This window comes from Ranitomeya imitator, chromosome 3, assembly GCF_032444005.1.
Source record: "Ranitomeya imitator isolate aRanImi1 chromosome 3, aRanImi1.pri, whole genome shotgun sequence".
Taxonomy (NCBI): domain Eukaryota; kingdom Metazoa; phylum Chordata; class Amphibia; order Anura; family Dendrobatidae; genus Ranitomeya; species Ranitomeya imitator.
The window spans coordinates 566,009,377-566,081,465 of NC_091284.1; positions in this window are offsets into that span (position 1 = coordinate 566,009,377).

Below are 72,089 nucleotides of genomic sequence, written 5' to 3' on the forward strand. Positions count from 1 at the left end.
CTTGGTGAAATGATACTACGTACATATTTAAAAAAAATTTTTAAACAAAAAAAAAGTGGGAGCTACACTGCTCTTTATTTTAAATACAAGTACATTACTTGTAAATTTAAAAAAAGAACACTCTCTGCACACACATGCCACACACACACACATACACACATAAACACGCTGCCATCACACACACACTCACAACACGCCACACAGACACACACCGTAGAACTGTGTTTGAAATACATGTAAAGTAGTAGTAAAAAAAAGCTGGGCACACAGGCACGCAGCACTCACACACATGCCACTATTCACACACACACGCCACACACGCCGCACTCACACATACGCCGCACACACAGACACACGCCACACTACTTTGTTGGAAAAACATTACAGTATTAAAAACACTAAGCAATCATGGCTGGACACTCTCTCACACACACACACACACTTGCCGCACACATGCTGGCAGGGCTCACGCTGGCTGACAGGACTCACGCTGACTGGCAGGACTCACACTGGCTGGCAGACCTGTGGCTAGCTGTTAGTCCTCTGGCTGGCAGGCCTCTAACTGGCTGGCTGACAGGCCTCTTTCTGGCTGGCTGGCAGGACTGTGGCTGGCTGGTAGTCCTCTGGCTAGCAGGCCTCTTGCTGGCTGGCAGGACGCTGGCTGGCAGGATTCTGGCTGGCTGGCAGGCCTCTTTCTGGCTGGCTGGCAGGACTGTGGCTGGCTGGCTGGCAGGACTCGGCTGGCTGGCAGGCCTCTTGCTGGCTGGCTGGCAGGACTCTGGCTGGTTGTCTGGCAGGAGTCTGGATGGCTGGCTGGCAGTCCTCTTGCTGGCATGTATGCTTCTTGCTGGCACATTGTGGAATGAAGCCACATGGCAGATTTATATAGATTTGGAGCTGTCTGGCCAATTGGCTGCTAGATACAGATTTGGAGCACGCTCAGTGTAAAGAAACAGAATCCAGAGCTGGATTCTGTCATTTGACGGGCAGCGATGGATCCTATGTCCATAGGTTTCCATTCTAGCCAACAACGTATGCCGCATGATCCTTCGTTGTACGTTTTTCCAATGCAGACAAAAAACGTGTCTTTGTACATTTTTTTCCAGACGACGATAAACAAATTCTGACGGATCCTACGCATGACAGACAAAATATGTGGCCATGTGTCGTAATCCTTCGCTAATACAAGTCTATGAGAAAAAGACGGATCCAGTGAGCAAATTCGCAGGATCCTTTTTTTTCACAAATCGACGCACTTTGACAGAAACAAAAAGACTGAAGTGTGAAAGAGGCCTAAGACAACTGGACTCTACAAAACCCTGTGCTCTGTATGTAAAATATGTGGCAGATCTGTTAACTCAGTTGCTTAATGAGGTAGTCACAGGAGTGCTTTCCCTATATATTGGAACTGGTTTATTAACCCCTTCCCGACCCATGACGCCACGTAGGCGTCATGAAAGTCGGTGCCAATCCGACCCATGACGCCTATGTGGTGTCATGGAAAGATCGCGTCCCTGCAGATCGGGTGAAAGGGTTAACTCCCATTTCACCCGATCTGCAGGGACAGGGGGAGTGGTAGTTTAGCCCAGGGGGGGTGGCTTCACCCCCTCGTGGCTACGATCGCTCTGATTGGCAGTTTCACTTTCAACAGCCAATCAGAGCGATTTGTAATATTTCACCTATTATAACTGGTGAAATATTACAATCCAGCCATGGCCGATGCTGAAATATCATCGGCCATGGCTGGAAATACTAATGTGCCCCCACCCCACCCCACCGATCGCCCCCCCAGCCCCCCGATCTGGCCGATACACTGCTCCGGCTCCCCTCCATCCAGTGCTCCGCTCCCCCCCGTGCTCTTGTCCGCTCCCCCTGTGCTCCAATCACCCCCCCCCGTGCTCCAATCACCCCCCCTGCACTCCGATCCACCCCCCCGGTGCTCCGTTCCAGCCCCCCGTGCTCTGTTCCACGCCCCCCGTGCTCCGTTCCACCCCTCCCGCGCTCCGATTCCCCCCCGTGCTCCGATCCCCCCCCCGTGGTCCCCCCCCATCCCATCATACTTACCGATCCAGCCGGGGTCCCGTCCGTCTTCTCCCTGGGCGCCGCCATCTTCCAAAATGGCGGGCGCATGCGCAGTGCGCCCGCCGAATCTGCCGGCCGGCAGATTCGTTCCAAAGTGCATTTTGATCACTGAGATAGATTATATCTCAGTGATCAAAATAAAAAAAATAATAAATGACCCCCCCCCTTTGTCACCCCCATAGGTAGGGACAATAAAAAAATAAAGAAATTTTTTTTTCCACTAATGTTAGAATAGGGTTAGGGGTAGGGTTAGGGGTAGGGTTAGGGATAGGGGTAGGGTTAGGGTTAGGGGTAGGGTTAGAGCTAGGGTTAGGGCTAGGGGTATGGTTAGGGTTAGGGCTAGGGTTAGGGTTTCGGTATGTGCACACGTATTCTGGTCCTCTGCGGATTTTTCCTCTGCGGATTTGATAAATCCGCAGTGCTAAACCGCTGCGGATTTATGGCGGATTTACCGCGTTTTTTTCTGCGCATTTCACTGCGGTTTTACAACTGCGATTTTCTATTGGAGCAGTTGTAAAACCGCTGCGGAATCCGCACAAAGAAGTGACATGCTGCGGAATGTAAACCGCTGCGTTTCCGTGCAGTTTTTCCGCAGCATGTGTACAGTGATTTTTGTTTCCCGTAGGTTTACATTGAACTGTAAACTCATGGGAAAATGCTGCGGATCCGCAGCGTTTTCCGCAGCGTGTGCACATACCTTTAGAATTAGGCTATGTGCACACTGTGCGGATTTGGCTGCGGATTGGCCGCTGCGGATTCGCAGCAGTGTTCCATCAGGTTTACAGTACCATGTAAACATATAAAAAACCAAATCCGCTGTGCCCATGGTGCGGAAAATACCGCGCGGAAACGCTGCGTTGTATTTTCCGCAGCATGTCAATTCATTGTGCGGATTCCGCAGCGTTTTACACCTGTTCCTCAATAGGAATCCGCAGGTGAAATCCGCACAAAAAACACTGGAAATCCGCGGAAAATCCGAAGGTAAAACGCAGTGCCTTTTACCCGCGGATTTTTCAAAAATGGTGCGGAAATATCTCACACGAATCCGCAACGTGGGCACATAGCCTTAGGGTTAGGGTTGGAATTGGGGTTGTGGTTAGGGTTGTGATTAGGGTTATGGCTACAGTTGGGATTAGGGTTAAGGGTGTGGGGGGGTTAGTGTTGGAGTTAGAATTGAGGGGTTACCACTGTTTAGGCACATCAGGGGTCTCCAAACGCAACATGGCGCCACCATTGATTCCAGCCAATCTCGTATTCAAAAAGTCAAATGGCGCTCCCTCACTTCCGAGCCCTGACGTGTGCCCAAACAGTGGTTTACCCCCACATATGGGGTACCAGCATACTCAGGACAAACTGTGCAGCAATTACTGGGGTCCAATTTCTCCTGTTACCCTTGTGAATCTAAAAAAATGCTTGCTAAAACATAATTTTTGAGGAAAGAAAAATGATTTTTTATTTTCACGGCTCTGCGTTGTAAACGTCTGTGAAGCACTTGGGGGTTCAAAGTGCTCACCACATATCTAGATAAGTTCCTTGGGGGGTCTAGTTTCTAAAATGGGGTCACTTGTGGGGGTTTCTACTGTTTAGGCACACCAGGGGCTCTGCAAACGCAACGTGACACCCGCAGACCATTCCATCAAAGTCTGCATTTCAAAAGTCACTACTTCCCTTCTGAGCCCCGACGTGTGCCCAAACAGTGGTTTACCCCCACTCATGGGGTATCAGCGTACTCAGGAGAAACTGGACAACAACTTTTGGGGTCCAATTTCTCCTGTAACCCTTGGGAAAATTATAAATTCTGGGCTAAATAATTATTTTTGAGGAAAGAAAACGTATTTATTATTTTCACGGCTCTGCATTATAAACTTCTATGAAGCACTTGGGGGTTCAAAGTGCTCACCACACATCTAGATAAGTTCCTTTCGGGGTCTAGTTTCCAAAATGGGGTCACTTGTGGGGGGTTTCTACTGTTTAGGCACATCAGGGGCTCTGCAAACGCAACGTGACGCCCGCAGAGCATTCCATCAAAGTCTGCATTTCAAAACGTCACTACTCCAATTCCAAGCCCCGGCATGTGCCCAAACAGTAGTGTACCCCCACATATGGGGTATCACCGTACTCAGGAGAAACTGGACAACAAATATTGGGGTCAAATTTCTCCTGTTACCCTTGGGAAAATTAAAAAATTCTGGGCTAAATAATTATTTTTGAGGAAAGAAAACGTATTTATTATTTTCACGGCTCTGCATTATAAACTTCTATGAAGCGCTTGGGGGTTCAAAGTGCTCACCACACATCTAGATAAGTTCCTTTCGGGGTCTAGTTTCCAAAATGGGGTCACTTGTGGGGGGTTTCTACTGTTAAGCCACATCAGGGGCTCTGCAAACGCAACGTGACGCCCACAGAGCATTCCATCAAAGTCTGCATTTCAAAACATCACTACTTCACTTCTGAGCCTCGGCATGTGCCCAAACAGTGGTTTACCCCCACATATGGGGTATCAGCGTACTCAGGAGAAACTGGACAACAACTTTTGCGGTCCAATTTCTTCTGTAACCCTTGGGAAAATAAAAAATTGCAGGCTAAAAGATCATTTTTGAGAAAATAATTTTTTATTTTTATTTTCATGGCTCTGCGTTATAAACTTCTGTGAAGCACTTGGGGGTTCAAAGTCCTCACCACACATCTAGATTAGTTCCTTTGGGGGTCTAGTTTCCAAAATGGTGTCATTTCTGGGGGATCTCCAATGTTTAGGCACACAGGGGCTCTCCAAACGTGACATGGTGTCCGCTAATGATTGGAGCTAATTTTCCATTTAAAAAGCCAAATGGCATGCCATCCCTTCCGAGCCCTGCCGTGCGCCCAAACAGTGGTTTACCCCCACATATGGGGTATCAGCGTACTCAGGACAAACTGGATAACAATATTTGGGGTCCAATTTCTCCTATTATCCTTGGCAAAATAGGAAATTCCAGGCTAAAATATCATTTTTGAGGAAAGAAAAATTATTTTTTATTTTCATGGCTCTGCGTTATAAACTTCTGTGAAGCACCTGGGGGTTTAAAGTGCTCAATATGCATCTAGATAAGTTCCTTGGGGGGTCTAGTTTCCAAAATGGGGTCACTTGTGGGGGAGCTCCAATGTTTAGGCACACAGGGGCTCTCCAAACGCGACATGGTGTCCGCTAACAATTGGAGCTAATTTTCCATTCAAAAAGTCAAATGGCGCGCCTTTCCTTCCGAGCCCTGCCGAGTGCCAAAACAGTGGTTTACCCCCACATATGAGGTATCGACGTACTCGGGAGAAATTGCCCAACAAAATTTATGATCCATTTTATCCTACTGCCCATGTGAAAATGAAAAAATTGAGGCGAAAAGAATTTTTTTGTGAAAAAAAATTACTTTTTCATTTTTACAGATCAATTTGTGAAGCACCTGAGGGTTTAAAGTGCTCACTAGGCATCTAAATAAGTTCCTTGGGGGGTCTAGTTTCCAAAACGGGGTCACTTGTGGGGGAGCGCCAATGTTTAGGCACACAGGAGCTATCCAAACGCGACATGGTGTCCGCTAACGATGGAAATAATTTTTCATTCAAAAAGTCAAATGGCGCTCCTTCCCTTCCTAGCCTTACTATGTGCCCAAACAGTGGTTTACCCCCACATGTGAGGTATTGGTGTACTCAGGAGAAATTGCCCAACACATTTTAGGATCCATTTTATCCTGTTGCCCATGTGAAAATGAAAAAATTGAGGCTAAAAGAATTTTTTTGTGAAAAAAAAGTACATTTTCATTTTTACGGATCAATTTGTGAAGCACCTGGGGGTTCAAAGTGCTCACTATGCATCTAGATAAGTTCCTTGGGGCATCTAGTTTCCAAAATGGGGTCACTTGTGGGGGAGCTCCAATTTTTAGGCACACGGGGGCTCTCCAAACGTGACATGGTGTCCGCTAAAGAGTGGAGCCAATTTTTGATTCAAAAAGTCAAATGGCGCTCCTTCCCTTCCAAGCCCTACCGTGCGTCCAAACAGTGGTTTACCCCCACATATGAGGTATCAGCGTACTCAGGACAAATTGGACAACAACTTTCGTGGTTCAGTTTCTCCTTTTACCATTGGGAAAATAAAAAAATTGTTGCTAAAAGATAATTTTTGTGACTAAAAAGTTAAATATTCAGTTTTTCCTTCCATGTTGCTTCTGCTGCTTTGAAGCACCTGAAGGGTTAATAAACTTCTTGAATGTGGTTTTGAGTACCTTGAGGGGTGCAGTTTTTAGAATGGTGTCACTTTTGGGTATTTTCAGCCATATAGACCCCTCAAACTGACTTCAAATGTGAGGTGGTCCCTAAAAAAAATGGTTTTGTAAATTTCGTTGTAAAAATGACAAATCGCTGGTCAAATTTTAACCCTTATAACTTCCTAGCAAAAAAAAATTTTGTTTCCAAAATTGTGCTGATGTAAAGTAAACATGTGGGAAATGTTATTTATTAACTATTTTGTGTCACATATCTCTCTGGTTTAACAGAATAAAAATTCAAAATGTGAAAATTGCGAAATTTTCAAAATTTTCGCCAAATTTCCGTTTTTATCACAAATAAACGCAGAATTTATTGACCTAAATTTACCACTAACATGAAGCCCAATATGTCACGAAAAAACAATCTCAGAACCGCTAGGATCCGTTGAAGCGTTCCTGAGTTATTACCTCATAAAGGGACACTGGTCAGAATTGCAAAAAACGGCAAGGTCTTTAAGGTCAAAATAGGCTGGGTCACGAAGGGGTTAAAACAGGCTTCAAAACAAAATAGACATATTCCAAATTATTGACCTAAACAAAATAGTATGCACTATAGTCCTGGGGATCTGCCAGCACAGGTACCAGGTTTCCGCACTGTTTACTAAAAGCCCAGCTCTTGGCACAAAGAACACTGAATGAACCCAAAGGCTCAACATTAGCTTCTGGATGACACCATGGGGAAGAGATAAGGTGAACAGCCTCCCATCCACTCTTCAACTGTTCACTAAAAAAACTCAGCCCTTTACATAACCGGTTAACCCCACTCAGCACTTAGTGTGCTGGAGAATTTTTCCAGGTTCATATCACTGAAGTTAACATCATCAGTGATACATATCTCCCCCCCCCAAATATTTTCCTAGTGACCTTGTTTCAAAGAATAAACACTTTCAACTATTATCAGGTGGAAAATGAAGTGAATCAGCACTAGATTAACTCTTGTGTCCTCTGCAGAAATTTTACTTCATAAATATACAGAAAATCCTGCAGCCTGACAAACAGTGGAGGCAAGCATATCTCCCAATTATCAGCAGAATTTTCTCAGGGTTTAATTTTCATTTAATGCTAAAGTAAAATAGAACCAAAAATACATGTGTCTTCCAAAAAACAAGATATTTTAAATGGGTTAAGAAAGTATGTCAATGTGATAGATTTCATACAAAGAATAATAACAGATGGGATTGGGTTTTGCAGAAAACCAAGATTTAGTTTATATGCAGGTACAGATTATATAATAATTTTATTTTACCAAAGCATAGGCGGCAACATGTCATTACTTGATTTTTCATAACCCAAAGTCCCATTCTAATCTTCTGCGTCTTTCATTATTCTGTACACAGCGCTATCATACCAAGCTTTATTCTGGAATAATAGATATGTACAAATAATATGACAGAAAGAATGATAGAGCTGCACTCTCAATTCTCTGGAAACCAGAAAAAAGAGTATGTATGAGAAATGTTTCTTTAAAAAGATAGATAAGACCCGACATAGCGTATTTGCACAAGAGAAATCAATCTTCAAGTTGGCTACAGCAGCACAATGCACTCTTCGGATACTAAAACAGGGAATAGTATGGCTTCCATTTACTTTTTGAAACATGTCTAAATATGTCTTGTAAAATGTAAGTGTTGATATTGTGCATAAGATCCAGGCAGTGTAGATGCTAAAACTAACATTGCATATTCATTGTATATTGTGCTTCTGTTCACATCATTTCAATCATGCATTACACTCCAACACAATTGACAAAACAAAGACAATTAATAATGATTTTCAGGAAATGTCACTTTGCTTACTCCCTGATAACAGAAACCTGTTGGCATCGTCATAAGGATTCTAAAATCAAACATCAGGCTGAAATAAATGTCTTCCCTCAGAACTATTAATTAAATATTAGCAATGAAAGAGAATTAAAGTCTATTTTTAAGGGAACCTCTAAAAAACGATAGATTTTCACACTGATATTAAACATCATGGAGATCACATAAAGAATAATTTATCAACTCTGCTGTTTGAAGTGCTAAAATGGATTATTGATAGAGATTAGTGCATCTTTTGAAATTCGAAATTCGCCAGCTTCCCCAAATTTTCCAATAGATTCAATTTGCGGCAAATACATTTGCACAAATCTCAATACTCGAAAGCTTCTAGTTGCTCGGAAGATACATATGAGGAGGAGAATAGAGCGAGAGTAGCTGTTTGACAATAAGATATTTTACCCTTTAGTAGATATCCAAGAAGTATCGTTTCTCCTTGCGGAAATTGACATGCTAAGCATTCTGAGATGAGGAGATTTACAGCAGCAATGCTCCTCAGGGAAATATGCTAATTATGCAAATTATCTCTTCAGAGAGGAAGAAAACTAGAACTCTAGCGCCAACTATTGGAAGTAGCAACTCTACAAGTCAATGTCAACACTTTAATGAGCCTTGTCACATGACTTAGGATAATAGCCAAACCAGAATCTCAATTTGCAGACACTGTGTTTTGAGGTTCTGCCCCTAGTTAGTGCAAAGTGGAGATGTGGTTTGGCTGTGTGCGAGATGTCAGACAGATATCCAAGAAGTCGACAGGGTCGACATTGAATTGTAGGATTGCTACTTACAATAGGTGGCACTAGAGTTCTAGTTTTCTTCCTCTCTGAAGAGACAATTTGCATAATTAGCATATTTCCCTGAGGAGCATTGCAGCTGTAAGTCTCCTCATCTTAGAATGTTTAGCATGTCAATCTCCGCAAGGAGAAACGATACCTCTTGGATATCGGTCTGACTCCTCTCACACAGCCAATCCAGATCTTCCCTGAAACACAGTGTCTGCGAATTGAGATTCTGGTTTGGCTATTATTCTAAGTCATGTGACAAGGCTCGTTAAAGGGTCGACATTGACTTGTAGGATTGCTACTTCCAATAGGTGGCACTAGAGTTCTAGTTCTCTTCCTCTCTGAAGAGACAATTTGCATAATTTCCCTTTAGTAGAGAATGAGGATTCTGCTGACTGCAAGAAGTTACACACTAAAGGTACCGTTACACTAAACGATTTACCAATGATCACGACCAGTGATACGACCTGGCCGTGATCATTGGTAAGTCGTTGTGTGGTCGCTGGGGAGCTGTCACACAGACAGCTCTCTCTTTTTTTGCATAAGGTTGGAGGGGGCTGGGTTTTAATAAAGCTGTGAAATTTCCATCTCATGGCCTTACCTAACGATGTTAGTGAACAAGCTACAACCCTAACAGCCTAGTTAACGGTTAAAACCTTGGTGGTCAAAGTTATCTGAGCACACAAATCTCCAATGGTGCCCAAATTTGTGCATTAATTTGTAAATTGTTGAATGGCAAATAGACCCTAAATAAAGATTCCGAGATTAATAAAATATAAATTTTAATGATTAAATTATAATAGTAATAAGGATGTGCTCATTAAAAATACAGAGTTCACATTAGTTATTGGTGTCCTAACTTGATGTATTGGTTATACAAGATGGATACAGTTCCTCCTCATGCAGTATAATGTTAGCTGCTGAGGGTTATTACTTCAAGGAAAAGTGTTAACCAATTCCTCCCTGTTATTATATAAATCTAATGTTTATAGGCAATCTCACATGGGAGTAGGTATTATTCAATTCCTCCCTTTTATACAAGTTAAAGTGAGTTGTTTCACTGGCTAAATAGCCATTATGGGTAAGTATTGTTCAGCACTTCCCTTTGTGATGCCTATCTACAGCTTTTAGGACATTAACTTTAAATAGGATTATAGCCTTGGTGACCACGGACCACTCTTAAGGTACCGTTACACTAAACGATTTACCAACGATCACGACCAGCGATATGACCTGGCCGTGATCGTTGGTAAGTCCTTGTGTGGTCGCTGGGGAGCTGTCACACAGACAGCTCTCTCCAGCGACCAACGATCAGGGGAAAGACTTCGGCATCGTTGAAACTGTCTTCAACGATGCCGAAGTTCCCGGGTAACCAGGGTAAACATCGGGTTACTAAGTGCAGGGCCACGCTTAGTAACCTTATATTTACCCTGGTTACCATTGTAAAAGTAAAAAAAAAAAACCAGTACATACTCACATTCTGATGTCTGTCACGTCCCCCGGAGTCCACAGGGTTAAAACTGCTTTCGGCAGGAGCGCTGCTAATGCACGCGCTCCGGCCGAGAGCTTCCCTGCACTGACTGTCAGTGCCGGCACTGGCAGTCAGTGCAGGGAAGCTCTCGGCCGGAGTGAGTGCATTAGCAGCGCTCCTGCCGAAAGCACTTTTAACCCTGTGGACGCTGGGGGATGTGACAGACATCAGAATGTGAGTATGTACTGTTTTTTTTTTTTTACTTTTACAATGGTAACCAGCGTAAATATCGGGTTACTAAGCGTGGCCCTGCGTTTAGTAACCCGATATATTTACCCTGGTTACAAGTGAACACATCGCTGGATCGGCATCACACACGCCGATCCAGCGATGACAGCGGGTGATCAGCGACCAAAAAAAGGTCCTGATCATTCCCCAGCGACCAACGATCTCCCAGCAGGGGCCTGATCTTTAGTCGCTGTCACACATAACGAGATCGTTAGCTACGTCACAAAAATCGTGACGTTGCAACGATATCCTTACCGATATCGTTATGTTTGAAGGTACCTTAAGGAAGAAGACCCTACTGAACATAAAGAGTAAACACTTATACTGTAGGAGAAAGAGGATTCTGCTGATTATAAGAGCTTAACTCTACAGAAGAGAGAGACTTAACCAGTGACTCTGGAGATGAAAAACAACATTGCATTACAAGCTATGTTCCACTGGGAACTGCTGATATGTGATGGCACAAGTACTGACCACCGCTCTATAGTACAGGGTTTGATAATCTGCTAGATGTCAGAACTGCAAGTAATTATGGGAAACCTGCACAGCCACAGAAAAATTGATTAGCCTGCTCTCTGATGATTCAGCAGTTTGGGCAATGGTGCTGTGCAGATTTTTTTTTAAATCGAATCTCAAAGTTAAAATTTGCAAGAAACTGCAAACTTCCATGTGCAGGAGATGACTTTCTGATTAGTGATAGTCCAATATATGTTTCCCCCACTAATCCTGAGAATAATCCTGTAATCTCTGAAATAGTACTGCCATAGAAAATCTCTTGCAATAACAGAGGGAGACCAAGATGGAAGTCCGTGTAATTTATTAGTGATATAGTGTATAGACATCTGTTCTACAGCATTTGAGTTACAATTAAACATTTTTTTTGAATTCTTACTGGACTCTTCTAGTATAAAGCATATTGAAGACAGCACAATAGATTTTACAGAAAAAAAATCTGAAATTAGTGACAAATGCTGCACTGTGCTTGCTGATCACAAGCTAATTGTGCATTTTTTGTACAATTGTTTTTGTGGTGATTGGCTAATTACTATGTGAACTCACATGCACAGCAATCCCTAGCAAAAACAACTGTCAAGAACACTGTCAAGAAACTACTTGCCAGAGCTGTAGTTTGTCAAAAAGACTGGAGCAGTGGTGATGAGGCACACCTGGAGCAACAGGAAGCCAAATCCTATTATGTTATTCAAATGACAAGCACAGCTCTGTTTTTCCAAGTGCAATTAGCTCTGCCACAACAAAGCAGTATAAAAGGAGGTTGTGACTGGAGTGATGTCACTCGTACTGTTTGTGGTACCGTGGAAGTGAGAGTAGATGCTACTGGCCTGTGCTCTTCCTCAAATTACCATATATGATAGGAAATGGATCCTGTCTTCTATTGCCATCATCAGAGGATTATTTACTTCATACAGATATCTACTGAGAACTAGTGATGGGCGAGCACTAAAATGCTCAGGTGCTCGGGCCAAGCAAATTGGAATACTAGGGTACTTGACCCGAGCAACAAGCCCAATGTAAGTCTATTCTATGGGAAACAAGCATTTTTGCCGTGATCCACCTGGGGGTCCTTATAGACTCTAAAAACCTCAGAAATTGATGGGAAAAGTGCTCAAATGACATGGGAACATAATGCGGAAGACCCCTGGAACATTTCTGACTCCTAGGTCACAGCTGTGACCAATATGTGTGACGCCACTTTTACAGGCGCACACTAAAACATACTAAAATGGATTTTCCTGGAAAATATGTTAAGGAACACACTTTCCAGTGTAATTTTGTATGTAAGGCAAAATAATGTACCTCCAACACTTTGACTTTGCTCACAGGTAGCGTTTTTTAATCGTTTTTTCAACTTTAACATTGCTTTCAACCAATACAAATGCATTCAATGGGAAATATGATTGTAACATTTAACAATCTTAGCTGGCCATTTGGTGTGTGACACATCGTCAGACACATCTTGTTTAATTTATGAAGGAGGGACTCTTAAAGTTACAAAGCCTATTTTTAGAGGGGCATCAAGTGGCTTTAATATTCTTAAAGGGCCATTGTTGCACAGTGGGTCTCCTATACTGTTATTGCCAATGCAGTGAATGGTTGGGCTGCCAAAAATTAGTACGCACCTCAATACCTCTTTCATGAGACGTACAGGAGGGCCTCCTGAAAAAATGTTCCCATTATAAGAAAGTGGGTCTCCCACAGTGTTTGCCTATGCAATGAATGCAAGGCCTGCCCTTCCCCAAAGGCACCTCAAAAAGCCTTTTAATTCACGTACTGGATGGCCACTGGAAAACCAAGTTCACATTATTTATTTGGTACTGCCATACTGTTTGCTTAGGTATTCAATGCAAGGCCTGCCCTGCCCCAAAGTTACACGCACCCAATAAGCCTTTGAAACCACGTACTGGATGTCCAGAGGAAATCAAAGTTCACATTATTCATTTGGCACAGCCATACTGTTAGCTTATGCATTGAATGCATGGCCTGCCCTGCACCAAAGTTACACACACCCCAATAAGTCTTTGAGCCCATGTATCGGATGGCCACAAGAAAATCAAGTTCACAATATTCATTTGGTGCTGCCATTCTGTTTGCTTAGGCATTCAATGCAAGGCCTGGCCTGCCCCTAAGTTACACACACCCAATAAGCCTTTGAAACCACATACTGAAAGTCCACAGGAAATCAAAGTTCACATTATTCATTTGGCACAGCCATACTGTTAGCTTATGCATTGAATGCATGGCCTGCCCTGCACCAAAGTTACACACACCCCAATAAGTCTTTGAGCCCATGTATCGGATGGCCACAAGAAAATCAAGTTCACAATATTCATTTGGTGCTGCCATTCTGTTTGCTTAGGCATTCAATGCAAGGCCTGGCCTGCCCCAAAGTTACATGCACCCAATAAGCCTTTGAAACCACATACTGAAAGTCCACAGGAAATCAAAGTTCACATTATTCATTTGGTACTGCCAAACTGTTTGCTTATGCATTGAATGCAAGGCCTGCCCTGCCCAAGTTCATACACAACCCAATAAGCCTTTGAACCCACATACTGAATGGCCACAAGAAAACCTAGTTCACATTATTCATTTGGTACTACCATACTGTTAGCCTATGCATTGAATGCAAGGCCTACCATGCACCAAAGTTACATGCACCCCAAGAAGCCTTTGAGCCCACGTACTGGATGGTCACAGGAAAACCTAGATCACATTGCTCATTTGGTACTGCCAAACTGTTTGCTTATGCATTGAATGCAAGGCCTGCTCTGCCCTAGAGTTACATGCACCCCAATAAGCCTTGGGAGAGACGTTCAGGTCGGGCTCCTGAAAACAATATTCCCATTATTAGGAAGTGGTTCTCCCATAGTGTTTGCCTATTGAGTAAATGCAAGGCCTGCAAAAAATTAGGAGGCACTCCAATGCCTCTTGAAGGAAATAAGGAGGAGGGCCTAATAAAAAAATGTTCCTATCATAAAGGAGCCGGTCTTTTATACTTGTAATGCCCACACACTAGGTGTTAGGACTGGCGGAACACACCGAGTAAAAAGTAAGATGTTATTCGGTGCGTTCACAGTCCGGGGTTCACCGTGCAGGTGAGAATTTGCTGCTAGCAAATGGCAGCGCTATATGGCGGTAGAAGCGAACCCTGTTAAGTCACAGGGCCGCGGTACCGCAAAAAAGAGTGCAAGCAAGGAGTCACCGAACTCAGTCCCAAGACTCGGAATTTGAGTCCGTCTAGACTACTTGCGCTCAGCACCGCTACTGGGTGTAAGAGGTAAACTGAAATAATAATTTTGAGCACGATAGTGCAAGCTGTGCCATACTGGCGGACGCCACTAACCACCCAGACTTGGGCTAAAGAAGCACTCTAATGGCGCATGGCGCCGTACTGGTGGTCACAGCAGTAGACGCTGCTTCGTGTGTTAACACTGTGAGTTCAGCCGGGCACTAGATAGCAGCCATACACCTTACGCGAACAGTCATACACAAGGGATGGGTTTTTTAAGGAACGACTTGCACTCATCAACACACACAATTACAAATGTACACTAGCGCATGGCCGTGCGGTCATGCAAACCTTTTATAGCTGCAGCATATACTGGACTTTCCCAGAAGGACCAATGGGAGGCTGCCACAGAAGTTGAGCACCTTCAGGACCTTCCTGGAGGACCAATGGAATCTGCTGCAGTATCTGAGCATGTGACCCTCGATCTCCAATGGGAGATCTTGCCCTGGGCATGCTCAGAAGAGGAAAAGCAGGACATAGTCCCAAAATCATCTGCTTGCCGCTGCCCAGCATTGGCCTCAATGGCAGAAGCTGGAAAAGCAGCAGTAACCCTTTGCACAGAGTGAGACTGAGCAAGAAACTGGGACCGACGTCTCCACTGGGCAGGCTCCACTGCAGCAGAAGATGAATGGAAGACCGCAGCAGAGATGGCCGGAGATTCCCCCTGTGCAGATGAAAATAAACACCGTGTGCACTGCTATTGAGTGGTGCTGAGACTAGGTTCCCAAACCATCAAGTTAATATGAAAAAGTCTAGCACTCAACTTAAGCATAAACTAGTACATTTATTTGTAGCACTTGAAACATTTCAGTCCGTGAGGACTTTCATCAGTCACGTGCTTTGCTAAGCGTATGTGGCACAATTTTTATCACAGGAAAATAGTGCATATATTGTGCAGTAGGGCCGCTGAACTATATGGCAGTGATATAGGAGTTAAATATGGCTTAAAGAGAAATGCTGTCAGGGCGGGGGCCACTCGTTACTATCTAGCATTAGGTGGCTGTAGAAGCCGAAGTAAGGAAAGAGGGACCTTGTCACCAGACGCGGTATCCACCGTATGTCTCAAAATCCCCCTGTGCAGAGGCAGGAACTCGATCCCTAACACTAGGTGTATGGGTTGACAAACATTTCCCCCTGGGGGGTACACATTTTTTTTATTTTAAATTATATACAGGCATCATAAACACCCTTGCCAAAAATAGAGTGACTGTTGCATCATGGAATATGTTCACCCTGGTGTTCTAGTGGTGTTGTCTGAAGTGATGTGGGGAATGTCCTCCTATGTATCTATTCCAAATTTAAAGGAGCGCTTCTCCTATATTTGGAATGCCCATACACTACTATACCCTTTTGATATCTAGATACCCACATACAGTGCCTGCATGCCTTGCACTGATATGCATAGAGCCACATACACAACTCTGCCTACCTAGTACTGCAATATAGATACTCTGTAATTAGTCCTTAGAAGGACTGTTGGTTTAGCTGGATTTGTGGATTCTCTGATGGTAGACCCACACTGACTAACAAATCCCCATATCTGATCCTATCTCAGGAGCAGCTCTCCCTACACTGTCTGAATCCGGAGCTGAATGCGACGAGCAGGGCGGCACTAATACTCTTGATGATGCTGTGTGGCCAGCCAATCACTGTAATACCAGAATAAAGATGGCTACGGCATTACAGTGCGTGGCACACAATCTCTGCATGTTGATTGGCTCTATAAATAGCGCCAAACATGCAGGGAGGGAACTCAAGTTCCCGCTGAGAAATCCCGGAAATGCTCGGTGCTTGCCGAGTACCACGAGTATAGTGATACTCGAGCGAGTAATGAGCATTACCCAGTATGCTAGCTCATCACGACTGAGAACACAATTTGACTGACATGACATATAGGTATTGTGGTCGAGTTCCAATATTATTCCTCAAAGCAGCTAGATTACCTAGATAATTTTTATATACAGTAGCATGTAATAATTTGAGCACCTCTGGTCAAAATTACTGTTATTGTGAACAGTTGAGTAAGATGAAGATGAAATTAAGTCTAATAGTCCTAAAGTTAAAGATTACACATTTCCTTTCTATTTTGGGCAAAAAAAAATACCAAAAAGGAAAATGATCCAATGCAAAAGTTTGGGCACCCTGCATGGTTAGTGTATAGTAGAACCCCCTTTTGAAAGTATCACAGCTTAAAACCAGTTTTTGTAGCCAGCCAAGAGTCTATACATTCTTGTTTGAGGGATTTTCATCCATTCTACCTTGAAAAATTCTTCCAGTTCTGTGAGATTCATGCATGCACTGCTATTTTGAGATCTGGCCTCAAATTTTCAATGATGTTTTGATCAGGGGTATAGCACCGGCGTCTCTGCATGTGGTCCCTCTCCCCCTGCAGAAACACCAGCATACTCACCGCCGCCACCCCCATCCTGCTCTGTCTCCTCCTTCTGGGTCTGCAGCTATCCAGGGGGCATGCACCGCATGCCGTTCTCCAGACACTGTGCTTAGGGCATGTGCACACACTTCCCCTTTCTTAAAGCCCCTTTCTTAAATGGGCTATTTGCACTCCTCTAAAGTGTCCCCAGCCAATTGCTGGAGGACATTTACTATTTAAGACACCTCCTCCAACATGGAGGTACCTGTGCAAAGTTGTGAGTTTGCTTCCTAAAACTCTTATGAGTTCTCAGGTTCCTGTAGGCTGTACCTGCCAGTGCTCATCTCACTATCAGCTGCTCCTGCTTTACCTGCCAGTGCTCATCTCAATGTTAGCTGGCCTCACTGCATATGCCAATGCTTATCTCACTGTCAGCCAGTCCTACTGCATCTGCCAATGCTTTTCTCAACATTAGCCGGTCCTGCTGCACCTGCCAGTGCTCAGATCTAACTCAACTTGACTCATTGCATATGCCAGTGTTCACCTCTATGCCACCTGATCCAGTTGCACTTGACCACACCCATCTCTGAGTCAACATAACATTCTGCATCAATGGTTCCTGCTCTCTTACTACATCTGCCTGCAACTGTTGGACATTCCCTCAGGCCACCTCAGCTAGCCATTCCTAGGTGGTCAGCAGTCACCTACCAAGGTCAGTCCTGGAATAGCACCTGAATCACATCCTTTGTCTCCTCGGATCTCAGTATCGTATGCTGCTGTGTATCCATGGTCAGTTTGGGGTAGGCTCCTAGTCACGCCCTCCAGGTCTTCCTTGGGCTCCGACACATTGGTTCCAACACCCAGCCCTTTACAAGTGAACTCTGAGGGCCATTGTAAAACCTTCAGCTTGCACCTTTAGAGGTAGTCTATTATGAATTTTTAATGTGTGTTTAGGATCATTATTATCCATTTATAGAAGCCATCTTCATTTCGACTTCAGCTATTTTACAGATTGTGTTAAGTTTGCATTAAGAATTTGTTTAGATTTCATTTAATTATTTCTTCCCTCTACCTGTGAAATGTTCCCCGTGGCATTGACTTCAATACTGCCCCAAAGCATGATTGATTCACCCCTCATGCTTAATGATTGGTGAGATGTTCTTTTCATGAAATTCTTTGCCCTTTTTTCTCCACACATATCATTGATTATTGTGGACAAATAATTCTATTTTGAATTCATCGGTCTATAGGTCTTGTTTCCAAAATGCATTAGGCTTGTTTAGATGTTCTTTTGCATACTTCTGGAGCTGAATTTTATTGAGAGGAAACTGGAGAGATTTTCTGATGACCTTTCAATGAAGGTGATATTTGCGCAGGTGTCTGTGAACAGTAGAACAATGTACCACATTGGCAGAGTCAGCTAAATCTTTCTGAAGGCCTTTTGCTGTCTAGCTGGGGTTCTGATTTGCCTCTCTAGAAATCCTACAAGCAGCTCTTATTGAAATATTGCATGGGCTTCCAGACCTTATCTTGACCTCCACTGTTCCTGTTAACTGTCATTTTGTAATTACATTTCAAACTGGCGAAAGTACTACTTGAAAATTGTTTGCTATCTTCTTATAGCCTTCTCCAGCTTTGTGAGCCTCCACCATTTTCAGTTTCAGAGTGCTAGGCAGCTGCTTAAAAACCCATGGCTGCCGTGTTTTGGCACGGATTTAGAGGCGACTGATTTTTATAAAGCTGAGCAATTCGCATCACCTGGCCTTTCCTAAGGATAATAATTAACAAGCCATAACCCTAACAGGCTAATTAAGGGCTGAAACCTCAGTTAAGGTTATCTGAACACATAAATCTCCAAGGGAGCCCAAACTGTTGCAATGGCCTATTTTTCTATTTTGAAATTTTTAAAACGTAAAAGATAAAAAATATATATATTTTTGGCTGAAATACAAATTAAATGTTTCATCTTTAACTTTGAACCTTCTAGAGATCAATTATTCTTCAACATGCTTAACTGTTCACAATAACAGTAATTTTGACCATGGGTGCCCAAACTTTTACATGCCACTGTATGCTGCTACTGGATTAGAGAACACTACGTGTATGGCTTTTTTATGTATAGACATTTATTTATCTTTTGTTATTCATTGTCTCTTTGAAACAAGTCTTTTGAATTGTGCAGAACATAACTCTCCATGTAGAGGAGACAACAGGGGCATTTTATGATTTAGACTGCAAAGTTTGTATCACAGGTGTAAAAACCTACCCATCACATCAGAGACAGAATTGCCAGTCATGAATCGACCATCAGGTGCAATAGGGTTTGGCTACTTCATTCTCATCACTTCACTGCAACTAAATACAGTGTTCCAGCTCAGAGTCCAGGTGGTGGAACATGTCCCCAGACCTAGGCAGGGTGGCAACCATATAAAATTGTTAAGGAAAGAGAATCATACTGGATCCATACCCTACAAACGCTAGCCCCTAAGGACCAGGATAGCCCCTAATTGTCTGAATAGAGAATTTGACATACTTGTTGTTAGGGGTCGAGTTCCTGCCTCTGCACAGGGGGAATCTCGGGCCATCTCCGCTGCGGTCTCCCATTCTTCTCCTGCCGCAGTGGAGCCTGCTCAGCAGAGACATCGATCCCAGCGTCTCGCTCAGTCTGACTCTGTGCTAAGAGTTACTGCTGCGTTTCCTGCTTCTGCCATTGAAGTCAGTGCTGGGCAGCGGTGAGCGGACGCTTCTGGGGCTAAGTCCTGCTTTTCACATTCTGAGCATGCCCAGAGTAAGCTCTCTCAGTGGAGATCGAGGGTCACATGATCAGATACTGCAGCTAAGGTCCTTGTAGGTGCTAGGACTAAATCCTGCTTTGCACTCTGAGCATGCCCAGGGCGAGATCTCTCACTGGAGATCTAGGGTCACATGCTCTGGTGCTGCAGCACTCCATTGGTCCTTCTTTGATAGGTCCTAAACGTGCTGTAATTATTTAAGGCTCGCATGGCCGCACGGCCATGCGCTAGTATCAAGTCATATGTGCTTTGCGCCAGTGTGGTTATGCATAAGTGTGTTCAGGGACCCGGCTGAAATAAGCCCCTAGAATACTGGCACCTCCGGTGAGGAGATTGTATGAGAGTGTTCAGGGACCCGGCTGAAATAAGCCCCTAGAATACCGGCTTCTCCTGTGAGGAGATTGCATGTTGAATAGCCACAGACTGCTATCAGCTAGGCAGTAAGCTTGTGCTCCTGTGAGGCTAACAGGGCACAGTGCTTTCCTCTCGCGGCTGCTCTGTGAGGTAACAGAGCTAGTCTATACCGCCAAACAGTGCCGCCATTCACTAGCAGCAGGTTCTTCCTGCACGGTGGACCCCGGGCTGCGAACGCACCATTTATAATAAATATCTATTTCTACTCGGTGCGTTCCGCTAGCCCTAACATAATACTAGCGCCAGGGTCTGGCTAGTAAATGGCGGACGATCAGCTTCTACAGCGGTACATCCAGCAGCTGGAGGGTAGGTTGGCGGCTCTAGAGCGTGCAACCTCAGCTGTGGACGTTACTGCTGTCGCTGTTCAGGCTGCAGGTGTAGCTGCAGCCAGTTTGTCCGCTGCCACCCCTGCTCCGACTTTATCCCGTCTCCCGCTTCCAGACAAGTTTGCTGGTGACAGTAAGCTATGTCGGGGATTCGTGAGCCAGTGCTCCATACATCTCGAGCTGCTGGCTGCACGTTTTCCTACGGAACGGGCGAAAGTGGGATTCATTTTGTCTCTTTTGTCGGGCAGGGCGTTGGAGTGGGCAACGCCGCTTTGGGAACGTAATGATCGTGTGGTGCAGAGTGCTCCTATCTTCCTGGACGCTCTGAGGCAGGTCTTTTTGGGACCCCGTGTCACCCACGATACCGCGCTCCAATTGTTGGCAATTACTCAGGGTTCGTCCATGGTCAGCCAGTTCGCCATCCAATTCTGGACTCTATCTTCTGAGCTGGAATGGCCGGATAAAGTCCTTATTCCGGTGTTCTGGAAAGGACTGGCAGATCATGTTAAGGACGCCTTGGCCACTAGGGAGATTCCCGCCACACTGGAGGAGCTCATTACTATATCTACCCGCATCGATCTCCGTTTTAACGAGCGGAGGTTGGAGCGGACCCAGTGTAGGCAGAGGTTTCGGCTGGCTCCCACCTTTGCCAAACCTCTAGAATCTCCTGTTATGGCGTCCGACTCCCATGAGGCCATGGAGGTTTCTCGAGCGGGACCTAGGTCTCAGACCGCTCGAGTACCTGTGGTGTGTAAAAATTGCCAGCAACTTGGACATTATGCTAATAAGATGTCCACGGCGGTCGGGAAACGATCGCGTCTAGTGACCATTGGAGGAGGTTCATTGGACACAGCGGCATTTTCCTCCAAATTGTCCTTTAAAGGGACAATCCTGTTAGGCACATCCACTCATACAGTAGAGCTTTGTGTGGATTCAGGAGCAGAGGGAAATTTTATGTCTTCTGCTTTTGCTCTGCGCCACGCAATACCTCTGGTTATGCTTGCCAAACCAGTAACTGTTAGAGTGGTGAATGGGTCGACACTCCCGATACAGATCACACATCAGACTGTCCCTTTCACGTTAGTCATGTCCCCATCCCACCAGGAGATTATTTCCCTTCTTGTCCTTCCCGAGGGAATGGATGAGATTCTGCTGGGAATACCCTGGCTCCGTTTCCACTCCCCACATATTGAGTGGACCTCTGGGAGGATATTGGGTTGGAGTGAATCCTGTAAGGGCAGATGTGTGAAAGAGTGCGTTCAGGTTTCAGGCAGCGGAGACTCTTCCGCCCCATCGCCCCTATGACTGTCCTATAGATCTCTTGCCTGGAGCAGAACCTCCTCGGGGACGTGTCTATCCCCTCTCTCTCCCTGAGACGGAGGCTATGTCCCAATACATCCAGGAGAATTTGGCAAGAGGGTTTATTAGGAAGTCAGTGTCACCAGCAGGGGCAGGGTTCTTCTTCGTACAGAAGAAGAATGGAGAATTACGTCCTTGCATAGATTACAGGGGTCTTAACGCCATCACCGTTAAAAATAAGTACCCGCTGCCCCTGATTTCTGAGCTTTTTGATAGGCTACGGGGAGCTAAGGTATTTACCAAATTAGACCTGCGGGGAGCTTATAACCTGATTCGCATCCGTGAGAGGGACGAATGGAAGACGGCGTTTAACACCAGAGATGGGCACTATGAGTATCTGGTGATGCCCTTCGGGCTCTGTAATGCCCCAGCCATTTTCCAAGACTTTGTCAATGACATCTTCCGGGATATGCTTTCCACCTCGGTCGTAGTCTATCTGGATGATATTCTCATCTTCTCTCCAGATATTGACTCCCACCGGAGAGATGTTGGCAGAGTCTTCGACCTCTTACGGGCAAACTCTCTTTACGCAAAGTTGGAGAAGTGTGTGTTTGAGCAGGAGTCTTTACCTTTCCTGGGCTATATCATCTCCGCCCAGGGATTGGCTATGGATCCTGCCAAACTACAGGCAGTGATGGACTGGCAAGAACCCCATTCACTTAAAGCGGTGCAGCGCTTTATGGGGTTCATTAATTATTACCGCCAGTTCATTCCCCACTTCTCAACTTTGGTAGCTCCCTTGGTAGCCCTCACCAAGAAGGGAGCAAATCCCAAAGTGTGGTCTGAAGAGGTCTCCAGGGCCTTTTCTTCTACTAAGTCTCATTTTGCTAGCGCTCCCATCCTGCATCGTCCCGATGTCGATAAGCCATTTATAATGGAGGTGGATGCCTCTTCCGTTGGTGCTGGAGCAGTCCTTTTCCAAAAGGATGCTCAAGGTCGGAAGCATCCGTGCTTCTTCTTCTCCAAGACCTTCACACCAGCAGAGAGGAATTATTCCATCGGGGACAGGGAGTTGCTAGCGATGAAATTGGCTTTCTCAGAGTGGAGACATCTCTTGGAGGGGGCTCGTTTTCCCTTTCAAGTTTTCACAGACCACAAAAATTTGCTATATTTGCAAACAGCCCAGCGGCTAAATTCTCGCCAGGCCAGATGGTCCTTATTCTTCTCCCGATTCCACTTCACCCTCCATTATCTTGCTGGGGAGAAGAACATTCGAGCTGATGCCCTTTCTCGCTCTGTTGTGTCATCTGAGGAGGAGGAAGGAGAGCCTCGGCTTATTGTTCCTTCTGAGAGCTTGAGAACCGTGGCTCTGGTATCGCTTGAGTCTGTGCCTCCGGGCAAGACTTTTGTGCCCATAAATTTGCGACCGGAGGTTCTCTCTTGGGCTCATTCCTCCAGGGTGGGTGGACAGTTTGGGACAAAAAGGACATCTGAGCTGCTGGCGAGGACGTACTGGTGGCCGCATATGCTCCGAGATGTCAGAGATTACGTTCTGGCGTGTGTCTCATGCGCCAAAAATAAGTCTCCTCGACAACGGCCGTCTGGGTTACTCTATCCCTTGCCGGTGGCAGACAGGCCCTGGGAGATGGTCGGGATGGACTTTGTGGTGGGTTTGCCAAAGCCTCGCGGCTGTACCGTCATTTGGGTAATTACCGATCATTTCTCGAAAGTGGTGCATTTGGTGCCGCTCCCACTGTTACCTTCTGCACGTGCCTTGGCAGCATTGTTCATAAGACACATCTTTCGCCTACACGGCATGCCAGACAAAATTGTCAGTGACCGCGGTCCCCAGTTTGCGTCTCGGTTCTGGAGAGAGCTTTGTCGTCTTCTCAGCATTGAGTTAAATCTCTCTTCCGCATATCATCCCGAGACGAATGGGTTGGTAGAGAGGGCCAATCAGACTCTGGTCACTTATCTACGACATTTTGTTTCTGCCAGGCAGGATGACTGGGCATCTTTATTACCATGGGCAGAGTTTGCCCTTAATAACGCTGTAGCCGACTCCACCGGTCAGACTCCTTTCCTCCTTAATTATGGCCAGCATCCGCGGGTTCCTGTGCCTATGCCCGTGTCCTCTGCTGACTCCAGGTGGCAGACTGGGCAGTGGAGGCACGGGACATTTGGGACCGCACTCAGGATGCCATTCGGGCCTCGAAGGAGAGAATGAGGTCCTCCGCCGATGCACATCGGCGCCCTGCCCCGACCTTTGCTCCTGGCGATTTAGTGTGGCTCTCAGCCCATAACATCAGGCTGCGTGTAGAGTCCACTAAGTTTGCACCTCACTACTTGGGTCCCTTCAAGGTCCTCGAACAGGTTAATCCTGTGGTCTACCGTCTGGCCCTTCCTCCATGCCTTGGTATCACCGACACCTTTCATGTGTCCCTCCTTAAGCCCGTATACATGTCCCGGTTTTCTGAGTCATCTGCCGAGACATCGGGTTCGTCTATGGACGATTTCGAGGTGAACGCTATTTTGGGGTGCAAGGTGGTACGTGGTAAAAAATTTTATTTGGTGGACTGGAAGGGTTACGGCCCTGAGGATAGGTCCTGGGAGCCTGCTGAGCACATTCGGGCTCCGCAGCTTATTGCTGCCTTCGAACGTAGCGAGGCCCAAGGAGGGGGGAGGTCCTAGGAGGGGGGGTAATGTTAGGGGTCGAGTTCCTGCCTCTGCACAGGGGGAATCTCGGGCCATCTCCACTGCGGTCTCCCATTCTTCTCCTGCCGCAGTGGAGCCTGCTCAGCGGAGACGTCGATCCCAGCGTCTCGCTCAGTCTGACTCTGTGCTAAGAGTTACTGCTGCGTTTCCTGCTTCTGCCATTGAAGTCAGTGCTGGGCAGCGGCGAGCGGACGCTTCTGGGGCTAAGTCCTGCTTTTCACATTCTGAGCATGCCCAGAGTAAGATCTCTCAGTGGAGATCGAGGGTCACATGATCAGATACTGCAGCTAAGGTCCTTGTAGGTGCTAGGACTAAATCCTGCTTTGCACTCTGAGCATGCCCAGGGCGACATCTCTCACTGGAGATCTAGGGTCACATGCTCAGGTGCTGCAGCACTCCATTGGTCCTTCTTTGATAGGTCCTAAACGTGCTGTAATTATTTAAGGCTCGCATGGCCGCACGGCCATGCGCTAGTATCAAGTCATATGTGCTTTGCGCCAGTGTGGTTATGCATAAGTGTGTTCAGGGACCCGGCTGAAATAAGCCCCTAGAATACCGACACCTCCGGTGAGGAGATTGTATGAGAGTGTTCAGGGACCCGGCTGAAATAAGCCCCTAGAATACCGGCTTCTCCGGTGAGGAGATTGCATGTTGAATAACCACAGACTGCTATCAGCTAGGCAGTAAGCTTGTGCTCCTGTGAGTGCTTTCCTCTCGCGGCTGCTCTGTGAGGTAACAGAGCTAGTCTATACCGCCAAACAGTGCCGCCATTCACTAGCAGCAGGTTCTTCCTGCACGGTGGACCCCGGGCTGCGAACGCACCATTTATAATAAATATCTATTTCTACTCGGTGCGTTCCGCTAGCCCTAACACTTGTTAATTAACATATCAATATTTTGTTCACCAAATCTTTTATATTCTTCCTTATTATGATTAGTTTTGTTTGGATACATTTGTTCTTGCTAAATTATTATTTATTACTTATTAATTATTTATTATGCATTGAGAATGGATAAATGAGACCAATATGAATTGTAAATTGCTTAATGTTACAGTACACATTATTCTTCTTTCTAATCTGATCATATTTTTATTCATCCAGACACATAGATACATCCATTCTTCCCTGGTAAGTGCAAAAGCCCCACTCCCTCCTCCTTTTTCACCTCCCCCTCCCTATTTCCCCTCTCCCTCCCTTTTCCCCCCCTCCCATTCTTTCTTCCTTCATTGTATACTTCTGATTCTCTTTATTCCCTATGTCTCTACTCCTTAGGATACATTTCCTTCATAACTGACATGACCCTCTATTGATCAATACATCATACAGGACATTACAAACCGCCAACTGCTATTCCATAATACTGCACATGCTCTATTCATCCATGCCTCGGTTTGAGTTTACAATCACATCACACAACCAGTCTGGTGAAGGTGAACTGGTCTTTTTCTCTATTTGTATCCAAGAAGTGTTCGTTCTCCTTGCAGAGAGTGACATGCTAAGCATGTTGAGATGAGGAGACTAAAAGCATTGCGGCTAAGTCTCCTCATCTCAACATGCTTAACATGTCACTTTTCGCAAGGAGAAACGATACTTCTTGGATCCCAATCAGACACCTCTCACTCAGCCAAACCAGATCTCCACTCCACCCCGAAACACAGTGTCTGCACATTGAGATTCTGGTTTGGCTTTTATCCTAAGTCATGTGACAAGGCTCGTTAAAGGGTTGCATTGACTGTTAGGATTGCTACTTCCAAGAGCTGGCACTATAGTTCTAGTCCTCTTCCTCTCTGAAGAGACAATTTGCGCATTTCTCTATTTGTATCAAACTTTTTATTTACATGTGCACTCCTATCAGCCACAGGTGATTTTAAGTAGTTAGCTAGTCCATTCTTTCCCCATACATAGTAGGCTTTTTTTGCCCAGGAGTGGTGCACATCAGGACAGGGACCCAACTTTTGAAGGACGTCTAAACGTGGCAGTTGGGCTCACACATATTGGCCAATCTATGCGCTAAGTACCTTCCTTTTTACTGCATTTTGATAGCAATTTTGCAGATTTATATTTCATATATACATTATGTAGCCCTTTTTTTCTTCTTTTCCAATTTTCTATTGCAGTAATGCAGTTGCAATGTTCTAGAGTGATCACTCTTGGTAAATCATGGTGCAACCTTTTTGTTTTCCACGCATAATACTTACAGTGCACTTGTGGCAACCGTGTGCTGCATGAGTACAACACACTGGCAACTGAGAAGCAGCGGTAGAGTTCACGCTGTTTCCCGGTGCCGGGTGTTGAAGATGGTTCTCATCATTCTTCCCTGCTCTGCCTAGGATCAGCGTAAGCAGGTGACAATGATGATAGTTATATTCACCTGATAACAGTGACATCAGGCAGCGACTTATAGGACTGTTACTCCCATCAGCCTAAAGGCTGCCGCTAATAATAGTGAGTGCAGGAGGCAGTTGATGGGAGTATCAACCGCCAACTGCACTATTAATAAATAAATGACAAATTTAGCATGGGTTCCCCTGTATTTTTGATAGCTGGTGGCTGCAATACTCAGATGTCAACGTTAGCAATGCTGGTTATCAATAATAGAGGGGTCTACGTTCTTTTTAATGATTTAAATAAATAATTTAAAAAAACAGTGTGGTGTCCCCACCATTTTTGACAGCCAGCTAAGCTAAAACAAACAGCTGGTGGCTGGTATTCTCTGGCTGGCAAGGGGCCATTGATATAGCTCCCAGCCAAAAAAAGTAACATAGCAAAGGGGAAAAGGGAAAAGAAAACTTTGCTCACCAAAATATACCTGAGACTGTCCGTGCCTGGAGATCAGTGGCTGACTACCACCTGTGTGCAAATAGAAATATAAGACTTCCGGCACAGAAATCCTTTTTCAGTTAAAAAATATTTCTTTATTTAAACATCTTCAGTGATAAAAACAACAACATCATGGGGACTCCCCCAAAGGCCTGATGCGTTTCAGACCCAGTTAAAACAGTCCTTCCTCAAAGGCATACAAACATAGAGTGAACAGTTCATAGAAACATAGAATGCTAGAGTTGGAAGGCACCTCATGGGTCATCTGGTCCAACCCCCTGCCCAAAGCAGGATTCACTAAATCATCCCAGGCAGATGTCTGTCCAGCCTCTGTTTGAAAACTTCCTTTGAAGGAGAACTCACCACCTCTCGTGGCAGCCTGTTCTACTCATTGATCACCCTAACTGTCAAAAAGTTTTTTCTAATATCTAATCTGTGTCTCCTCCCATTCAGTTTCATCCCATTGATTCTAGTCTTTCCGTGTGCAAATGAGAATAAAGATGATCCCTCTACACTGTGACAGCCCTTGAGATATTTGTAGACAGCTATTAAGTCTCCTCTCAGTCTTCGTTTTCGCAAGCTAAACATTCCCAAATCCTGTAAATGTTCCTCATAGAACATGGTTTGCAGACCACAGTCTTTTTCACATGTGCTGTTGTTTAGCCCTATTCATCCCATTCTGTATATTATTTGTTTATTTTTATTGCCCAGATGTAGTACTTTGCTTTTTCCCTGTTAAAAATGATTCTAATAATTGCTACCCACTGCTACAGTTTATTTATATACCGTATATACTCGAGTATAAGCCGAGATTTTCAGCCCAAATTTTTGGGCTGAAAGTGCCTCTCTCGGCTTATACTCGAGTAAAGGTAGGTGGCAGGGTCGGCGGGTGAGGGGGAGAGGGCGCTGAGGTATACTTACCTAGTACCAGCGATCCTGGCGCTGTCCCTGCCGTCCCACGGTCTTCGGTGCTGCAGTTCTTCCCCTCTTCAGCGGTCACGTGGGACCGATCATTAGAAAAATGAATAGGCGGCTCCACCTCCCATAGGGGTGGAGCCGCGTATTCATTTCTCTATTCAGCGGTGCCGGTGACCGCTGATAGAGAAAGAGGCTGTGGCACCGAAGACCAGCTGTGACAGGCAGAGGGAGCGTCAGGATCGCTGGGACCAGGTAAGTATTTTATATTCACCTGTCCGCGTTCCAGCCGCCAGGCGTCGCTCCATCTTCCCGGCGCCTCCATCTTCCCAGCGTCTGCGCTCTGACTGTGCAGGTCAGAGGGCGCGATGACGCATATAGTGTGCACGGCGCCCTCTGCCTGATCAGTCAGAGCAGAGACGCCGGGAAGATGGAGGCGCCGGGACCGGACGCTGGGAGCTGCAAGCAAGAGAGGTGAGTATGTGTTTTTTTTTTTTTATTGCAGCAGCAGCGGCACAGATTTATGTGGAGCATCTATGGGGAAATATGAACGGTGCAGAGCACTATATGGGGCACAGCTATGGGGCACAATGAACGGTGCAGAGCACTGTATGGGGCAGAGCTATGGGGCACAATGAACGGTGCAGAGCACTATATGGGGCACAGCTATGGGGCACAATGAACGGTGCAGAGCACTGTATGGGGCACAGCTATGGGGCACAATGAACGGTGCAGAGCACTGTATATGGGGCACAGCTATGGGGCACAATGAACGGTGCAGAGCACTGTATATGGGGCACAGCTATGGGGCACAATGAACGGTGCAGAGCACTATATGGGGCACAGCTATGGGGCACAATGAACGGTGCAGAGCACTGCATGGGGCACAGCTATGGGGCACAATGAACGGTGCAGAGCACTGTATATGGGGCACAGCTATGGGACAAAATGAACGGTGCAGAGCATTGTATATGGGGCACAGATATGGGGCAATAATGAATGGTGCTGCAAGCAAGAGAGGTGAGTATGTGTTTTTTTTTTTTTTATTGCAGCAGCAGCGGCACAGATTTATGTGGAGCATCTATGGGGAAATATGAACGGTGCAGAGCACTATATGGGGCACAGCTATGGGGCACAATGAACGGTGCAGAGCACTGTATATGGGGCACAGCTATGGGGCACAATGAACGGTGCAGAGCACTATATGGGGCACAGCTATGGGGCACAATGAACGGTGCAGAGCACTGCATGGGGCACAGCTATGGGGCACAATGAACGGTGCAGAGCACTGTATATGGGGCACAGCTATGGGGCACAATGAACGGTGCAGAGCACTGTATATGGGGCACAGCTATGGGGCACAATGAATGGTGCAGAGCACTGTATGGAGCACAGATATGGGGCACAATGAACGGTGCAGAGCACTGTATGGGGCACAGCTATGGGACAAAATGAACGGTGCAGAGCATTGTATATGGGGCACAGATATGGGGCAATAATGAATGGTGCCGAGCACAGTATGGGGCACAGCTATGGGCACAATGAACGGTGCAGAGCACTGTATATGGGGCACAGCTATGGGGCACAATGAATGGTGCAGAGCACTATATGGGGCACAGATATGGGGCACAATGAACGGTGCAGAGCACTGTATGGGGCACAGCTATGGGGCACAATGAATGGTGCAGAGCATTGTATATGGGGCACAGATATGGGGCAATAATGAACGGTGCCGAGCACAGTATGGGGCACAGCTATGGGACAAAATGAATGGTGCAGAGCATTGTATATGGGGCACAGATATGGGGCAATAATGAACGGTGCCGAGCACAGCATGGGGCACAGCTATGGGACAAAATGAACGGTGCCAAGCACAGTATGGGGCACAGCTATGGGACAATAATGAACGGTGCAGAGCACTATATGGGGCACAGCTATGGGGAAATATGAACAGTGCAGAGCACTATATGGCACAGCTATGGGGAAATAATGATCTATTTTTATTTTTGAAATTCACCGGTAAATGCTGCATTTCCACCCTAGGCTTATACTCGAGTCAATAAGTTTTCCCAGTTTTTTGTGGCAAAATTAGGGGGGTCAGCTTATACTCGGGTCGGCTTATACTCGAGTATATACGGTATTTTTGAATCCCCTCTCTCTCTTCTCTAGTATTAGCTATCCCTCCTAGCTTTGTGTCATCAGCAAATTTAATCAGTTTACCCTCAATTCCTTCATCTAAATCATTGATAAAGATGTTGAACAATACAGGGCCCAGGACAGAGCCCTGTGGTATCCCACTTGAGACATTTTTCCAACTGGATGTGCAGCCATTTTACGGCCACTCTTTGGGTCCGATCACTAAACCAGTTATGAATCCACCTAACAGTTGCCTTGTCCATTCCATACATTTTTTCAATACGGATTGTGTGAGATACTTTGTCAAATGCTTTGCTGAAGTCAAGATATACTATATCTACAGCAATTACCTAATACGCCCAGTCAGTGATTCTGTCATAGAAGGAAATTAAGTTAGTCTGACATGACTCAATAGTTACAAACCAATGCTGACTCTGTTTAATCACTTTATTCTTATCCATGTACTTACATACATGTTGCTTAATAATTTTTTCAAAGCTCTTTCCTGGTATAGATATCAGATTCACCGGCCTATAGTTCCCTGGGTCCACCTTCTTCCACTTTTTGAAGATAGGAACAACATTTGCTCTTCTCCAGTCTTCTGGGACTTTTCCTGTTCTCCAAGAATTTTCAAAGATTATGGAGAGTGGTTCAAAAATTTCTTCTGCTATCTCCTTCAGTACTCTGGGGTGTAATTCATCTGGAACCAGACACTTGAATTCATTTATGTTAGCTAAGTGTTTCCTCACTATCCTTCTATTTATAGATATCCTGGATTCTTCTATTCCCTTAAAAGGACAGTGAAAATCAGCTGGTGTTAGATTTTCTTTCTGAGAGAAAACAGATGCAAAATAGGAATTTAAATGTTTTGTCTTCTCAACATCCTTTCTTATCATTTCATCATTTTCATCCTGTAAAAATCCTATAGCATCTTTGACTTTTCTTTTACTTTTGACATATCCCCCTAATCCTTTTTTATTGCTTTTGACGTCTCTTGCAAGCCTTAATTCATTGTCAGTTTTAGATAATCTGATTTGTGCCCTGCAGTTTCTGCAGACAGCATTTTATTCTTCTTTAGATATGCCTCTCTTTCCATTTGATAAACATTTCGTTCTTCTTTTTTAGCATGTGCTTAAGTTCTTTGTTCATCTACCCTGGTTTCCTTAAATGCTTCCTATAATTCCCTCTTTTCGGAATTGTTAATGATTGTGCTTTGAGAATCTCCTTTTTCAAGATTTCCCATCCTTCCTGGACATTTTTATCCTTAAGGATATCCAGCCATTGGATCCCTCCGATTCTCTTTCTGAGTCCCTTAAAATCTGCCTTTCTGAAATCTAAACTTGACGTCTGAGTCTTCACAGGTCTTCCTCTTCTAGTTATCCAGAATTCTAAAATAGCATGGTCGCTATCTCCTAGGGTCCAGCCACTCTTACCTCCTCAACCATTTCCCCCCTGTTATACGGATTAGATCCAAGGTAGAAACAACCCCAGCCGGCCCCTCTCGTTTTTTAGGACAACGACAACGTCCCTCACGAAGAAGACCACGAGGCGCGGCCACGGACGCAGGACAAACCATGGACCAAATGAGGATCACGAGATCTCAGGTACCACACTGTTGGTAATCAACATCTCTGACAGGACCTTAGGGGTGGCCGAGTATAACATCTTACAGAAGGGACTTTCTTTTTGCCCTACCTATCACTGCCACACCTTTGACTTAGAAATGGACCTTCAGCGCTTTTTTCGATCACTCAGGTTGAAGACTTACTTCTCTAACATACCTGACACTACTCCTAGTCTACCCCACACAGGTATTTCTCCCAATATTCTTTCAGCACACAGTTTGGGTCTACATAAGAAAAGTCATTTTAGGCCCCCACACGGCTCACATGCCATGGAAACTTTCATTGGGTTTGTTCAAAACTCGTTCCACTCACTAAAGAATAACATCAACAGAGGGAAATTGTTCTACCCTCCCAACCTTACGATCACAGAACGCCAGGCACTTAAGGGCCTACAGGAGGATAGCAACATAATAATAAAACCAGCAGACAAGGGTGGTGCCCTGGTGGTCATGAATCGTTCTGACTACCTCAATGAGATCTCCCGACAATTGAATGATACTACTATCTATCAGAAGTTATCCAGGGACCCCACGGCCTCAATACAACAAAAAATCTTAGACATCCTCCAGAAATATACACAACTAGGAGTATTGGATTCAAAAACATGTGATTTTCTCACTAACCCTTACCCTGTCATCCCAGTCTTCTACACCATCCCGAAGATACACAAAAATTTGGAGAAACCACCCGGGAGACCCATAGTGGCCTCCACGGATTCTATCCTCTCTCCCCTCGCAGTGTATCTGGAGAAGATTCTGACTCCATTAATTCAGACTTCCAAGTCCTACATTCTGGACACAGGAGCATTCCTAAATGTCCTAAAAGACCTAGACAGTATTCCACCCAATGCAATACTAGTCACATTAGATGTCAAGGACTTATATACTTCGATCCCACACATAGAGGGAATCAATTCGGTCCACAGACTGTTAACTCATTCTGGCCTACAAATAGATCAGGTTAATCTATGTATCGAACTTCTAACTATTATCCTCACTTTCAGTTACTTTATGTTCCAGGATGACTTTTATTTACAGATACGTGGCACCGCGATGGGCTCCAACGTGGCGCCCCCCTATGCAAACTGCTACATGGCGGACTTTGAGGAGAGTTCTATCTACCAGAGTCCTTTCTTTCAATCCAACGTTCTCCTATGGAGACGTTACATCGATGACGTGTTTTGCATATGGGGGGGCACGTTGGAAGCCCTCGCTTCCTTTTTTGAGTGGCTGAATGTTGCCTGGCCAGGCATTTCATTTACTATGTCACATGACCCACAGAAAATTAATTTTCTAGACACTATGGTTACACTCAAACCAGATGGTTCCATCTCCACTGACTTGTACACCAAGAGTACTGATCGCAATAGCCTGCTACATTTTTCCAGTTTTCACCCTCCCGCTACAAAACGGTCTATACCCAGATCCCAGTTCCATAGGGTGTCCAGGATTGTGTCCGATTCAGATCTTCGTCCACTTAGACTACAAGAGATGGCATCCAAATTTTCCCAAAGGGGCTATCCACAAAATATTCTCCAAGAAGCTTTAACACCTTCCATACCTAGACAAAATAGATCTTCCAAACGTATCCCATTTATTCACTCATTCCATCCCTTTGCGTACATCCTTCATAGGACTATACGCAGACATTGGCACCTTCTGGCAAGTGCCCATCCGGAGGTTCCAGAGTTTCGAGAGCCCTTCCTTCCTTGCTTTAGGAGAGCTCCCAATTTAAAGGACTCTTTAGTAAGAGCGGACATTGGTACCAACAAACACACATCAAGACAAAGTTTTCTGCAAACTCCACGCACGGGTACTTTCCCCTGTCTGCATTGTTCACAATGCCATAACGTTCTCAAAGGCGCCTCCTTCAATCACCCCCACTCAGGCAAAACATTCCAGATTCCAGGTTTTTTTACCTGTGATACGGCATGGGTAATATACCTAATCAAATGCCCTTGTGGCCTACTGTACGTAGGGGAAACTACGCAGGCCATACGCGACCGTATCTCAAAGCATAAATCCACCATACGCTGTCAAAATTTGTTGCTTCCGATTCCCTCACATTTTACTGCCAAAAACCATAGCATTGCACAACTTAAGTTTCAGGTCATTGAACATGTACCCCCCTTGAGACGGGGTGGAAACAGGATTGCCCGCCTTAAGCGCCGTGAGGCATTTTGGATTCACAGCCTAGAAACCCTACACCCGAAGGGCCTTAACCGTGACTATGATCTTGCAGCTTTTCTGTAAAATGAGCCGATTGGCTTTCCCGGGCGTTCCGAGTGGTCCTAAGGGGGTCTTCTCACCCCCCCTCCTCCCTCTATTGCGGGTTTTACTCAGGGGGTTGTGTATTTGTATTTGTATTTCCCGTTTTCTCCTTACAACCATTGACAGGTCGTGTCCGTTCCCGTTCACATTGTTATTTTCGCCATTCATTATTGTTATATCCTAAACACACCTGGTTTCAAGTGGTTTTTTCTATGTTCCTAAATTAACCTTTCCGGCTTGTGCATCATATGAGTGTTCCATGTACATCATATATGAAGAATGTTATGATATTCCTGGTCTTTTTCCCTTTTTCATCATGGTATACGGATGTATTATGTCTCAGTTTCTAATGCCTGTTCTTTCTATTATAGAATCGTCTCTACTGAAGCTCTGTGTACCCTCTCATTAATCACCCCGCCTTGGGAGTTCCGCTGCACAGGACATAGCTCATCTGCACCGGCTATGTCCCACACCTCCGGATTTACCTACTTGTCTATTTGCTATACCATGTTTTCTACCCTCACTAGTTACGTCTCTCTTTTCCCTTGGTATCCCCTATCATCAGCGTTGTCTCACACCATTTCAACAGCGGAACACTTCATACCGCTGTTTTTCTTACTCGGACGCGGCACACTGCATGACGTCACGTCCGCTGGCCGGGCGGTATGAGCAGCATTACACTCTGCACCTAGGTGAGACGCACGGACTTTTCCGGCGCTCGTCACTTCCGCTTCTTTGTACACACTTCCGGATTGGTCAGGTCTCCTCACCGGAACACACCTCTTTTCATTATAAGTGCGCGCCACTCTGTACTCTGCAGACGAGCGGAGGACTCCGCGTCTGCTTCCTGGCACACTTCTCCTCTCACTCTATCAGGTAAATGTTAGCATAGTCCTCCCCTTATGGACTTACAGCGCACTATGGTGCCGTTCCCTATTTTTACGTTATATTTTTTTTATCCCAGTTGGGATTAGGTCCCTGAGTTTACGTTACTCCTCGTTCTCTAAGGTACGCTACTCCACAGAGCTCTTTTCCTATCTTAAGCACAATATAACGTGGTATTCCAGTCAGGGTCACCTGCCACTTCTCTTTCATGTCACAGACGCAGTGTTCAGTGTGCACAGAGACACGGTTGTCTCTCCATTTATCTCTAAGTACGGTATGTTTCCATCCTTCTCCTTTCCTTACCCACTACTTATGTTGGTGCCTTGTACTAGCAGTATTCCTCTGCGTATCGTCATTTCTCTACCAGTATCATGACCTCATTATATAATAGCTCTTGCATATTTTATTTTGACATATTCTTGTATATACCTTTGTTCTTTTTTCTTTTTTTGTTGTATACTTATATGTTATTATATTTTTTTGTGTTCACGGTTTGTAGTTACTGATGAAGGTCCTGCTATATTGGACCGAAACGTTTATGAGTACTACATTAAAATTTCACCAGAGCATCTAAGTTGAGTGCAAGGTTTTTTTCTTTATATACTCCAAAGGTGTGGGAGCCTACCTTAGCACCTCTCACAGCTGTGCACACGCGCTTTATTGGTTAGATCCAAGGTAGCTGATCCCCTTGTTTTCTCTCCTACCTTTTGGAAGATAAAATTGTCAGCACAAGAGGATAAGAGTTTGTTTGGCCTGTTAGTTTTGCCTGAGAGAGAGATTCCGTATAGTTGAAATCTCCCATGACAACTATGTCATATTTTTTAGAGAACTTGGCCATTTGATGTATAAAGAGTTCATCCATATCTGCAACTTGCACAGGCGGCCTGTAGTAAATGCCTACAATGGTGTGCTTTCCGTTGTTCTCTCCTTGCATTCTTACCCAAACAGTTTCCACAGATCTCACATTACCCAAGTTCCTTATATACACTCCCTGACAAAAGTTATGTCGCTTATCCATGTTATGTAAGTAAAAGCTTATAACCTGATGTTAAATTCATCCATTGGTTGTAGAAATTATTCTTATGAAAGCTGAAACCCTCCGAAATGTAGTTTAGGTTAAGAAAATAAATTGGCATCAATGCAAAAATATTGATCAGTCAATGGACACAGAATGGTCAGATTTTGGCAAGACAAAAGTTTTGTCGCCTGGTCATATAATGCACCCAATCCTAGTTTACATCCTCACCTGTGCTCAGTAAATGAACGGTTAATTAGTGTGAGTGTATAAAAAGAAACCCAGCACCCCAGACCTTCACATGAACTGCAACTTGAGCTCTGGCAACATGCCAAAAATCCACCCTGCGACCAAAGCCTGGATTATAAAGAGGCTGAAGACCTGATCCACTGCAGAGGTGGCTGGCACCTTTAATGTGTCTCAGCATCAAGTACAAAGAATTAAAAAAAAGATTTGAAGAGACTGAGATGTGTTTGACAAGCCCAGATCCGGAAGACCCTGCAAGACAACTGCTCAGGAGGAGCGTTTGTTGGTTACAAAATCCAAAGCAAGCCCCTTTTCCACAGCAGCAGAGCTCCAACATGCCTGGCCACCTCAAGTCCCTGTGTCAACTAGAACAGTTTGTAGGATTCTGTCTTGAAATGAACTCCATGGTTGAATCAGTGCCCAGAAGCCAGCACTAAACAAAAGGCAAATAAAAAACCATGTGGCATTTGCAAAGTCCCACAGCCTACTGAACAGATGGATGCTGGAAAAGTGGCAGAAGGTGGATTTCTCTGATGAATCTTCAGTAGAATTACACCACAGCTGCCACAAATACTGCAGGAGACCTACTGGAGCCCGTATGGATTCAAAATACACTCAGAAACAGTTAAATTTGGTGGTAGTAAGATCATGGTCTGGGGTAACATTCAGTATGGGGGTGTGCAAAACATTTGCAAGGTGGAAGGCAATATCAATAGCCTTAAATATCAAAAAGTATTAGCTACCTCTTATATTCCAAATCATAAAAGGGGTCAAATTCTGCAGCAGGATGGTGCTCCGTCTCATACATCCATCTCTACAACAAAGTTCCTCCAGGCAAAAAAGAATAAGGTGCTCAAGGACTGGCCATCCCAGTCACCAGACATGAACATCATTGAGCATGTTTGGGGTAGGATGAAAGAGGAAGCTTGGAAGACAAAACCAAAGAATCTAGATGAACTCTGGGAGTCATGTAAGACTGCATTCTTTGCTGTTCCTGATGACTTCATTAATAAATTGTATGAATCATTGTTGAACCGCATGGATGCAGTCCTTCAAGTTCATGGAAACCACACAAAAATATTAACTATGACTCTAATAGCTCCACAACTTCATTCACCAATGATGTGCAACATATGTTTGTATTTTAAGTTAATTATTTGTTTGAAAATCACATTAATTTCTGTGGGCGACAAAACTTTTGTTTTGCCAAAATCTGACCATTCTGTGTTCATTAACTGATCAATATTTCTGCATTGATGCCAATTTATTTTCTTAACCTAAACCACATTTCGGAGGGTTTCAGCTTTCAAAAGAATAATTTATACAACCAATGGATAAATTTAACAACAGGTTATAAGCCTTTATTTACATAACATGGATAAGCAACATAACTTCTGTTAGGGAGTTTATATCACAGCAGCACATGTAATTGATTAGAAAGGACTACCTCCCCAATTAACCTCATATTGACCAGAGGGAAATTAGTCCTTCATATACATAAGCTCACAATATAAGGAAATGCATTTTATAAAAAGGATATACATATTTACCAAATGCCTACATTGTGTGAAGACATTTAATATGAAAAGGATTAGTTGAAAACCTGTGTTCACAAATTAGCATAGCTGAGCTTATATTCAAACAAAAAACAAACAAAACCACAATAGGGGAGGTAGCTCATTCTAATAAATTACATGTGCTGTTATGATAGATATAAGGAACTGTTCACTCTATGTTTGTATGCCTTTGAGGAAGGACTGTTTTTACTCTGTCCGAAACGCATCAGGCTTATGGGGGATCCCCATAATGTTGTTTTTTTTATCGCTGAAGATGTTTAAATAAAGAAAGACTAATTTACTGAAAAAGGACTCCTGTACCTTTAAGTATTCCTAAAAATAGCAGCCAACCGTCGCTCAGAAAAGGCCCATCTATTAGATGGGCCAATTTTGGTGCTTTGATTGGCTCTTTCCACTTTCCCTGCAATGGTGGCAAGTGGGCTTCATATTTGTGGTGTTGATGTCACCTTTGCATTGTGGGGTGATATAAAGTCTATAAAACACCTCTCCATTACTAATCCTATAGTTATGTGGTAAATAAAGGCACAGAAAGAATAAAGTGCTTTATTAGAAATAAAACAAAACACACTTTTGCATTTTTATTTAAAAATAACAAACACAGTTATACTTACCTGGCACCCATTCAATTGAATCCCTTGTCTCCTTTATTAAAACAAAAATAAAAAACAACAATATCCCTCACCTGTCCGACGTTCTGTCCCATGCCATAATTCATGTCTGGGGGATAAATAGTTTTCAATCTGGACAGTGCCAAGATGTGACCATCCAGGCTGAGAACCACTGGTGAATGAGCTGCTGTCAGCATAGCATCAGTGACAGGCAGTGACATCATCCAGGTTACCGCCAGTCACTGAGGCTGCGTTCCCAGTCGGGCAATATACTGCAGTGATCTCATCATTTTGGAAAAAAGTCACTGAGTTCAGCACAGTTCAGCTCAGTGAGTTTACAGTAGATTACCGTGAGAACGTAAATGATTTAGGTGAAATGTAGTTCTATATTATTTACATAAAGTCCTGCCACGAAGTCGCTGAACTCAATTGCAGTGCCCCTCCAAATAGTGAAAACCTCATTGATGTACCAGAGCCACATCATGATTCTCTCATCATTACATGTAGGTGAATCTCTAAAGACAATTTTTTCCTTTCCCCAGCCCAGGAGCAAATTGGAGCATTTTATGCAAGTGCCTGTTTGAGCAGGAAATATTAACATGCTATTGGTATGTTGGAGACTAATTACATCTACCTTCTCAAGTTTTAGCTGTAATTTATTATAGTAGCCATCAAAAATGAACATAGAAACATAGTAACATAGTTATTAAGGTTGAAGGAAAACTTTAAGTCCATCTAGTTCAACCCGTAGCCTAACCTAACAGGCCCTAACATGTTGATCCAGAGGAAGGCAAAAATAACCCATGTGGCAAAGAGTAAGCTCCACATTGGTGAAAAAAAAATTCCTTCCCGACTCCACATGCGGTAATCAGACTAGTTATGAAGAGTAAATAAGAGTTAACAACTATAGTTACATGGAAAACATATTGGTGGCCTCACATTGTACCTACAGTTAGGTCCATATATATTTGGACAGAGACAACATTTTTATAATTTTGGTTATAGAAATTACCATAATGAATTTTAAACAAAACAATTCAGATGCAGTTGAACTTCAGACTTTCAGCTTTTATTTGAGGGTATTCACATTAAAATTGGATGAAGGGTTTAGGAGTTTCAGCTCCTTAACATGTGACACCCTGTTTTAAAGGGACTAAAAGTAATTGGACAGATTAAATAATTTTAAATAAAATATTCATTTTTAGTACTTGGTTGAAAACCCTTTGTTGGCAATGACTGCCTGAAGTCTTGAACTCATGTACATCACCAGACACTGTGTTTCCTCCTTTTTGATGCTCTGCCAGGTCTTCACTGCGGTGGTTTTCAGTTTCTGTTTGTTTGTGGGCCTTTCTGTCTGAAGTTTAGTCTTTAACAAGTGAAATGCATGCTCAATTGGGTTGAGATCAGGTGACTGACTTGGCCATTCAAGAATATTCCACTTATTTGTTTTAATAAACGCCTGTGTTGCTTTGGCTTTATGTTTTGGGTTATTGTTCATCTGTAGTATGAAATGATGACCAATCAGTTTGGCTGCATTTGGCTGGATCTGAGCACACAGTATGTCTCTGAATACCTGTGTCTATGTCCTGTGTCATATCATCAATAAACACTAGTAACCCAGTGCCACTGGCAGCCATGCATGCCCAAGCCATCACACTGCCTCCGCCGTGTTTTACAGATGATGTGGTATGCTTTGGATCATGAGCTGTACCACGCCTTCGCCATACATTTCTCTTTCCATCATTCTGGTAGAGGTTGATCTTGGTTTCATCTGTCCAAAGAATGTTCTTCCAGAACTGTGCTGGCTTTTTTAAATGTTTTTTTAGCAAAGTCAAATCTAGCCTTTTTATTCTTGATGCTTATGAGTGGCTTGCGCCGTGCAGTGAACCCTCTGTATTTACTTTCATGCTGTCTTCTCTTTATGGTAGATTTGGATATTGATACGCCGACCTCCTGGAGAGTGTTGTTCACTTGGTTGGCTGTTGTGAAGGGGTTTCTCTTCACCATGGAGATTATTCTGCGATCATCCACCACTGTTGTCTTCCGTGGGCGCACAGGTCTGTTTGCATTGATGAGTTTACCAGGGCTTTCTTTCTTTCTCAGGATGTACCAAACTGTAGATTTTGCCACTACTAATATTGTAGCAATTTCTCGGATGGGTTTTTTTCTGTTTTCGCAGCTTAAGAATGGCTTGGTTCACCTGCATGGAGAGCTCCTTTGAGCACATGTTTACTTCACAGCAAAACCTTCCAAATGCAAGCACCACACCTCAAATCAACTCCAGGCCTTTTATCTGCTTAATTGAGAATGACATAACGAAGGGATTGCCCACACCTGTCCATGAAATAACCTTGGAGTCAATTGTCCAATTACTTTTGGTCCCTTTAAAAACAGGGTGGCACATGTTAAGGAACTGAAATTCCTAAACCCTTCATCCAATTTTAATGTGGATACCCTCAAATGAAAGCTGAAAGTCTGAACTTCAATTGCATCTGAATAGTTTTGTTTAAAATTCATTGTGGTAATGTCTATAAACAAAATTAGAAAAATGTTGTTTCTGTCCAAATATATATGGAACTATCGTATGTCGACAACTAATATGGCACACACTTCACGCATGCGCTGACCCATGTACCCAAGGGACGCATGCTCTCCAGCATCCTCTGATGCTGACCACGGTAAGCGACATATGTGCTCCAGCGGCCGGATACTGCCGGAGCCAGATGTTATGTGTTCCTAGCACTGGATGTTGCGAGTAATTAGAATAACTCATGCAATTCAACTGCCAGATATCCAGTACCCTGGATTGCAGACTGGAAGTCCGGCCGTGAGGATGGAAGCACGCACAGGATAAAATCATACACACCATAACAGGTAAAAGAGCAATGACAACCTGACATGATATCTTCTCATAACTACTCCCTTGATGAGTGAAGCAATGAAATGCATCTGAAGTCTCTGAGGGGGAACTGCCACCAGTATGCCAGGTGAGACTGTTCCAATTTACTATATATTTTTTAATAAGACCACATGATATACAGTGTCTGTGTGGAACACACGATATATACCTCATTCAGCCTTTTTTGTGAGTATATTGCAGCTATGTTTAATGAGGGCAGCATTCGCCACTGACGCTTAGTGAGATACAAATGCATCTGATATATTGAGCAACTGGTAGTATCTTTCTGAGTTAAAATATATTGGGCTCACTAGGTGGGGGGAAAAAGAAAAAGCCCCCTGTCCCTAATCTTGTCTCATTATCTCTCAGGCTGCAGATTACTATATAAAGATATCAGAATCTTCTAAGTTTGATTATCCTTATTAACTATAAAGACAATAAACAGTAACATGCTAGCATTTTCGCTTCAATAAAGGTACAGTTGTGGTATCCTATGGCACATGATCTGTGTGAAAACAACAATTAGATACTGTTTCAGAATATTGTAATATATTGAAACATTTTTTTTAATATGATCTTGTTTGCCCAGGATCTAACATTTACTATGGCTTACTATAGTTGGCCATATGGACCTACTCACTAGGAGTTGTAAAGCCTAAATCAGATCCTGAACTAAAGTGGCTTACTATACTACACACCAACTGTAAAAAAAAAAGTGTACTGCTGTAGCCGAGTACCAGTGTGTGTTTATATGTTTGTCCTGCACTTTGCACTTTTTTGACATTTTAAGTACAATAGCAATAAAAGTTGTATTTTAATTGCACGGAAAAGATTGTACAGTATATTCCGTAACTTCACAGCGAACACTATATATCTCCTTTTGAGTTTACATATCATGCTACCCTTTTTTTATATTTATGGGATAACTTGTGGACATGCCACAAATGCATGAGATGGCAATACCCATTTAACTGTTAACAGTAAAGTTACAGGAATTATCTGCATGTGTTACTATAGGAGCATGACATATTTATATTTCTAAATCTTATCTAGACTGCCTGTTGACATGACCTAAATTACCTTTTGATAAATCTACAATATCAGTGCACTATTCTACTTTTTATTTACAAAGTGAAATAATTTCCAATATCACACATGATCAAACATTCCAGCAGAGAGTAAAAAATAGCTTGCAGCTCACATTATGAATAAAAGATGTAATGATAGTATTGATGATTATCAGACAGACACTTGAACCAGAACTGTAAATTATCTGGTACTTTCCATTATCAATTTTCTCCTTTAAAAAACTTGTGAAACTCTAATTTAATTTGCAGCCTATACATCTATCTTAAACAAGTAAATAATGCCAGTATTGGATATCAGTGCATCTTTAATACTGAGCAGTGCATCTTTTCTATCGAAACAGGAAATAGGAATGATTGCTTAGCTGTGAGTTACATCAAAACCATGAAAATGTACGTTATAGATTACTGAAAGTGAAGGTATGTCCACCGATTACTCAGACAAACTTTAAACCTTCAGCTTGGAATATAAATGAGAATCCTTCTCAGTTGCCTCTAAATCTTAACTTCATAAAGATACATAGAGAACACACCATATGAATTGTAAAGAGTTGTATTCTCCAAGGAACAGAGATAAAATGGAGATCAGGTTCGGAGAAGAGATTGTAGGGTTATTTACATGAAATGGTTGACTAAGTAATAATTTAAGTACTTTTGGTCTTGCTTTCAACTGTAACAAGATTATCTCTCTAATTTTTTTTTTAAATAAATTAATAGTACAATGAAGATCAGAAAATGTTTAATTTACCTTTTTACAGACATATGCCAACTTCACCTCCAGCCACATGGCATAATAGTTTACTCAAAATTTGCCAACAAAATCTGACTTCAGTAAAGACAGATTACAAGTTCACTTTACGACCTTGAAAGCACTGAACACATCTTGGTCGGCAACTTTGAATGCACAGGAGTTGCACGCGCACGATTGCTGCCTGGTGCCAGCTGATTCTGAAAGCTGAAAACCAGAACTTACTGCAGGAGCGGTGCCCACAGAGTGTACATTCTGGGGTATATTTTTGTGATACATAACACACAATTTTGCTGGTTTACATTTCTTAGCCAATATAGCATTACATGTTTTTGGGTACATTTCCTTGGTACATAACTCTCAAATAACTTGTTTACAAATTTATCAGCATTATATTACTCTCCCATAGGGTATTATGTCTTTTTGGGTGCATTTATATATCAGTATTATATTACTAGGCCATAGACTAATCCATGGTCTGAAGTAAATTTTATTGCTGTATAGCCCTCTAAAAACTTGCCAAAATTGTGTCCATAATATATTGCTCATCCAAAGACATTTACATATTTTTGAGTAGATTTCAGTGGTATATAAGGCTGGTTTCATATTTGCATTTTTTTGGGTGCGTTTTTGCTGTAAAAAACGCAAAAAAACGCATGGTGAAAAAACGCATGTAAACGCGTGCAAACGCTGCGTTTTTTTGACGCATGCGTTTTTGCATGTGGTGAAAAAAATGCGGCGTTTTGACGCGTTTACATGCGTTTTTTCATGCGTTTGCGTTTTTTAAATGCAAGCTGAGAAATGTGTGACAGCTGCCAATCATCAAAATAAAGTAAAAAACCCACTATAAACAGAAATAGTTAGGGTTAGGGTTAGGGTTAGGGGTAGGGTTAGGGGTAGGGATCCTAACCCTAACCCTAACCCTAAAGGGATCCTAACCCTAACCCTACTGCTAACCCTAACCCTAAAGGGATCCTAACCCTAACCCTACCCCTAACCCTACCTCTAACCCTAAGGGATCCTAACCCTAACCCTACCCCTAACCCTACCCCTAACCCTAACCCTAAAAGGATTAGGGTTAGGGTTAGGGGTAGGGTTAGGGTTAGGGTTAGGATCCCTTTATCACCTTTATGTTGTGGGGTGGCATATCAGTGTGTTTTCTGGTTTTTTAATATAAAAACGCATGCGTTTTTAACCCAAAAAAACGCATGCACAAAAAAACGCATGCATCCCCATTGACTCCAATGTATTTTTTGACCCCCAAAAAAACGCATGAAAACGCATGCGTTTTTTTTGGTCCAAAAAACGCCTCTCAAAAATACTACAAGTTGCATTTCTGAAAATGAACGCATGCAGTAAAAAAACGCATGCGTTGCAAAACGCGTACAAACAAAAACGCATGCGTTTTCAATGTTAAATATAGGAAAAAAACGCTGCAGACAAAAACGCAAGTGTGAAACCACCCTAAGCTTCAAAAACTAGTTCCAAATTGTATCAATATTATATTGCTTACTCATAGACTATTCCATGGTCTGGAGTTCCTTTCCTTAGTACATAATGCTCAAATGTGCATAGCCTTTATAAGTCATGGAGTACCAATACATGACAATTAAAACAGAATGTGTATGAGGACCTCATTTATGTCTAAAACAGGGTATATCTGAGTACCTAAATTTTTAACAGTTTGTGCTTCCTTCATAAATTAAACTGAAATGTCCTATTTTTAATTAAAAAAAATCAATTTTGGTTTACTTAAATTATATGTACACACCCCGGCAGAGTTATTGAAAGGAATAACAGACCAGACAGATCTGTGGCTCACGCCACTGACCGTCGAACTAGGCATGGTCATGTTTGATAACGGCCATCACCTGGTGGCGGCTGTGAAGCTAGGCAAGCTCACACACGTACCATGCTTGGCCCACATGCAAAACTTGGTGGTTAATCTACTCAGATTTGCCAGAGCTTCTCATCAAGGTATGCCACATCAGAGCCCAGTTGGCTATAACTGCCGCTGCTCTGGAAGTGCTGCAGCAGCACATGCAAATGTCAGCTCACTGACTGGTGTGCGACGTGAACACACACTTGAACTCCACACTGCACATGCTGGCAAGGCTTTGTGAGAAGCAGAGGCCAGTTGTGGAATACCAGCTCCAACACACCCATCAATATTGTGGTCAGTTTCCTCACATATCAACTGAAGAGTGAGCACCGATGTCTGACATATGTGAGTTCTCCAAGACTTTGAGGAGGCCACAAAAATGGTGAGCGGTGATGATTCCATAGTCAATGCAACAATCCCACTTCTGTGCCTACTTAAACAGTCACTGCACACAATTAAAGATGAAGCTTTGCATGTACACCAGGTGGAGATGGAGGAAGACATGCGATAGGGAGATACTACCCAGCCCAGCCTCATTTTATCTACTCAGCATGGATTGAGTAACAGTGAGGAGGTGGAGGCTAAGGAGGAGAATGAGGAGCTGGTTGCTAGCACAACAGAGGCTTTTACCAACACAAGCTTTGTCCTCTCTTTACTAGGTGGATGGGCTGAGGAGAGGAATGAGGAGAAAGAGGTGGAGAAGGAGGAGATGAGAGCAGTCATCATGGTGAAGACAGGAAAGTGTTGGCTGTACTGCTGCCTTTCCCATGACCTTTGTGTTACATTCATCTTGGCAAAAATAGAGTAGTGGTTGTTCACACTGCTAGACACATGCTAAAAAGAAAACCTTGCATCTGTTAGGAGTGGAGTTTCCTCTGCTGCACAGGGGGAGTCTCGATCCGTGTCTGCTGTGGTCTCCCATTCTGCATCGGCCGCAGTAGAGCCTGCTCAGCGGAGACGTCACTCCAAGCGTCTTGCTGAGACTGGTACTGGGCAAAGGGTTACTACTGCCTCTCCAGGCTCTGCTATTGTACACTGCACTGTTCTGCAGTGAGCAGGCTTTTTGGGACTAAGTCCTACTTTGCACACACTGAGCATGCCCAGGGCATGATCTCTCAGTGGAGATCTAGGGTCACATGCTCAGGTACTGCAACGACTTCCATTGGTCCTTCTTGGAAGGTCCTGAAGGTGCTAGGACTAAGTTCTGCTTTGCACACTGAGCATGCCCAGGGCAAGATCTCTCAATGGAGAGCAAGGGTCACATGCTCAGGTACTGCAGCAACTCCATTGGTCCTTCTTTGAAAGGTCATGAACGTGCTGCAACTATTTAAGGCTCGCATGGCCGCACGGCCATGCGCTAGTATCTTTATATGTTATGTGCTTTGTGCCAGTATGGTCATGTGTTTGCATGTGTTCAGGGACCCGGCTGAAATAAGCCCCTAGAATGCTGGCACCTCCGGCAAGGAGTTTGTGTTTATGTGTGTTCAGTGACCCGGCTGAAATAAGCCCCTAGAATGCTGGCATCTCTGGCGAGGAGTTTTGTGTGCATGCATGACCACTGACTGCTCTCATTGGGTGGTTAGCCTGTGCCTCTGTGAAAGTCTAACAGGGCACAGAGCTTTGCCTTCTCGGCTGCTCTGTGAAGCTAACAGAGCTGGTTCATACCGCCATATCATGCTGCCATTTACTTAGCAGCAGGTTCTTTCCTGCACGATGGATCCCAGGTTGCGAACGCACCAATCTCACTTAATATATATATTCGGTGCGTTCCGCCAACCCTAACAGCATCTTTCTTTCTTAAGATGGAGAGGTCTACTAAAATGGTGCTATACCAGAAGGCCATTGTTGAAAATATGTTTAAAAAGTTCCCATCAGACATCGCTAATGACAGGGGGCAAGTTTCCTTGCTAACCAAGGAAGAGAGGAGAGGGAGATACACACCAGATACAGCAGAGGCACACTGTCAGAGGCCAGGGCTAATTTCATGACACCATTCCAGCATCCATATCCTGTTTGCCAGGTAGTTTTGACAAGTTTTTAAAGATGGTCAAGCAATACCAGACTGACAAAATCCACATATTCCCTAATTCTCCTGTGACCTACAAATATTGGGTCTCAAAGCTGGTAACCTGGCATGAGCCGTCCCTCTGTGCCTTGAAAGTATTGTGCTGCCTTAGGAGAGTTTTTAGTGCCGCTGGTGGGGGTCAGGCATTTTTGGCTGTCTACAGAAAAACTGACTGGCTGACACTAATAAAGATTAACAAAGCCTGGAGTAGCCATGATTTTTCCACACTACCAGATGACAGCAGCATACAACATATTTTTAGTATTCAATCTTCCAGTTGTTGCCTTCAAGGTCTATGGATGATTAGATGACCCTCTTTATAATATTTTCATGGCAAAGTGCAAAGCCTTTATGAGTGTAGGATTACATCAACTACACTTCAAAATATTTCAATTAGGTCCCTCAATTGTTGGTTTCAAGGGTTTATGGATGACTGTATAACCCTCCTTGCTATTTTTCCTTGATTTGCAAAGCTTTTATGATTGTAGAAGTAGATTAAATAGACTTTCAAAATATTTTAATGAGGCCCTCCAGTAGTTGCCTTCAAAGGTCTATGGATTGCTGTATTACCATCCTTATATTTTTTCCTGCATTTGCACATTATACAAAATCTTTATGACTATAAGAGTACATCAACTACACTTTCAACATATTTTAATGAGGCCCGCAAGTTGTGGCCTGCAAGGGTCCATGGATGATTGCACAACCCTCATTATTATTTGTTCCTGGCTTTGCACTTTGTGCTAAACCTTTCTGAGTGTAGGAATACATCAACTGCACTTTGAAAATATTTGAATGAGGGGCACCATATATTTCTTTCAAGGGACTATGGATGACTGGATGACCCTCCTTATAATTTTTTCCAGGCATTGCACTCTGTGCAAAGCCTTTATGAATGTAGGAGTACAGCAACTACACTTTGAAAATATTTGACAAACGCCCTCCAATTGTTGCCTTCAAGGGACTACAGATAACTGTATTAACCTCCCTATCTTTTTTTCCTGGCTTTTCACTTTATGAAAAGCCTTTATGGGTGTAGGTGTACATCAAGTACACTTTCAAAATATTTGAATAAGGCCCTCCAGTGTTGCCTTTAAGTGTCTATGGATTACTGTATTACCTTCCTCATTAATTTTTACCTGGCTTTGCACTTTGTGGAAAGCCTTTATGGGTGTAAAGTTATATTAACTTTACTTTCAAAACATTTGAATTAGGCCCACCAGTTGTCTCCTACAAGGATTAATGGATAAATGGATGGCCCTTCTTATATTTTTTTCTGGCTTTGTACTGTGTGCAGAGCCTTTATGAGTATAGGAGTAACACAACTATACTTTCTTAATATTTGAATGATGCACTACAGTTCTTGCCTTCAAAGGACTATAGTTAATTTTGCTTTTAATGTTTGCAGGTTTTACAATGTGTGCTGAGCTTTTATGGGTGCACGAGTACCACAACTACACTTTGCTCGCAATATTTGAATGAGGCACTGCAGTTGATGCCTTCAAGGTTGTATTGATGACACTGCTTGTAATTTTTGTCCGGCTTTGCACTTAGTGCATAGCCTTTATGAGTCAAGGAGTGCCAACACATGACAATTTAAACAGAATTTGTATGAGACTTTACCTTATGTCTAATAAAGGATGTATCTAAGTCTCTCCTCCATCAACCCCAAAGCTTGATTGATCCATTCCCATGCTTGATGGTTTTTATGGTTGTTCAGATGCTCTTTTTATGAAATTCTGTACCCTTTTTTCACCACACATATCTTTGATCATTGTGGTTTTATAGTTCTATTTTAACCTCATCGGTCCACAGGACATGTTTCCAAAGTGCATCAGTCTATTTTAGTTGCTCTTTTGAATACTTCTGATGCTGAATTTTATGGTGAGGACTCAGGAGATATTTTCTTCTGATGAGTACTCCATGAAGATCATACTTGAGCAGGTGACCGTGAATAGTAGAACAATGTATCACAACTCAAGAGTCAGCTAAATCTTCTGAAGGTCTTTTTCAGTCAAGTGGGCGATCTTATTTGCCTCTATAGCAGTCCTACAAGCAGCTCTTACTGAAATTTTGCTTGGACTTCCAGACTTATCTTGACCTCCACTGTTCCTGTGAACAGCCATTTCTTAATTAGATTCAAACTGGGGAAAGGGCAACTTGAAAACTCTTTTCTTTCTTCATATAGCTTCTCCTGCTTAGTGGACCTCCACCATTTTCCTTTAAAGAGTGCTAGGGAGTTGCTTATAAAAACCCATGGCTGCTGTTTTTTGCATAAGGTTGGAGGGGGCTGGGTTTTAATAAAGCTGTGAAATTTCCATCTCATGGCCTTACCTAACGATGTTAGTGAACAAGCTACAACCCTAACAGGCTAATTAATGGTTAAACACTTGGTCAAAGTTATCTGAGCACATAAATCTCCAATGGTGCCCAAATTTGTGCATTATTTTATAAATTGTTGAATGGCAAATAGACCCTAAATAAAGATTCCGAGATTAATAAAATATAAATTTTAATGATTAAATTATAATAGTGATAAGGATGTGCTCATTAAAAATACAGAGTTCACATTACTTATTGGTGTCCTAACTTGATGTATTGGTTATACAAGATGGATACAGTTCCTCCTCATGCAGTATAATGTTAGCTGCTGAGGGTTATTACTTCAAGGATAAGTGTTAACCAATTCCTCCCTGCTATTATATAAATCTAATGTTTATAGGCAATCTCACATGGTAGTAGGTATTATTAAATTCCTCCCTTTTATACAAGTTAAAGTGAGTTGTTTCACTGGCTAAATAGCCGTTATGGGTAAGTATTGTTCAGCACTTCCCTTTGTGATGCCTATCTACAGCTTTTAGGACATTAACTTTAAATAGGATTATAGCCTTGGTGACCACAGACCACTCTTACACCATTTTGCAATAATGTGGACTAAATGGCCTGAAAACAAACAGCTTTGCCTAAAATTCAAAGGGAATGTGCTATGTGATCATTTCATCTTCAACTTGCTTACCTGTTCACGGTAATCATAATTTTGACCAGGAGTGCCTAAACTTTTACATACCAGTGTAGTTACAGTGGTCTAAATTAAAAATAAGATGTCTTTATAAGCCAAAGAATAGGAAAACATTATTTGCTTACAGGGATTTAGAACCACAAAAAGGACATTATATTGTATGTAATAGACATAAAATTAAACTGCAACTAAAATAGTGAGGTAAGGATATATTTGAACAATGTAAGTCATTGGCAACTTACTCACAGGGGTTAAATGAAAAACAGAAAATGTTAAGTTCATTATCATTCTGAATGGATAAAAATACATATCATTATGTTCTCCAGTTCTATTTTCTTACAAGGATGTAGGAGGTGTGAATAATGTATATAGAGTCTTTTGGGGACCCATATGCTAATTTATGCTATGAATATTAAATATGTGGTTGATCCAGAGCTAATTTCTGTACACTCAGTTTTGCAGCATTCAAACAGCTAAGTGGTTGCTTTGGTAGCAGGAAAATGTTGTGCTTACTCTTCATAACTCGGGTCTATGGTATGTTCCTTGTGTGTTTGAATAGAAGGTGATACATAAAGAACTGATAATATCAAGGTGTATTAGTAAAAAAGTTATAAATATATCTATTAAAAAAAGAGGCCAGCGTTGCCTATAGTTAGCACGCAATACATAAAGTGCATATGCACATATTAATTTCTAACTGTACTTTAAACTGAGAAATTTAGCGAACAATCAATCAATTATTTGAGCTACCCCACCACGTCACGGCATCCTCAGATGGGGCAGTCCTACTCTACATTTTTTTATATTCGCTGTGCCATTGCGGCCTCCTAAATGCAAGACTTTATTGAATGCAAATGTACCTGAAGCATTTCTGAAACACTCCCATGGCGCCAAAAGGGCAAGCACGGATAAAGGCCAACCAGACCAGCAACCATAGATGAAGAGTGAAACAGGCCCAGACACAGATGCATAATCAAGTAGAGCCTATGGGGGAGGGTAGGGCTGCTGTAAGTGTATAGAACAGCCTAGATCAATCACAATAAAGACAGAAAAAATGGCATGCATACCTAAGAGTGCACGGCAAAAAGAGGGGGTCAGCCACAAACCGATATCAAATAAAAAAAATACAAGAAGCCAGCACTGCCTATGGTTAGCATGCGATACATAAAGTGCATATGCACATATTAATTTCTAACTGTACATTAAACTGAGACATTTAGCAAACAATTGATCAATTCTTTGAGCTACCCTGCCATGTCACAGAATTCTCAGATGGGGCAGTCCTACTTTAGGTTTTTTATATATGCTGTGCCATTACGGCCTCCTAAATGTATTAAAAGCAGTATTAAATGTATCAGAGAATTCACAGCACAAAAGTCAATGGAGTAAATCAAAGTAAACTGCTCACAGAATAACCCCAAGATTAAAAAATACCTTTATTAACTTAATTAAAAATTAGTGCACACAAAACTGTCACCCAAGAAATGTTGTACTTGTATAGAAAAGACCTAGGGAGATGCCTCTCCCTAGTTGCCTATCACTCGTCAGCACCCTACCTAACAGCGGAGGTTGGCACTCTAAACCTGCGCAATGGCGCCCCCGCTCACCGTCAACTGTCCCTTCTATCTTGAAACTCCCTATACAGGAAGGGATGGAAGGGTATGTAAATGTACTGTTGGTAGATAGAGACTAATTAAATGATGAAAACTGTCCCTTAACTTACCCCTGCCTCACAGCAGAGGTTGGCACCCTAAATTTTACGATGTATGGCGCCCCCGCTCATCGACGGCTGCCCCTGAGAAATTGCCCTCACTAAATTGGTATAGAGGCAACAACTAGCTATACTGTAAAGTGCTGAAGTGTAAGAACATACACTGACAAGCAATAATGAACCATGGAGACATAGAAGATGAAAGATATAATCTTACAGGGAATACTCTTAGGTATCAGTGTTAAACAATATTAATATACATAATAGTAACCATAGATCTCACTAAAAAAGAGACCCAGGACAATGATTGTGTACAAACATTTGTCCTAGGTAAAAAAAAATATTGCACATTGCACTACAATAATGGTCTCAACAATTCAGTTAAATATAAGAAACCCAGGTTCACATATTTTCATGGACCCATGCATAGGCCTATAAGCATCAATCTTTCAGAATCAAAACCATAGATAGATACATGTACATTAGTCTCACAGATTCATAAATTCTAAGCCTCATGACCCCATAGAGAGGCATTGTATCACTCAATATCATAAACACTGAATAGGCCTATAAACATCAGTTGTTCAGATTCCAACAAGAATTCTCAATCCATAAATAGATATATGTACATTAGCCTCACAGACTCAGTTTATGAGACTGATTGATACATGCCTATCTAGGGGCTCTTGAGGCTTATAGTCTATGAGTCTGTAAGTTTGTTTTTGTGACATATTGTACTTCTTGTTAGTGGCAACATTTCTTCAATATAACTTGCATTTATTAATGAAAAAAACAGAAATTTAGCAAAAATTTTGAATATTTTGCAATTTTCAAACTTTTAATTTTTGTACCCTTAAATCAAAAAGTGGTGTCACACAAAGTAGTTAATAAATAACCTTTCCTACATGTCAACTTTACATCAGCACAATTTTGAAACTTAATTTTTTTGTTAGGGCGTTATAAGGGTTAAAAGTTGACCAGCGATATTTCCAGCAAAATTTACAGAACCATTTTTTAGTGACCATCTCTCATTTGAAATGAGATGGTCATCTCATCTCAGAATCAGTTGGATACGTTAAAGCGTTCCAGAGCTATAACTTCATAAGGTGACAAAAGTCAGAATTGTAAAAATTGACTTGGTCATTAAGTACCAAATTGGCTCTGTCCCTAAGAGGTCAATTAAAATGTACTTTGTTTTGTGGGACAATTCCGTTAAGGAAAATTCCATTCAGATCAAATTGCTTTTTGGCATGACTAAAATTTTATTGCCAAACTTGAGTGAATATTCGAGTTTGAATTCCAGCAGTGTCACCCATTATTAATTGTAAACAGTTATATCTTTGATTGTTTAAGATGAAAAATAATATTTTTAAGCAAATTCTTGATAACCCATGAATGCATCATTATCATTTAATGGAATTGTCTCCACCAGGAATTTGAAATTCAATATTTGATCTTAGTTGACAAAAGCACAATTGGTACTACATAGTAAATGCTTCTTTTCAGACTACACGTGAAGAAGTTGCAACTTTCATTCTGCAAAACATGGAATAAACACCACTGTTCTATATAACTTCTAACATTGATCTACATATAACTGTGAAAATATTAAATCATTGTATGACTGTCTAGCACATGTTTTCTTGTGACAAGGTTAATCACTTCAGCTAATGTGCCAGCCAATATATATTGGCTCAAGACACAAATATTTGACGGTCAGTCAATCTCTGCCATTGTCTAGAGGTTCTACTTTACGGAAAATACCTGCAAACACAGATAACTATATTGATTCTATTCACTTGGTGTTCACAACAAGTGACATCCAAATACGTAACGAGTAGATAAAGTGGCAGCAGTTGCAAAATCAATATGTGTAAAAGTACAGAGCACAAAGGAACATTAATATTTTGAAAATTCACAGCATCTGACATCAGGTTGCTACAGTGATTTCATGGCGCAATGCCAAGACAAGGAACATGATTTATGCCGTGTGTTGCAGTCATTAGCGAGGTAAGGAGTTTATGTCATGGTATTACCAGTTCATAAACTTCAGTGATTGAAGGTAAATATGCTACAAACACCAGTCAGACCAACATCTACAATGAAAGTACATAAAATGATTCCGTGATATGTTTATCTTTTTGTGAAATGTTATTTCTGGTGACATAAAAGAGTTGGCTATCTCCAGTAAATGCAGATTAACCATTCTGGGGAGTCTTTTTAGAATTGGCACCAAACTGATGTAAAGCAGACATTACTATAAGTATTTTAACTGTACGTTATTAGACTTGGTCAGAAGACATAATTATATAATTCATGTCAATGAAAATAACATTTGTGTAATCATCACATACTAAACAAAACAGCAATAGAGATGAGTGATTTTACAAAGATACGACAAATCTTTAGATACTTTTTTTCTGTTGTGCTCCTTCTCTCTTAAACGGATTCTTCAGCAGCTGCATGGCATGTTACAGAGCTTCGGACCCAACCACCTGTAAAACGACATAATGTACATCTCAGACATTAAAGGCCTTCATTTAGAAAATGGCAAGGCCATTTCTTAACATCTAGTTAATAAAAAATGAAAATCCTAGTTACTCTACAAAGAGGTTATGAAGCAGCTTAAATGCAATTATCAGCAATAATGTATTTCTTGCTACAAGTAAAGGCCCCTTCACATTAAGCGACGCTGCAGCGATACCGACAACGATCCGGATCGCTGCAGCGTCGCTGTTTGGTCGCTGGAGAGCTGTCACACAGACCGCTCTCCAGCGACCAACGATGCCGGTAACCAGGGTAAACATCGGGTAACTAAGCGCAGGGCCGCGCTTAGTAACCCGATGTTTACCCTGGTTACCATGCTAAAAGTAAAAAAAAACAAACACTAGATACTTACCTACAGCCGTCTGTCCTCCAGCGCTGCGCCCTGCTTCTCTGCACTCCTCCTGTACTGGCTGTGAGCCGGAAAGCAGAGCGGTGACGTCACCGCTCTGCTTTCCGGCTCACAGCCAGTACAGGAGGAGTGCAGAGCACAGCGCTGGAGGACAGACGGCTGTAGGTAAGTATCTAGTGTTTGTTTTTTTTTACTTTTAGCATGGTAACCAGGGTAAACATCGGGTTAATAAGCGCGGCCCTGCGCTTAGTTACCCGATGTTTACCCTGGTTACAAGTGAAGACATCGCTGGATCGGTGTCACACACGCCGATCCAGCGATGTCAGCGGGAGATCCAGCGACGAAATAAAGTTCTGGACTTTGTTCAGCGACCAACGATCTCCCAGCAGGGGCCTGATCGTTGGTCGCTGTCACACATAACGATTTCATTAACGATATCGTTGCTACGTCACAAATAGCAACGATATCGTTAACAATATCGTTATGTGTGAAGGTACCTTTATACAGAATAAGAGAGATCTGGAGTGCACTTCAGCCAGAGCTAAATCTTTTTTGTAAAGGTGTTAATCAATTTTGCATGTGTCATTCCAGTGGCCTTGGAACTGGTCTGTGGCTGTTTGATGGGAAACTGAGTACCACCTCTTACCTATCAGCATATGCTGCTCTTCTTCTGATTAGGTGACCTGACGCAATGCCAATGTTGTGGCATGACACATGTGTGCCATCACATGAGACCAACTAATCAAAACAAGAGCCTGCCAGGTAAGAGGTTACCTCTCTCATCTGGTGAACACAGACCAGTATCATAGTCGATGGAATGGGATGTGTGAATACATTTTCACCAAAACTACTAAAAAGGTACTAAGTTAATCAAATAGTGAAAGACTTCATAAATTTGTTCTTTTATAAAACCATCTAGTCAAAGTTTACACTGTTTATCAATTATTTTAAAATTATCGACATCAGCCCCAACTTTTCCATTTGTATTTTCTTAAGGTAAACTGCATTAAAAAGATAAATGAGACATACTCTTTAATTTTAATAGATTATAATTTGACCTTACTTACCGTATTTGGTGTTGTTTAACTCTCTTTGGCTACCTAATAACTGGGCAGCACGGTGGCGCAGTGGATAGCACTGCAGCCTTGCAGCGCTGGGGTCCTGGGTTCGAATCCCACCCAGGACAACATCTGCAAAGAGTTTGTATGTTCTCTCCGTGTTTGCATGGGTTTCCTCCGGGCACTCCGGTTTCCTCCCACATTCCAAAGACATACTGATAGGGAATTTAGATTGTGAGCCCCCATCGGGGACAGTGATGATAATGTGTGCAAACTGTAAAGCGCTGCGGAATATGTTAGCGCTATATAAAAATAAAGATTATTATTATTATTATGATCGCAACTCATCACCATGTAAGAACATCTACTTTTGACAAAATAAAGTCAATTTTTCTCTAATAAAAAACGAAACTATCTAGAAATTTAAATTTCAGTTTAAAGTAACAAGCATGTTATATGTTGTAAATGTGCAAGTCTGCTTTTCACTTGATTCTTTAAACTTATCTATTTATAGCTTTAAATATCACAGCACTTCCCTTCAGATGTGCAGGTTCTTGACCTTTTCAAAGTGCAACCACATTTGCTTTTCTGTCTTTGAAAATTGAGATGCTATTTCACAGATTTTTTTTTTGATGTTTTGGACATCATAAATTACTTCTTTCAACTTGATGTTGACAACTCTCTCCTCTATTATTTAATTATAGATATCATGCACTTTAAGTGCTCTCATTGTAAGTGCTATGCAAATTTTTTACATATTTTTTCTTGTATGGATTATGGCTTGAATCTAACCCCACTCATCAAGATTCTGAACTGTTTCCCACAAGGGCATGACCAGTACACATTAAATATTCAAAATCAATAATAATTGTCCTTGGAGAGGTAAAATATTGATGAACGTAGAATGTAAAACTGACTGGTTTCATGTCAAGCTTTGTAAAATATTGTATTGATTTAAATAATGTTGAATATTTTACACATCTATCCAAACTGTCCATTGCATTCAAACTCAACCAGAATATTTGTTTAAAATTACAGGTGCTTAAAATACCATAGAGCAAAAGAGAATTCAAAGTCCATTAAACAAACAGATTCTATACAGTGGCTTCTTAACCCCTTAACAACCAGAGGTATGTTTGATTTTGCATTTTCATTTTTTGCTCCCCTTGTTCCCAGAGCCATAACTTTTTTATTTATTGGTCAAAATGGCCATGTGAGTGCTTGTTATTTGCGGGACGAGTTGTACTTTTGAATAACATCATTGGTTTTATAATGTTGTGTACTCGAAAACAGGTAAAATATTCCAAGCGTGGTGAAATTGCAAAAAAAAGTGCAATCCCACAGTTGTTTTTTGTTTTGCTTTTTTACTATGTTCACTAAATGATAAAAATGACCTGCCATTATGATTCTCCAGGTCATTACTAGTTCATATGCACCAAACATGTCTAGGTTCTTTTTTATCTAAGTGGTGAAAAAAATTCCAAACTTAGTTTTAAAAAAATAAATAAATTGGCCATTTTCTGATACTGGTAGCTTCTCCATTTTTCCTGATCTCTGGTTGTGTGAGAGTTTATTTTTTGCATGCTGAGCTGACAATTTTAATTATATCAATTTGGTGCAGAAATGATTTTTTGATCACCCGTTATTTCATTTTAATGCAATGTTGCGGCATCTAAAAATACTTAATTCTGGCGTTTTGACCTTTTTTCCCGCTATGCCATTTAGTGATCAAGTTAATCCTTTTTTAATGATAGATTGGGCAATTCTGAACATGGCGATACCAAATATGTGTATGTTTGATTTTTTTTTATTATTATTTTATTTTGAACGGGGTGCAAAGTGGAGTGATTTGAATCTTTATAAATATTTTTTTAATATTTTTAAAAACATTTTTTTTCACTTTTTGCATGCCTCTGCTGCATAAAGGCGATGATCAGATCACCTGTATGTAGCACAATTAGTCACTTGCCATGAGCGCTGACCTCCAGGCGGCAATCATAGCAATCCGGGAGCCGGCGATTCCTCCCACTGCTGTTTCTTGGCACATGTCAGCTGTTCATAACAGCTGACATGTACCGGAAAGATGTGGACTCACCGCTGGAGCCCACATCAATGGGGGGGTGTCAGACATCGGCGTACTATTATGCCCGATGTCAGAAAGGGGTTAATTACCATATTTTTCAGATTTAATGAAGGACTTTTTCCCAAAAAATTTAGTTGATAAATGGTATAGATTCTTATAAGCCGAAAATAGCTTACGAGCTGGAAGGAATGGATGTTCGGAGGTGTAATGCTGAGGGTCCCAGGCTGGCAGGAGGGGGTGTTCGATGATGCGGAGGCTCCCCTTACATTTTGTGAAAACCCGGAGCCCCTGCACTTTTCATGGTTTTCAATGCGATGGACTTAAGTGACAGTTCATGCACAGATTGGGATCTCAGAAGTTGAGATTTCTGAAGATGATATTTTGTTGCCGATATCTCAATCTGTGCATGCAGTGCTTCCGGATGCCATTTTCCAAACTCTACTACATTGAAAACTATGGACAGTGTGGGGATCCTGGCTTTTACAAAATGTAAGTGGAGCCCTCGCATACCTGAACACCCCCTCTTACCAACCTGGGACCCGCAGCATTGGCCTTCAGCTTCCCCGTACTCTCAGGCTGGACCTGATGCAATGCCTCCCTCCTGTTTCCGCAGCCACCAGCTTCTTGCAGCAGTGACAATGCCTCCTGGAACCCTTGTCCAATGCAGCCACTACCAATGGTAAGCTAAAGGAAAAGCAAACTATAAGATGCAGCACCATATAAAAAAATGTTTTCCATTTTCCTCCCCAAAATTTGGGGTGTGTCTTATTATCAAGTGCATCTTATAATCTGCAAAATATGGTAAATGATGCTTTAATAATAATTGTGTAATGTATAAATTGGATTAGTAGACCGATTTGCTAAGAGATGATGAAACGTCAGTCATTTTTGGATGGAAGACATTTCTGAAACATTTGATGAAAGACTTGAGGGGCCATCAACAATAATGTATGTAGTATGTAGTCAATGGCCAACAGTCAAAAGATTGTTATTAACGCTTATTCACAGTATAAAGGACATAAATTCTAAAATATTTCACAGAAAATGAAACAGACTTATCAACACCAGGTCAGAATACCAATGCACTGCATGATGCAGTAAACCCACATGATAAAGTCAGGGCAGCACAAAAGCAAAATAGTGATGAAACAACCACTGACCATCCTAGGGTGGTTGCCTGGTATTAGAAATGCATACAGGTGAGGTTTTCATATTTCAAGCCATGCATATTTTTTTTGCAGGATGCAGCCAGGCCTTTAAGTGTTAATTGGATGAATTGTGGGGTGCTGGGCAGACTGCCTGTGCTAATATTATGAGCGTCATCAACAGGCTGTAAGCCAGACACTGTGCATCACACTTACCTGTGTGACTGGTGTCCCATGCAACCTCATCTGTGTGTATTTCTAATAATAGGCAACCAATCCCTCCATGAATTGATAGATTTGTGAGTGGTTGATTCATAAGTATTTTGCACCTGTGCAGCCCCCGCCTTTACCCTTGGGGTCTGTTGCACCCTCTGTAGGGTTTGTACCTGCTCAGATGCGTAGGAGGAAACAGGAGGCACGTTCTCTTTAATGTCCATGTGGGTTTATTTGCTCCATAAACCAGCAAGGCAGCAACAAAAAGGAAAACAGACCGTAAATCAGGCCGACATAGCATAAAAGTCCATAGAAGAGCTCTGCTCTTCTCAGGCCTGTGGGTACACAGGCTGTGCAGTGTCCAGCACTTAGGCTCTATCTGAAGCCACAGACACGGAAGGGCTTCTTCCTCTCAATACACAGACTCCTGTCTGTAGTGTCCAGCCTGGACACATGGAAATCTGTCCACACTGACAGACTCCCAATCACTCACTCCTTGTGCTAAACACAACTCCTTTACATAGGTGTAACCACACCCAGGTACCTATCACATGGCCAGCCAGGTGTGTGACATCACCACAGGTCCTGAAGCACACATAGTTAGGCAGGGTTATGTTACAGCGACAAGCCACCTATGTGACACATATCTCCCGTCGACTATACAACCTTTAGCCACGCTACACCTCCCCCCTGTGCCTAAAACCGTGGGGCTTGGCACTTTCTATTACCTGACCAGAGATCCTTCTCACTCGTCCCTAACAGTCAAACCGTCTGTCTAAGACAGGGCCTGTTACTGAACCCTTTCGTCGGCATTTGTCAACCATTTCCGTCACATCCTTTGATAAAGATGAATCCTTGTCATTTTGTCTGCTACTGTTGTGAATTCCGTTCTTGGGCTCCCTCTGGTGGTTTTGAGTGGAACTGCCGCTCCTTGGGTTTAGCTTTAGCAGCTGTTTTCACTAATCGTCTCTCCTGGCTCTGCTATTTAACCTGGCTCTAGTCTTCAGCCTATGCCACTTGTCAATGTTCTCTGGCTGGATTCACATCTCTGCTTGGATTCTCCTGGTTTCCTGACCAGTTCTGCAAAGATAAGTTCTGGCTTTGCTCATTTCAGTCCACATGTTGTGGACTTATTGTTCTGTGCATTCTACTTTTTGTCCAGCTTGTCATTATGGATTTTTTCTGTTAGCTGGAAGCTCTGGGAAGCAGATTTACCCTCCACACCTTTAGTCAGGTGTGGAGATTTTGTAAACTCTGTGTGGATTGTTTTGTAGTTTTTATACTGACCGCACAGTATCCTTTCCTGTCCTATCTATCAAGCTAGACTGGCCTCCTGTGCTAAAATCTGATTTAATCTCTGCGTATGTTATTTTTCCCTCCTCTCACCGTCAATATTTGTGGGGGGCTATCTTTCCTTTGGGGATTTTCTCTGAGGCAAGATAGGTTTCCTGTTTCCATCTTTAGGGGAAGTTAGATCTTAGGCTGTGCCGAGGGGTCTAGGGAGCGTCAGGTACCCCCCCACGGCTATTTCTAGATGCGCTGCTAGGTTCAGGGTCTGCGGTCAGTACAGATACCACCTCCTTCAGAGATTGTCTCATGTTGTTCCTAAACCACCAGATCATAACAGCTACAGGATCTCCCGCTTAGGTTACTGAGCCCTGAGCTAACTGAGGAGTCACTATTTCTAGCTCTTCCATCTGGCCACATTCGGTTCTTCCTCTGTTGGTGATCTCCACTATTGTCTTTCTTCTGAGAGCAGTTCTTCCCATTATCTCTATATCCTCTGTTAGCTTGTGGACTTCCAGTCTTTAGAGAACCTCTTCGTCTCTCTATACCGCAAGTTGAAGGTGGTGGCAATCTGTTTGCCAATTTCTGCAGCTCTATATTGATCTGCTCCCTTTCACATCTTAGCTGCACTATATGTTTGAGGTATACCACGCGATACCCCAAGAGCATTCAGATATTCCCAAGGCTCTCCATGGATCCGATGACAAGGAATGGAACCATCCCATCTTCACCCACGACCTGGGCTTCGTCATCAGCCGGAATGCTCACTCTCATAACACCGGACCTATTCACCATCTCTTGCACCACCTTCCCAAATCTTCCGATGACTTTCCTCACCAGACCTCTGGGCACTTGCACGATGTATTCTACAATACCCAACCGACTTTGAGCTTCTCTTACTAGCTCCCGACGTCGAGCAGCTTCCTTATTTTTCAACGTGATCATTTGTTTTGTGCGGAGGCATTGTAGATGCATCTCTCTCAGGACAGCCACCCACTTCACTGTGACTTCCCTAGTCGACAGTATGACCAGTTGATGAGTCTCAGATGCCCAGTGCACCCTACACACTTCAACCGCCTTTTTAAAAGCTTCATGCACCTCCTCATTGGCACACGCTTCTTGCATGTCTTCGGGTACGTCTGTTACGCACTTGAAAATCGAAGTCTCACCTTCTTGGTCATATCATTGGATCTCCTCATCCTTAGCATCAGCGCAGTTTTCCAAGACCTCGATGTCCTTTGTTCGGCCATCTGCGTGGCACTTCCCTTGCTGGATTTCTTCCTCCGTGGAGGCCCCTTCTTTGGTCAGCCTCTCCAGCTCACACTAGTTCATAGCGATTAGATCAGGAGAGCACAGCAGTTTGATTTCACGGTTATCCGTGGATTTCTGGAGCTGTTGATTAGTCTTCTTTGTCTTGAGCTCTTGGAGAACTTTATCTTGCTCCTCTACCAAGCAGCGACGCTCATCCTCTCTCTGGAGAAGCTCCTGCTGATTCTTCTCTTGGGCCTCTCTGAACACCTCCATATCTTTCAACATGGCCTTGTTCATGTTTTGACACGCTAATAGGTGACCTCTGAGCTCAGAGACTTCCTTCTCTAGGTCACCCACTCTGTGTTCAATTGCTTGCCTCAGGACCCTTTCTCGTTCGACTGTTTCTTTAAGCAGTTCTATGTTATGGTCCTGCTCTCTTTTGGCTAGCACATGTCGCACCACCAGTTCTTTAATTAAACTTTCAGATGGGGTCTCTTGCTCACCCACACTCTGCCTCTTCAGGGTTCCACCTGTTTCTGCACCCACATCTATGGTCTCTGCAGGGCTCTCTGTCTGTTTACACTTAGGTACCTCTTGACTCTTGGTAACTTCAAAGTTCTCCATCTCTTCAGCATCAGGTATTCTGGAGCCTTCATCACACTGAACCACTTCACCCTTTCCGGGCATTGCAGATATGGATCTACTACAGGTCTGTTCTAACCCTAGCCCATCACTAACTACCTCAGTGCTAGGGTTTGTCAGAGATAAAGTGACCTCCTCATCAAGGACAATAACGTGATCTGTACCTGACCGTGTCTCCTCCTCATCATCCCTCTTCTCAGAGGGTGTAACCTGTCCCGCCTTTCTGCGGCCCCTGCCACGAGATGAAAATCTGTGATTTTTACTCGGCTCCTCCTTACTGCACTCTTTTTCCCTTGGGCTTGAGTCACAGTCTTGATATGGAAATTTGGGTTGGATAAATCTATCCCTATGTGTGTGCTGTGGCCGTTCCCAATAAGACTGAGTATTTTGAGCGCTCATCAAGAATGAGTCTGTACACGATTGTGACAGGAAAGCATTCCATCAATACTGACCCTTTATTTCCTGATACATAGTTTTATAATTGCAAATAAAAAGGAGTGGTTAGGGGTGGTTAGTTAATTAACATATTGTCTAGCTCCTCTGTTATTGGTTATCTGAATATATAGGGAATATTGTGATTAATGCACATATGACTGCTGATTAAGCAACTAAAATGAAGTTCTCTGCATCTGGGACAAAGTTGAGACATTTGGAGTTGTGACGCCCAAGAGTCCGGGATACCCAGCACCGGACCAATGGGCTCTGTCTCTTGAGGGGGATGTCACGGGTGGCTTGACCCGGTGCTGTGGCCTCAGGCGATGCACAGTGTAAGGGGTATCGTGAGGGGACAGGCACTTACTTGATCAGCAGCAGGTTCTCCCAGCGGTGACGATCCCGATCCTGGATAGATGGCTATTGTCCAAATGAAAGACTGAGGCACTGAAACGTTTAACCAGTTTACTTTAACATAAAAGGATTTACAACCAGTCCTGTCACCGGAGTCTGTATGGGAACTCTGAGTTACTTTGACCCTGCCGGGGTCTTCGCCTCTTATTGTGCGCAATTTCTGTGTGACCCTGCTGCTGTATGTGAACTGGCTGCCGGCCGAATCTGTCCCCTCCAGGTCCTGGTTCGACGGGCAACCCGAGTCCTTTTATCGGCTTACCCCCTCCGGGAGTGCCGCTGAACTCTGTGTCTGTTGCTGCGTCCGGCCCTAGTGAAGCTGATATCACCTCACGTTTTTCCGGTTACTGTATTATATAAAATGAATACAGCCACGGATCCGGTATCCGTCTTTGCGCCTGTTCTGGGTAGTGATTAATGCTACCCGGTTCTCACAATGTCCCTTTTCTCTATCCCTCTTCTCCTCAGGCCGGTGATTTAGGCCTGGAAACTGTCACAGGGCTGTTAGAAATTCAGCTGTATGACCTCTCACTTTCAGCTCCTTAGCCCAACTGCCATTTCTTCTCTCAGACCAGAATGGATTAAGGGGAGTCTCTGGAGCTCCCCCTTCTGGCCGGAGGTGGTAGTGCAGTTTTGCTATTTTAGTATTTGTGTTTAGTGTCAGTAACTATTTTTGTGGCAAATGCCCCTAGGGGTGCCACATTCCCCCTTAGTTAAGAACAGTACTCCGGGACTGTGGGACGATAACATTTTGAAATGACAATTAATATGTACAGAGTCTTAAAAATGAAAAGTTACAAAAACCACTCAAGGAAACAAAAATAGAGTTCTGTAAAAAGTCACTTCAAATAGCGTCCATTAATACAGTTCTACCCTTGAAGGTACTCAATATAAAGTCTAAAGAAAGTTCAAAAAGAGCAAAAAGCAAAGTTCAAAAAGCAGTCTTTCCGGAGCTTTGATTTAGTGCCTCCGGGCTGATAACAAGTTCAAGAATATGCACGAAGTTCATACAGACAAGTCTCTGTAGGTACTGGGCTTAAACGTTGCAGATTGATAACAATGACTATACTACATTTTCTGTTTAACTATATACGGCATAACATATATACAATTCACATTATGAGCTTTATAGTAGGTAATCTGCATACCTGGCCGGTAATTGACCCTGGGTACTATGCTGTGATCTACGTAATAACGGTATCTCTTCATGTAGTGTACTACTGTCTACTGCGGATGTAGTATCTGCCCGCTCTGCTAAAGATAATTCCATAACTATGGAGTTGGCAAGTCCACCGTGAATGGGATTACTCTTTTCAGGAATCTGTTCTTCCTGGCCTGGAACCTCCTGTAGTACGGGGTCAGCCTCTTCCTGTCTTGGGACTTCTGGTATTGGGTTCGGTGTTGGATAAAAGGCCACCATGGGAACCACTACTGCACCATGGTATGTTAGTAGGGTTTTGGGAAAGTCTCCTATACAGGTGTGATACACTTCCTCTTCTTTTTCCTTTACTGGTTGAACCTGTATGGGTTGAATAACTTCTGGTTCTGGCTGGACAACGTCTGGCTCTTTCAATGCTTCCGGGCATAATTTAAGATTGTCTCTTGACACTAGTACAGATGTTAAGCCTCCATTTTTGCTAATGAGACACATTTTAGGATTATCCACTCTTGTTGGTAAAACTGTGTAGGGTACGGCTTCCCACTGATTGTCCAGTTTATTGGTTCGACGATTTCTCTTGAGCACTTGGTCACCCGGTCTTAATGGGGTCGCTAGAGCATTCTGGTTGAAAGTTCGCTCTTGTCTTTCTCTAGTTTGCTGAAGGCTTCTTTCCACACTCTCTTGCACTTGGCGATACTGCTTTTGCCATATGATATCCCAATTGGAGTCTTGAACTTCTGCGTCTGGTTTCAGAATTCCTATTTCTAGATCGATTGGTAATTGGCCGGGTCTTGCACGCATAAGGTAAGCTGGGGTGCAGTTGGTGGAGCTTACCGGGACATGATTATATAGATCTACCAAGTCAGGCAATTTCTCTGGCCATTGATTCCTTTCTGTCTCAGGTAAAGTCTTTAGTAGGTCTATTACAATATGGTTCATCTTCTCGCATAAGCCGTTTGTTTGTGGATGATAGGCCGTCGTCCGGATCTTTTTGCAACCATACATATTACAGAATTCTCTGAAGATCTCTGATTCACAGGCTGTACCTTGGTCGGTGAGAACCTGTTCCGGATATCCATGGGGTCTACAAAAGTACGTTTGGAATGCTTTGGCTGCTGTTTTTGCTGTCAGATCTTTTACGGGTACTACTACCAAGAAGCGTGAATAATGGTCCACGATGGTCAAGGCATAGACATAGCCGGACTGGCTTGGTATTAACTTCACGTGGTCTATGGCTACAAGTTCAAGTGGTTGTTTGGTGATTATGGGCTGCAGTGGTGCTCTTTGGTTCTTTTGATCGTTTCTTCTGAGGTTGCACGGGCCACAATTTCTGCACCACTGTTCGATTGACTTTCTCATCCCAACCCAATAAAATCTTTCTCTTAGAAGTACTTCTAACTTTTTCCAACCAAAGTGACCAGCACCATTATGGTAAGCTTCGAGGACCATCTTGACATCTTGTTTAGGCACGATAATCTGCCAAACCAATTCATGTGTTTTCGCATTGGTGTACCTTCTACAGAGCTTCCCTTGATACAGGAACATTTTGCCTCTCTCTTTCCAGAGTTGATGCGTCTCTTCTGGGGCATCCTCATCGGGATATGCACTTTGCTCAGTTAACAGTTCCTTCACCAACTTCACAGCCGGATTGCTGTCTTGGGTGTCAGCCCATCTATGGTGTGCTAACAGATTAAAATTCACCTCTTGTTGTTTCTGATAGGTACTTGACTGATGATGTTTTGCCTTGGGATGATGGAAGGCTGGTAGTTCAATTTCTTCAAGCTCCCCCGTTTCTTCTTCTACATCTTTCAAGTGTGGCATCCGGGATAGGGCATCGGCATTTCCATTCTTGCGACCTGCTCGATACTTGATCTTGAAGTTGTAATTAGATAACCGGGCTATCCATCGCTGTTCTAACGCACCTAATTTGGCTGTGTCCAGGTGGGTCAACGGATTGTTGTCAGTATAGACAATAAATTCTGCAGCGGCCAGATAGTGTTTGAAACGTTCAGTCACAGCCCAAACTACTGCCAGTAATTCCAATTTGAAGGAGCTATAATTTTCTGGATTTCTTTCAGTAGGCCGGAGCTTTCTACTTGCAAAGGCGATGACTTTCTCCCGACCTTCTTGCTTTTGTGACAGCACCGCTCCTGGTCCCACATTACTGGCATCGGTGTAGAGGATGAAAGGTTGATGGTAATCTGGGTATGCCAGAACCTCTTCTCCGGTTAGTGCCTTCTTTAGTTGTTCAAAGGAGTCTTCCCTTTCGTCGTTCCACTGGAAAGGAGGGTTTCGGTTTGAAGGTTTCTTCGTCTGCCCTACCAAGGCGTCTTGCAAGGGTGCTGCCAACTTGGTAAATCCTTTTATAAATCTGCGATAGTAACCCACCAATCCCAGGAATTGCCTCACTTCTTTTGCGCTGGTAGGTCTCGGCCAATCCTTTATGGCGGTTATTTTCTCGGGATCCGGTGCTACTCCCTCCGAACTCACGATGTGTCCCAGGTACTGTACCTTTGGCTTGAGAAGGTGACATTTGGATGGCTTGATTTTCATGCCATACCTGGATAAGGCTTCGAACACTTCTGCCAGGTCTTTTAAATGTTGTTCGCAAATCTTTGAGTAGACGATCACATCATCTAGGTACAAGAGGACGGTCTCGAAGTTCTTGTGTCCGAGGCAACATTCCATCAGCCGCTGGAAGGTACCGGATGCATTGCAGAGTCCGAATGGCATGCGATTAAATTCACTTAGACCCATTGGTGTGGTGAATGCCGTCTTTTCCTTATCTCTCTCAGCCACAGGGACTTGCCAATACCCGCTTGTTAAGTCTAAGGTGGAAAAATAATTAGCAGATTTCAAAGCAGTCAAGGACTCTTCTATCCTAGGCAAGGGGTAGGCGTCTTTATGGGTGATGTTATTAATCTGCCGGTAGTCTACGCACATTCTCATGGTTCCGTCTTTTTTTTTGACAATCACCAGAGGGGCCGCCCAGGGGCTACAGCTGTCTCTTATTACGTCGGCCTGTTTCATCTCCCTCAGCATATCTTTTGCACATTGATAGTGAGTGGGCGGTATGGGTGTATATCTTTCTTTTATTGGGGGATGGTCACCTGTGGGGATTGTGTGTTCTACCCCTTCTATCCGTCCGAAGTCCAATGGGTGTTTACTGAAGACTTGTTCATATTCCATCACTAGCCTATACACCCCTTGTTTTTGATGGGTAGGTGTTGAATTTATGCCCACGTGTAGCTGTTGGCACCAATCCTCCATTTCTCCATCTGAGCCATTGCCTTCCACCTGACAGGTTGGTTCTAAGGGCTCAATGGTTGTGATGGCATTGTTGTCAACAGTATATAGCTTTGCCATTGTAGCATACCTTGGCAAAGTGACCTCTTCCTCTCCACAGTTCAAAAGTCGTACCGGCACTCGTCCTCGGTGTACCTCGACTATCCCTCGTGCTGTGAGTATAGTGGGCCTGCTGTCGGTGTACACTGGTTCTATTAAGACTTGATAATCTCGTCCCTTAGTACCAATGGCTGCTCTACACCATACCAGCATTTCTGTTTTTGGTGGGATTACAATAGACGTTGGATCACTTACCCTCACACTGCCGATTTCTCCACCTGCAACTTCTACCTGTTGCCTTAACATCAATACTTTTATTTCCCTCCGGAGAACTCTCTGCTGGCAGGATTGGGCAGTTTCAGCAATTTGCTGTAAGACAGAAATTACTTCGGAAAAGCAGTTCTCTAACACATTCATTCCTATCAATACAGTTGGTTCACAGTTCCGCCAGTCAACATCAACAACAATTATACCCTGTTTCTTCAGTTCTACTTTACCAATCTTTATGGTCATCTCCCTGAATCCTAGTTTCGGTACCAACTTACCATTACTGGCCCATATATCTAGTTCAACATCAGAGGGCCCTTTATCAATATCTGCATCAGCCCAGTACCTCTTATAAAGGATATACGGTATAGATGAAATCTGGGAACCTGTGTCCAGCAAAGCGTTGAGGGGCATTCCGTCCAGCACGATAGGGATAATGGGTCGTCCTCCGATATACCTGTCGTGCCAGGGTGTTGGGCCTTGAAAGTTCATTCCTGCGAAGCGGCCCGCATTCCCAGGGGATTCCCGTTTAAATCACAATCTCGTGCAAAGTGGCCTGGCTGCTGGCAACGGCGGCAAATGGGCTGTCCATCCGGTTGGTAGCGGTTGCGGGGTCGTCCTCTCCATGTCGGGTATCTCCGGGGTCTCATCCATGGAACACCTTCTCTACGGTTTGACAACTCCATCTTGGGTCCTCTCATCTCCTGCATGGTTTTAGCCATTGAAGCAACAACATCAGTTAAAGAATCAAGCTTTTGTTGAAGAGCCTCATTAGTACTGGGCCCCAGGGGCTTAGCAATGGCCCCGGACATAGCTGATGTCACTGGTACTCCATGTTGTTGAGGAGCCTATGCCATGAGTTGCGCAGGCTCCTGATCCCGAGGTGCCTCTGCCAGCTGGAGACGTATAACGCTCTCCTTTAATTGGGCAAATGTCAATTCAGGGTTCTTAAAAACAAGCATGCTCACATGCCCCCGGTGAGAAGGGGTGTAGAGTCCCTCAATAAATTGATCTCTTAGCAGTTTATCCGCTCCGATGTTAAAAATGGGTTCAGCCAGTGTGAGTGATTTAAGGGCTTCCTGCAGGTTTAAGGCAAAGTCTCTCACGCCCTCATTAACTTTTTGTTTGTAATTAAAGAATCGTACTTTAGCTTTGCTGCTGGCAGTGTTTTCAAATGTAGCTTTTAATCCAGCAAATATGCGTTCAACAGTGCCTTTTAGATCAGCTGCCCATGCTGTGACTTCTCGCTTAGCATGGCCACTTAACTGCATCATCAGGAGACTAACACGCTGAACTTCACCCACGGGGAACATGTCAAAATGGGCCAGCATCTTTTCTCTGAAATCGTCAAGGGTATTAGGCTCACCTTCATACATTGGAAGCCATGGGCCACCCGGGGTATATGGCATCAGCACCGGCATGATGGGCGCCACTCCTTGCACCGCTGCACTACCGGACTCTCTGTCGACACTCTGTCTTTCAGCTGCATTAGCGTCGCCGGGTGCTGCAGCGTCTCCGTGCTGCGACATACTGTGCCCCCTTAGTTAATCCAGACCCTTCCGGTCCTCCGCTTCCGTCGGGATAGTGTAGATTCATTCCGCTGTGCAGCAGGATCGATTTTCCCCTTGCTCTGACGTCAGAGCGCTCAGCTTGGTGCCGCCCACAATGACACGCCCCCTGCTGCTCCCACCCGCCGCGCGCTCTGTAATGGCGGATTCTGAAGTTTTTTAGTTAGACTGGGGCTCAGGTGATGGCGTAGCTCAATTAACAGTCTCGTGCCTAACGGTTATGAGGTGATTACCTCAGGGGATGGCGGCCATCTTTACTCCATTATAACCAATGGGGAAAAGTCACTTTCAATAGTTTTCAATGGGGAATGGATTTTTCTTTAATAAAGTCAATTTTCAAGATTTTTCATCCAAGTTTTCACAGTTTTGGGCTCCAATCACGGCACACAATACCCGGTATACGGGCTGGCTAGATCCTGTTCGTGACGCCAATTGTGACGCCCAAGAGACCGGGATACCCAGCACCGGACCAATGGGCTCTGTCTCTTGAGGGGGATGTCACGGGTGGCTTGACCCGGTGCTGTGGCCTCAGGCGATGCACAGTGTAAGGGTTATCGTGAGGGGACAGGCACTTACTTGATCAGCAGCAGGTTCTCCCAGCGGTGACGATCCCGATCCTGGATAGATGGCTATTGTCCAAATGAAAGACTGAGGCACTGAAACGTTTAACCAGTTTACTTTAACATAAAAAGATTTACAACCAGTCCTGTCACCGGAGTCTGTATGGGAACTCTGAGTTACTTTGACCCTGCCGGGGTCTTCGCCTCTTATTGTGCGCAATTTCTGTGTGGCCCTGCTGCTGTATGTGAACTGGCTGCCGGCCCAATCTGTCCCCTCCAGGTCCTGGTTCGACGGGCAACCCGAGTCCTTTTATCGGCTTACCCCCTCCGGGAGTACCGCTGAACTCTGTGTCTGTTGCTGCGTCTGGCCCTAGTGAAGCTGATATCACCTCACGTTTTTCCGGTTGCTGTATTATATAAAATGAATACAGCCACGGATCCGGTATCCGTCTTTGCGCCTGTTCTGGGTAGTGATTAATGCTACCCGGTTCTCACAATGTCCCTTTTCTCTATCCCTCTTCTCCTTAGGCCAGTGATTTAGGCCTGGAAACTGTCACAGGGCTGTTAGAAATTTAGCTGTATGACCTCTCACTTTCAGCTCCTTAGCCCAACTGCCATTTCTTCTCTCAGACCAGAATGGATTAAGGGGAGTCTCTGGAGCTCCCCCTTCTGGCCGGAGGTGGTAGTGCAGTTTTGCTATTTTAGTATTTGTGTTTAGTGTCAGTAACTATTTTTGTGGCAAATACCCCTAGGGGTACCACATTGTTCTTCTGCTTTTCGGGTGGAAAACACCAAACAGTCTGTCTGGCTTATATTAGTTTATGTCAGCCATTTTAAGCAATTGATTATAATGTATATAGATATATTTGCATTTATATGAGTATATATGATTATAGAGGAGTATACATGCAAGTGAGATCTACATGATATATATATTTCTATCACAAGCCCCCCTTAGATATCACTTGCCCTAAACCTATCCTCCTGTCCCAAAGCGCTGCAACTCTTTTGTGCTGCCGGCGAACTGATGCAAGCCTAGTGCCTACACCCTACACCGTACAGACTTTTCGCAAATGGGCGATCAGGAGATATGTCCCTAACGGGGGTTCGTTGCAATCAGTCTCTTAGTCAATAGCATGTGAGGTGTATTCTTTATCAGGTAGGTCATCTATTCGGTCAGGCAGGGCATCCACAACATCATTCTGGCTTGGGTGTCAACTTCTGGTAGGGGACCGTTCATGCGATGCGATGCGTGGATCCAAGTGGGTCTTCCCTCCAGCTTCACAGAGGTTGGTGTCATCAGCAGCACTTGGACAGGACCATCAAATCTGGGATCGAGTGGTGTTCTCCTTACAAACTTTTTTCACCAACACCCAGTCTCCTGGCTTCAAGGAGTGCGTACCGGACACTGGATCTGGCAATGAAGAAAAAAACTCGAGAATGGATGTTAGCAAGTTTCTTGGTGAGTTCAATTACATAAGCAGACAAAGTATCATATTGCATAGTCAGCTGCTGAGGGAAAGAATACCCCTAACCTGGGACTAGATCCAAACAAAATTTCATATGGTGACAGCTTTTCTAGGCCTCTGGGAGTGTGCCTTACACTAAGTAGTGTGATTGGGAGTGTCTCATGCCATGGTTTGCGTGTCTTTTGGGCAACTTTCAACATCCTGTTCTTAAGGGTCCCATTCAGTCTATCCATTTTCTCGCTACTCTGGGGATTGTAAGAAGTGTGTAGGCCTAAATCTGACCCTACTGTTGACCAGATCTCCCGTGGGAGATTTGCTGTGAATGCGGGTCCCTGGTC